The sequence below is a fragment of the Schistocerca nitens genome, chromosome 9, assembly GCF_023898315.1.
Source record: "Schistocerca nitens isolate TAMUIC-IGC-003100 chromosome 9, iqSchNite1.1, whole genome shotgun sequence".
Lineage (NCBI taxonomy): Eukaryota > Metazoa > Arthropoda > Insecta > Orthoptera > Acrididae > Schistocerca > Schistocerca nitens.
In genome coordinates this window covers 309,760,430-309,832,518 of record NC_064622.1, presented here as the reverse complement: position 1 = coordinate 309,832,518, position 72,089 = coordinate 309,760,430, and the positions used below count along the sequence as shown (strand labels likewise).

Below are 72,089 nucleotides of genomic sequence, written 5' to 3'. Positions count from 1 at the left end.
TATAAACTTGATCGTCGGTAAAACAGATGCCAGACTGAGATTCATTGGAAGGATCCTGGGGAAGTGCAATCCGAAAACAAAGGAAGTAGGCTACAGTACACTTGTTCGCCCACTGCTTGAATATTGCAGACCAGTGTGGGATCCGTACCAGATAGGGTTGATAGAAGAGATAGAGAAGATCCAACGGAGAGCAGCGCGTTTCGTTACAGGATCATTTAGTAATCGCGAAAGCGTTACGGAGATGATAGATAAACTCCAGTGGAAGACTGTGGAGGAGAGACGCTCAGTAGCTCGGTACGGACTTTTGTTGAAGTTTCGAGAACATACCTTCACCGATGAGTCAAGCAGTATATTGCTCCCTCCTACTTTTATCTCGCGAAGAGACCATGAGGATAAAATCAGAGAGATTAGAGCCCACACAGAGGCATACCGACAATCTTTCTTTCCACGAACAATACGAGACTGGAATAGAAGGGAGAACCGATAGAGGTACTCAAGGTACCCTCCGCCACACATCGTCAGGTGGCTTGCCGAGTATGGATGTAGATGTAGCTGTAGATGTAGAAACAGCGAGGTCCTCTGTCCCATCGGGCTAGGGAGAGGTGGCGAAGGCAGTCGGCGTGCACTTTCATAGGAACAATCCCGGAATTTTCCTGAAGCGATTTAGGGAAATCACGGAAAACCTAAATCAGGATGGTCGGAAGCCGGATCGACATTGATGTTTGATAATGTTTGGTTTGTGGGGCACCCAACTGCGGGTTCAACAGCGCCCGTATAAAGTCCCATTTGCTACACAGCCCAATTTTTGTACATAGTTTAGTCTAACCACTGTGACGAATGATGATGAAATGATGAGAACAACACAAACACCCAGTTCCCGGGCAGAGAAAATCGCCAACCCGACCGGGAATCGAACCCGGGACCCCGTGATCCAGAGGCATCAATGCTAGCCTTTAGACCATGAGCTGCGGACAGGGGATCGACATTGGTTTAGTGATTTGGTCGTGAAAATGTAACCGACCGACCTACTTTCGCATTTAATAATGTTAGCTTGGATTAAGTACATCGAGAATTGTATTCTGGGTGTTACCCGTAGCTGCGTCGTGTATCAGTAAAATGAAATGTAATGCATGTATTGCTTTATTGAATGGCAGACCCCGGTCAAGACGCTTGGCCGCTTCGTGCAGGTCTTTTTATTTGATGGCACTTCAGCGACTTGCATGTTGCTGACGATAAAATGATACTGAGAGTAACACACACACTCATACCAGAGTGGAGAAAAAGCAACCCGCCAGGAAAGGAACCCGGGACCCTGTGATCCAAGGTCAGCAATGTTAACCACAAGACCACGAGCTGTTAACCTGTATCAGTAATATTATTGTGATGAGTGATGCTGACAGTAATAAAATAAAATGTGAACTTTTTAAATTAATTAAGCAGCATTAAATTGAGGAAGAAAGAAAATAAATAATTTTTAGTTCGGTGCAGCGTAGATTTTATAATGTTTATATATACAAAAACGTCCGATGTCCTCATATGTGTGCCTATTACTCGCTGCAGTACTTGCGTATCATAACCAAATGTAGCCTCACTAAAAGCCTACCACGTTCTACATGGAAAGACACGATATATCTCTGTTTGTTGTACACTAATTTAATGACGTCGTCGTTGCGAGTCTTCAGGCGTCTTAGAAGCTACAGAGTCACGTAAAACTCAGTGACTAAAACTCGACGGTCTTATGATGTACTGGTAAGGAAGAACGTAGTAAAGACGCTGGTGATTCTATAAGGATTATATTCATTACATTGAATCGTGTTATGTGGAACACGAAAAACGATAAAGGCATTTTCACAAATATCATAAAGTTTCAACGGTAAAGGGTAAAAAGCTTTTTCAAAGAGTAAGTTAATTCTTTCACGTTTCGCGTTATAGTCTTCAGATCAATAAATAACTTGTATTACACACTTTATACAGTAGCCTATGTTCTTCCTTAGCGTTCAAGCTATCTCCATACTAAATTTCACTTTACTTGGTTCAGCAATTTAGCCGTGAAAATCTAACACACAGAGTTACTTTCGCATTTATAACATTAGTATGGATACAGATTAGACTTAATCCTGAAATACCCTTATTTGATTTCATATTTGTAACCCTCTACTCAAATTACCTGTTCTTCCTGTCACCAAGCTTCAGTGATTCACACTATATCCAACTTCAACCTATCCATTTCTCTTTTAAAATTCTCTAACCTACCTCCCCAATTACGGGATCTAACTTTGCATGCTCCGATCTGTAGAACGCTATATATATATATATATATTTATATATATATTTGCGATGAAAACATCCTCCTGAGTAGTCTCCAATCTGAGATCCAGATGTGGCATTATATTATCTCCGAAACCTTTTGCCAGATAGGATCTCATCATCATTAAGCTAGCAGTAGTGCTGCGCGCCTTCGGGAAAAATAACGGAAGTAGTTTCCCCTGGATTTCAGCTGTTCGCAGTGCTAATACAGCAAGGCTGTATCACCAATGTTACAAGAGCAGGTCTACATCTACATCCGCACTCTTCACACCACTGTGAAGTGCATTGTAGAGAGTATTTCCCACTTTACTAGTTGGAACTTCTTCCCATTACATTAACGCGCAGAGCGCAGGACAAATGACTGTTTAAATGCTTCTCTGCGTGCTTTAATTAACCAAATCTTGTCCTCACAATCCGTAGCGGAACTATACGTATGGCGTTGTAGTATATTTCCAGATTCACTATTTAAAGGTGGTTCTTGGGACTCCACAAGTAGGCTTTCTCGGGGTAGTTGGCATCTAACTTCAAGTGCCTGCCAGTTCACATTCTCCAGCATCTCCGTCATATTCTCCCACGGTTCAAACAAACCTCTAACCGTTAGTGCTGTCCTTCTCTGTATACGTTCAATATCCCCTGTTAGTCCTCACACGCCTGAGCGATATTCTAGGGTGGGTTGCACGAATGATTTGTAAGCAGTCTGCTTTGTGAATGGAATACATTCCACTACTGTCCTACCAACGAATAGAAGTCTGTCATAAGGTTAACCTACGGTTCAGCCTACGTAATCGTTGAATTTCATATACCTACAAACTATTACACCCAGGCATTTGTGTGAGCTGACCGATTCCAGTTGTGACTCACTGACATTGTAGTCTTAAATGCTATAGTTTTTCGTTTTGTTAAGTGCATACTTTTACATTTACAAACTTTTAAAGCAAGTTCCCGATCTTTGCACCACTCTGAAATCTTATCAATACCCGGCTGAATACACTCCTGGAAATTGAAATAAGAACACCGTGAATTCATTGTCCCAGGAAGGGGAAACTTTATTGACACATTCCTGGGGTCAGATACATCACATGATCACACTGACAGAACCACAGGCACATAGACACAGGCAACAGAGCATGCACAATGTCGGCACTAGTACAGTGTATATCCACCTTTCGCAGCAATGCAGGCTGCTATTCTCCCATGGAGACGATCGTAGAGATGCTGGATGTAGTCCTGTGGAACGGCTTGCCATGCCATTTCCACCTGGCGCCTCAGTTGGGCCAGCGTTCGTGCTGGACGTGCAGACCGCGTGAGACGACGCTTCATCCAGTCCCAAACATGCTCAATGGGGGACAGATCCGGAGATCTTGCTGGCCAGGGTAGTTGACTTACACCTTCTAGAGCACGTTGGGTGGCACGGGATACATGCGGACGTGCATTGTCCTGTTGGAACAGCAAGTTCCCTTGCCGGTCTAGGAATGGTAGGACGATGGGTTCGATGACAGTTTGGATGTACCGTGCACTATTCAGTGTCCCCTCGACGATCACCAGTGGTGTACGGCCAGTGTAGGAGATCGCTCCCCACACAATGATGCCGGGTGTTGGCCCTGTGTGCCTCGGTCGTATGCAGTCCTGATTGTGGCGCTCACCTGCACGGCGCCTAACACGCATACGACCATCATTGGCACCAAGGCAGAAGCGACTCTCATCGCTGAAGACGACACGTCTCCATTCGTCCCTCCATTCACGCCTGTCGCGACACCACTGGAGGCGGGCTGCACGATGTTGGGGCGTGAGCGGAAGACGGCCTAACGGTGTGCGGGACCGTAGCCCAGTTTCATGGAGACGGTTGCGAATGGTCCTCGCCGATACCCCAGGAGCAACAGTGTCCCTAATTTGCTGGGAAGTGGCGGTGCGGTCCCCTACGGCACTGCGTAGGATCCTACGGTCTTGGCGTGCATCCGTGCGTCGCTGCGGTCCGGTCCCAGGTCGACGGGCACGTGCACCTTCCGCCGACCACTGGCGACAACATCGATGTACTGTGGAGACCTCACGCCCCACGTGTTGAGCAATTCGGCGGTACGTCCACCCGGCCTCCCGCATGCCCACTATACGCCCTCGCTCAAAGTCCGTCAACTGCACATACGGTTCACGTCCACGCTGTCGCGGCATGCTACCAGTGTTAAAGACTGCGATGGAGCTCCGTATGCCACGGCAAACTGGCTGACACTGACGGCGGCGGTGCACAAATGCTGCGCAGCTAGCGCCATTCGACGGCCAACACCGCGGTTCCTGGTGTGTCCGCTGTGCCGTGCGTGTGATCATTGCTTGTACAGCCCTCTCGCAGTGTCCGGAGCAAGTATGGTGGGTCTGACACACCGGTGTCAATGTGTTCTTTTTTCCATTTCCAGGAGTGTATTTGTGCAGTCTCAGACAGTACTTCATTATAGATAAATGAATCATCCGCGAAAATTCGGAGCTCATTATTTCTATTATCTGCAATGTCAATCATATACAACATGAACCGCAAGAGTCCTAACACACTTCCATGGGGCACACCCAAAGATACTTCTACGTCTGTCGCAGTCAATCATCCATACTTTTGTCTCTGTAAATACTGAACAGGCCGACTGTTTGTCATATTAAAATATGATATCTGTCTGTTTTAGTACACCTACGATATGGCCATCTGTACATCTGAGACATGCAAGCCACCCTACCTCAGCGAGGTGCAAGATGCACAGGAGGCGGGCAGGATATTTTTGTTTGGGATAACGCTGTATAAACCACTGCCAAAACTCCTCGTATAGCAGGATACTCTCTTCTTTATCTTGGAAATCGAATGGTTACTTGTCCTGTTCATACACTGCTCATCACAACATCAAATGTTCCCTTTACACAGTGACAGTACTGTGTGAGTTATTGTGTAAAGCTGTAGAAAGAAATCCTCTAAAATATCCTCTTCAAATTTTGCTGTGCATACAGAGTGAGAGAAGTTTGACATTATTTTAACAGCCTCTGAAACTTACAGTTTCATCCAGACACTGATGAATAGTGCAGCGGACACCTAATCGGAAACACAGGGCCAAAAATGTGAAAAGCACCATGGTCATTTCTTCCCTTTTCATGACAAACAGAATTCATACTATTTTATTTGGATCATTTCATTTCAACCACTCCATTATGCAGCACAATATGAATACTACATGAATACACACTGCAATTTGACCGTGGCCTATCAAACTTTTGGCTCGTTGGGTCGTGGGTGTCAGACCTTAAATTAATAATTTTGGGATTTGATCCTTAATCCGTCCAAGGATTATCGCTTCTATCATCATTGGCATGATCAGTGTACGTGAAAAATTCTGAGTCGCGTTTTAGTCAGGAGTCCACATTAAACTGTAGGTTTAACCAAGTAAGTTAGTTGAAAGGTCGACGGAAGACCTCCAGTGGGACCATGCCTACTGAAGGGTCTGGTGCTCAAACCAACCCTTGGCCTGATGGCTGCAGTATTCCTATATCACTTCTGCAGCCTCACCTTATAACATGCGCACTTCAAACATCCTGTTGTCCTACAGTTAAGAGTCCAGAAAGCATGAAAGTGTTGTCGCGAAAGTGCCTAAAGCGCTGCTTAGCATATTACACGGATTATCCATCTAAGTCCACTAGTTTACTCTAACAAACTATGCCAAGTTTGTAGCCTTCTAAAAGGGTTTCTTTTACATGTCTTTCATGATGTCAATGAGATCCTAAAAAGCGGTAGCGTTCTCGCTTCCCACGCCCGGGTTCCCGGGTTCGATTCCCGGCGGGGTCAGGGATTTTCTCTGCCTCGTGATGACTGGGTGTTGTGTGATGTCCATAGGTTAGTTAGGTTTGAGTAATTCTAAGTTCTAGGGGACTGATGACCATAGATGTTAAGTCCCATAGTGCTCAGAGCCATTTGAACCATTTTTGAGATCCTAAATCTGTTACGCATACCATTATGTACAATACGTTGCAGTTTATCAACATCATTGTTTGCATCCTGTATAGTTCAAAATTTCGCATACTATATATATTCTGCTGATGTACAGTAGCCGGCCGGTGTGCCCGTGCGGTTCTAGGCGCTTCAGTCTGGACCCGCGTGACCGCTACGGTCGCAGGTTCGAATCCTGCCTAGGGCATGGATGTGTGTGATGTCCTTAGGTTAGTTAGGTTTAAGCAGTTCTAAGTTCTAGGGGACTGATGACCACGGATGTTAAGTCCCATAGTGCTCAGAGCCATTTTGATGTACAGTAGTAAACAAGCAATGTAAGAAGATGTGTTACCAAATAGAATGAAGAACGTAATGATGATAAATTTTTGAATGGACCTACATATTAAGGTCTTTAGCACCCACACCACAATGCTAAGCGATGAATGTTGTTACAGTCCCCCACGAAGGTGTCTTCTTAAATCTGTCGCTGCCCAGTGCCCACTTCTTAGAATATAAAGTGCTCTGTGCTAAAATGTAATAACTGAAACAAACACACCATAAATATCACAAACACATGAGCTTTCTTGCCAGAGTACGAAACCTTGAGTCAGGTGACTCTCACAAGGGAAACTCCCCATCGCAGCCCCCTCACATACGCTGGTAAGACGGCGCAGTGGATAGCTCGTCAAATATTTAACACAGATCGAGAATGGAAACGGAAAAAACGTGTACTGAACTGTGAAAAAAAGCAAAATCGAAACAGTGAAGGTCCGATTTCAAGATGTGCAACGTTGAACGATTAGGCATACCCGAGGCCTCCTGGTTATATGGTGACTTGATTGGACTACGATGCGGGAGTTCCATGTTCAAATCTCCAGAATGGTTCAAATGGCTCTGAGCACTATGGGACTTAACATCTGAGGCCATCAGTCCCATAGACTTAGAACTACTTAAACCTAACTAACCAAAGGACATCACACACATCCATGCCAGAGGCAGGATTCGAACATGCGACCGTAGCAGCAGCGCAGTTCCGGATTGAAGCGCCTAGAACTGCTCGACCACAGAGGCCGGCTTCAAATCTTCCTCGTGTCAATTGTTTTCTTTTTTTTTCCTCACTATACTATCAACTGTCTGTCCGGTAATTAACGTTTCTGTTCTCTGCATTAAAATTTGTGTGGGCCGTGCGGTTAAAGGCGCTGCAGTCTGGAACCGCAAGACCGCTACGGTCGCAGGTTCGAATCCTGCCTCGGGTATGGATGTTTGTGATGTCCTTAGGTTAGTTAGGTTTAACTAGTTCTAAGTTCTAGGGGACTAATGACCTCAGCAGTTGAGTCCCATAGTGCTCAGAGCCATTTGAACCATTTTTTGAAAATTTGTGTGTTGTAGTGTTCTCACAGACGTACCGCATGTTACGACTCTTACGTTCCGTTTTGGAAGTTTTGACTCTTGAATTCGTTGTAACATAGTTTACACCGTTTAATAATTAAAAAACTAAAAAACCTCCCTCGATTGCGAAAAAAGCACCTAGTGTTAAGTGTTAACCCAGGTTTCGGCGTAGATAACTACACCATCTTCAGAACAACAATAAAACCCGCAAGTGCCTAAACAGACCTTTGTCAATGATTAAAAGAACACCATAGCTATACATTTATAAACGAAAAAGAAAAGGAAACACAAACAGTACATATGTACCAAGTCAAAACCACTACTTTAATGGTGTACGCTCCACCTCACACCGGCGACGTTGAAGGTTCTTTACACCGTTCATTTGTTGTTTTACTTCTGTGAGAGGTTTATGAGGCATCTCGCCAGCTCTCACTATTCATCACATTCGCTTGCCACGATAATACACTCCTGGAAATTGAAATAAGAACACCGTGAATTCATTGTCCCAGGAAGGGGAAACTTTATTGACACATTCCTGGGGTCAGATACATCACATGATCACACTGACAGAACCACAGGCACATAGACACAGGCAACAGAGCATGCACAATGTCGGCACTAGTACAGTGTATATCCACCTTTCGCAGCAATGCAGGCTGCTATTCTCCCATGGAGACGATCGTAGAGATGCTGGATGTAGTCCTGTGGAACGGCTTGCCATGCCATTTCCACCTGGCGCCTCAGTTGGACCAGCGTTCGTGCTGGACGTGCAGACCGCGTGAGACGACGCTTCATCCAGTCCCAAACATGCTCAATGGGGGACAGATCCGGAGATCTTGCTGGCCAGGGTAGTTGACTTACACCTTCTAGAGCACGTTGGGTGGCACGGGATACATGCGGACGTGCATTGTCCTGTTGGAACAGCAAGTTCCCTTGCCGGTCTAGGAATGGTAGAACGATGGGTTCGATGACGGTGTGGATGTACCGTGCACTATTCAGTGTCCCCTCGATGATCACCAGTGGTGTACGGCCAGTGTAGGAGATCGCTCCCCACACCATGATGCCGGGTGTTGGCCCTGTGTGCCTCGGTCGTATGCAGTCCTGATTGTGGCGCTCACCTGCACGGCGCCAAACACGCATACGACCATCATTGGCACCAAGGCAGAAGCGACTCTCATCGCTGAAGACGACACGTCTCCATTCGTCCCTCCATTCATGCCTGTCGCGACACCACTGGAGGCGGGCTGCACGATGTTGGGGCATGAGTGGAAGACGGCCTAACGGTGTGCGGGACCGTAGCCCAGCTTCATGGAGACGGTTGCGAATGGTCCTCGCCGATACCCCAGGAGCAACAGTGTCCCTAATTTGCTGGGAAGTGGCGGTGCGGTCCCCTACGGCACTGCGTAGGATCCTACGGTCTTGGCGTGCATCCGTGCGTCGCTGCGGTCCGGTCCCAGGTCGACGGGCACGTGCACCTTCCGCCGACCACTGGCGACAACATCGATGTACTGTGGAGACCTCACGCCCCACGTGTTGAGCAATTCGGCGGTACGTCCACCCGGCCTCCCGCATGCCCACTATACGCCCTCGCTCAAAGTCCGTCAACTGCACATACGGTTCACGTCCACGCTGTCGCGGCATGCTACCTGTGTTAAAGACTGCGATGGAGCTCCGTATGCCACGGCAAACTGGCTGACACTTACGGCGGCGGTGCACAAATGCTGCGCAGCTAGCGCCATTCGACGGCCAACACCGCGGTTCCTGGTGTGTCCGCTGTGCCGTGCGTGTGATCATTGCTTGTACAGCCCTCTCGCAGTGTCCGGAGCAAGTATGGTGGGTCTGACACACCGGTGTCAATGTGTTCTTTTTTCCATTTCCAGGAGTGTATATACTTGTCACATGACTCATATGCTATAGCCAATGTATGGTACGACAATTGCCAAGTCTACCGAAGGAGAACAGACACATCAATGACCGGACGGAAAGTTCCTAATTTTGTGAAAAAAAATAATAATATGGGGCACGAGGGAGATTTGAACACATACCTATCGCTTTGCAGTCCAACACCGTGACCACACAACCACGACCCCGCGACACTCGAAATTCGCTCGATGATTCACATCCTGAGCTTGGACCGTTCACTGTTTCTATTTTGCTTCTCTTTTCACAGTTCAGTACACCTTCTTCCTGTTTTCATGCTTTTGCGATCGGGAGTTTCCCTCGTCAGAAAAAAAGACACAATAGAATTACAGACGCAGTATATAAAACAGAAAGAAGTTCACTGCAGTTAGTCGGTTGCTTTCATCAACCACTGTTTGTTATCCCTAAGTTTACACAAGTCTTTCTTCCACTGATGTATGACATAGCTCTTTAGTGAAAGAATTGCGATCTAGGGAAGGAGGCACATTTTTCTACTTTTTTATCAAAAGAAGGTCTCTTTGAGTACTACATTAGCTTAGGCCTGCATTTACATACCTTACGTACATAGCTTGTCTTTAAATATCATAATTTCAGTCTAATAATAAAACAATCTCAACTACTCGGGCTGTCAGACACACCCCGTCAGTCCAAAAAGTTACGGGAAGGGATTAATGGAAAATAGAGGAAAGTTAAGATAGCGGTTTTTATCTTCACGTGTTCTGTGTAGCCTCCCCACTTGAGTGCAATCCACGGAACGTTCATAATACCATGTGAAACTTTCGTAAAAGTCCTTTGTGTTATTCAAATCGCGCGTCAAAACGTTGACCCTTTATGTGAATTTCTGCACTGTCTCGTTATGCAGTAGGCTCATATTGATAACACCAAGTCTCGCCACCCGTGAGAATTTTACCCAGAAAATAACTGTTCGCGTTTCGCATTTCAATCAAGTTGCGGCAGGCAGCCATGTACGTTGTTTTTCTTCGGGAGTCGAGGCGTGTGGCACAAGCTTTGCACACACTTTTCTGTTCTTCAAAATATTCTGGAGAATGTCTTGAATATTTGACTGACAGATGTTACTCCATTGTGACTTGTGTCTCAGCAACGCAGACACGCACTACGGCCGCACGTCCACCACGTAACACTGCTTGCTGCTAGCGCTCTTACAATAAAAGGGTGGAATCGTTTGATCGAGTGTGCTTTATCAGTAGAACATTTTTTGACAACATAACAATTTAATTCGCAATTTAGGACTGCAATCAAATATTAATGAAAACTCAAAACCAATAAAATTTAAAAGAATTTAACACCATAATAAAATAAGCACAAGCACAAATAGAGAAATTGGTGCAAGCAATTTCCAAGCTATACTGAGTTTAACGATCAAATGTTTGACATAGATACTATAGCAGAAAAAGCGTTAATGCAACAACCAGTTATTTCCTGAGAACTAGAATTAACGAAAACATAAATCAGTTTTAAAATCATGATACGTAAACATAATGATAAGAAGAACAGTTGGTGCAAACCAACTTCAGAAATGATTAGTAGTTCTGCTTTAAGGCTAATTGGATCGCAATGGTGAAAGTCAATCATCAGGCAAACTTTATTGCTATAGTCTGCAATGTTTGTTTCACATACAGCTGGAGACTCTATATCTAAGTGCAGCAATCGCTATTGGATATCTAGTGATGCAAAAATTCCGAAACGCATCATATGAACAAAGTCATTCCTTGCCTGATGCCTGGCTTCTACCATTGCGACCCAGTCAGCTTGAATGCAGAGTTACTGATTATTATAATAATGGTCGCATTTATACAACTTCGAAAAAATCAGTGTGTAACGTCTCCTTTGAAGAAAATTATGAATGACTGTGCTAGTAAACTTCTACGTTATTTGTTACAAAGAAAGCTGAGTAAAACTGAACGTACTCAGACAGTTCTCTCTTTACTTATTCTGATCATCACTAAACTGACACACAATATTTTTAGCGCAACGCAATCTGACTTTCAAGAACGGCCCTGACTAACAATAACCTATACCATTCATGAATGACTTACCTCACAAAAATCTTCGTTGCTCAAACTACTGCAATACAGCGAGTGCCAATACTGCCAGCTAAATAAAAGATTCTAACTACTGAAGTCACTAACTACTGATAGGCATAGATAGCAAACGAAAGATTTTGATAGAGAAGAAATAATGCATTTACCTTAATAATGTTCAAAAGTCAAGCCAGTCTTACAAATTTCTCTTTTCTGACGAACACACGTCCAGATCGTTCACTCATAATAACCTCTCAAAACTCTGGCATCTCTCTCTCCACATCCACCACTGCTGGCGGCTCACATTCAATTGCGCAACGATACGCGCTGTTCACATCCAACTGCCCAACACTACACAAGCGAATATTCCAACAATGTTATCCAGACTGCACACAGCACAGTCAATGATTTTCATACAGAGCGCTACGTGGCGTTACCAACATAAAAACCTAAACAGCCTACTTACAAGTGTGTACCATACATAGAGGAGAAGGTCCAAATATGGGCAGTAGTCTAAATATGGGCTTGCAGGCCTAGGGCGCGTAAAATGCTGCCACCTGGCATTGTTTGGCCGCAGTGAGATTTTGCGCGTGAAAAAGCTCGATTCGTGGACTACACCTATCGACAGGTATGCCCTTAACCATTTTCTTTAAAATTTGACTTATATCTGCATGTAGTTTGTTAGAATAACTGTAAAGTATCTGTTTCCCAGGCTTTATTGTTCTGTCTGTATTTCCTAATGACCGTTAGGGCCATTTTGTAGGAACCATAGTGTGGTCCAAATATTGGCTACACGAAGGGTCTAATTATGGGTTAGCCCATTTTTGGACCAGTTTATATTACTATAATTTTAGTTGAAATCTACTCAAGATTTGTTTTTCAGGATGCCCCGTAACAAGCCTAAATACGAAGCAACGGCCAAAAGGAAGACGTCGGACCCTTTGAAGATTGGTGAAGCCATCACTGCTGTGATGGCGAATAAAATGGGAGCGCTACAAACTGCAAAAGTATATGATGTATATCGCCCCACCTTGCAGCTTTTAAGTAAGAAAACGGATCTTACTCCAACTGCTGCTACCAGTACTAAGCTAGGTAGGCCTTCTGTTTTAGGACCACGTCCGGAAGAAGAGCTTGACTTGTTTCTTACTTGTCCACTATGGAACAAAGGTGTTTTGGTTATACTTCATCTGATTTGAAACGAATGGCGTTTGTTTTCGCAGAGAGGAATGGCATTAACATACATTTCACCACTAACGCAGATGGTAGGAGCTGGGCAGATCTTTTTGAGAATCGTCATTCATCTCGCCTATCGATCGACCCTCAGCCAGGATCGTCGCGAACGGATAACACAGAACCTCCAACGGTAAACCTACCAACTAATTCAGGTTATCCTCTCCTCAGGCAGTAGCATTTTCTGATTTTGGCTCTGAGCACTATGGGACTTCAAAACATGTCCTACCAACCGATCCCTTCTTCTAGTCAAGTTGTGCCACAAACTCCTCTTCTCCCCAATCCTATTCAGTACCTCCTCATTAGTTATGTGATCTACCCACCTTATCTTCAGCATTCTTCTGTAGCACCACATTTCAAAAGCTTCTATTCTCTTCTTGTCCAAACTGGTTATCGTCCATGTTTCACTTCCATATATGGCTACACTCCATACAAATACACTCCTGGAAATGGAAAAAAGAACACATTGACACCGGTGTGTCAGACCCACCATACTTGCTCCGGACACTGCGAGAGGGCTGTACAAGCAATGATCACACGCACGGCACAGCGGACACACCAGGACCCGCGGTGTTGGCCGTCGAATGGCGCTAGCTGCGCAGCATTTGTGCACCGCCGCCGTCAGTGTCAGCCAGTTTGCCGTGGCATACGGAGCTCCATCGCAGTCTTTAACACTGGTAGCATGCCGCGACAGCGTGGACGTGAACCGTATGTGCAGTTGACGGACTTTGAGCGAGGGCGTATAGTGGGCATGCGGGAGGCCGGGTGGACGTACCGCCGAATTGCTCAACACGTGGGGCGTGAGGTCTCCACAGTACATCGATGTTGTCGCCAGTGGTCGGCGGAAGGTGCACGTGCCCGTCGACCTGGGACCGGACCGCAGCGACGCACGGATGCACGCCAAGACCGTAGGATCCTACGCAGTGCCGTAGGGGACCGCACCGCCACTTCCCAGCAAATTAGGGACACTGTTGCTCCTGGGGTGTCGGCGAGGACCATTCGCAACCGTCTCCATGAAGCTGGGCTACGGTCCCGCACACCGTTAGGCCGTCTTCCGCTCACGCCCCAACATCGTGCAGCCCGCCTCCAGTGGTGTCGCGACAGGCGTGAATGGAGGGACGAATGGAGACGTGTCGTCTTCAGCGATGAGAGTCGCTTCTGCCTTGGTGCCAATGATGGTCGTATGCGTGTTAGGCGCCGTGCAGGTGAGCGCCACAATCAGGACTGCATACGACCGAGGCACACAGGGCCAACACCCGGCATCATGGTGTGGGGAGCGATCTCCTACACTGGCCGTACACCACTGGCGATCGTCGAGGGGACACTGAATAGTGCACAGTACATCCAAACCGTCATCGAACCCATCGTTCTACCATTCCTAGACCGGCAAGGGAACTTGCTGTTCCAACAGGACAATGCACGTCCGCATGTATCCCGTGCCACCCAACGTGCTCTAGAAGGTGTAAGTCAACTACCCTGGCCAGCAAGATCTCCGGATCTGTCCCCCATTGAGCATGTTTGGGACTGGATGAAGCGTCGTCTCACACGGTCTGCACGTCCAGCACGAACGCTGGTCCAACTGAGGCGCCAGGTGGAAATGGCATGGCAAGCCGTTCCACAGGACTACATCCAGCATCTCTACGATCGTCTCCATGGGAGAATAGCAGCCTGCATTGCTGCGAAAGGTGGATATACACTGTACTAGTGCCGACATTGTGCATGCTCTGTTGCCTGTGTCTATGTGCCTGTGGTTCTGTCAGTGTGATCATGTGATGTATCTGACCCCAGGAATGTGTCAATAAAGTTTCCCCATCCTGGGACAATGAATTCACGGTGTTCTTATTTCAATTTCCAGGAGTGTACTTTCAGAAACGACTTCCTGACACTTAAATCTATACTCGATGTTAACAAATTTCTCTTCTTCAGAAACGATTTCCTTGCCATTGCCAGTCTACATTTTATATCCTCTCTACTTCGACCATCATTAGTTATTTTACTCCCTAAATAGCAAAACTCCTTTACTACTTTAAGTGTCTCATTTCATAATCTAATCCCCTCAGCATCACCCGATTTAATTTGACTACATTCCATTATCCCCGTTTTGCTTTTGTTGATGTTCATCTTATATCCTCCTATCAAGACACCATCCATTCCGTTCAACTGCTCTTCCAAGTCCTTTGCTGTCTCTGACAGAATTACAATGTCATCGGCGAACCGCAAAGTTTTTACTTCTTCTCCATGAATTTTAATACCTACTCCGAATTTTTCTTTTGTTTCCTTTACTGCTTGCTCAATATACAGATTGAATAACATCGGGGAGAGGCTACAACCCTGTCTCACTCCTTTCCCAACCACTGCTTCCCTTTCATGCCCCTCGACTCTTATAACTGCTATCTGGTTTCTGTACAAATTGTAAATAGCCTTTCGCTCCCTGTATTTTACCCCTGCCACCTTCAGAATTTGAAAGAGAGTATTCCAGTTAACGTTGTCAAAAGCTTTCTCTAAGTCTACAAATGCTAGAAACGTAGGTTTGCCTTTTCTTAATCTTTCTTCTAAGATAAGTCGTAAGGTTAGTATTGCCTCACGTGTTCCAACATTTCTACGGAATCCAAACTGATCTTCCCCGAGGGATCACAAATTTAGCATTGGAGGGCAGCGTGGAGGGTAAAAATCGTAGAGGGAGACCAAGAGATCAATACACTAAGCAGATTCAGAAGGATGTAGGTTGCAATAGGTACTGGGAGATGAAGAAGCTTGCACAGGATAGAGTAGCATGGAGAGCTGCATCAAACCAGTCTCAGGACTGAAGACCACAACAACAACAACAACAACACTATGGGACTTAACTTCTAAGGTCATCAGTCCCCTAGAACTTAGAACTACTTAAACCTAACTAACCTAAGGACATCACACACATCCATGCCCGAGGCAGGATTCGAACCTGCGACCGTAGCGGCCACGCGGTTCCAGACTGTAGTGCCTTTAACCGCGTGGCCACACCGGCCGGCTTTTTCTGATTTTCCTCTGCTCATTCCTTCTTCACCACATGCACAACCAGAAACTTCGACTCCTCTTAGCCGTTTTGACATCTTCCCATCACCTACGATTCCAAAGAAAGCAAGCAGTAGAGGTCGGAAATTTGCAAAAGCTTGCTTGATTACAGAATCACGAAGAAAAAACTCATAACTTGCTTGGACAAGTCACTGACCAAAACTTGAAACAGATTAAAAAATCAAATTGGAAATTTGTGGTAAATTCCTATGGTACCAAACTGCTGAGGTCATCGGTCCCTAGGTCTATACACTACTTAATTTAAATTAAACTAACTTACACTAAATACAACACACACCCATACCCGAAGGAGGACTCGAACCTCCGAAGGGGGAACCGCGCGGACCGTGGCAAGACGCCCAGGACCGCGCGGCTACCCCACCGCGGTTCAAAAATCAAATATAGAAGGCTAGAAGAAGAAACAAAAATCTACGAAAGAAAAAGAAAGTAGACCTATCTTCGTCTGACAAATTATCTATTGAGTATGAGCCTATCCTAGACGACGAGAAAAGCGATTTCGAGTTTTCTGAAGACCGCACACCTTCTGGGGTAGATTTGTTGTGCATATTCTGCGACAGCCCATTTTCAGCGGACGCCAATGGAGAAATTTGGATTCAGTGTACCCGGTGCCACATGTGGGTGCATACTGAATGTGCAAGGATAGACAATGGAGTTTATATTCGTGATTACTGCAAATAAACTTGTACTTCAACCTACTTTTTACGTTATTTTCCTTCATCTTAAAGATAGCCCATATTTGGACCCAAGAAAAAAATCGGCGTTTCTGTATTGGTTTTTTAAATAAATTATTTAAAATAAGAAGAATGATTTTTGATTATTTAATCCCCCATAACTTTGATGGGCACATGTTACTGTACCGTACCAGGGCTTCTTCAATAATTTAACCATTGACAGACAAATATTACAGTGTCAAAACCTTAGCTCCTAGAACATGCGTCATACATGGGACTCTGCCATTCGGTCCTCCAATAAACATGTACCTTGGTGCTTGAACATCAGTCTACCTTAGCACATGCAAGATACAAGAAAATACCACTGAGCAACCTGGAATAGTTCAACATTAGAAACAAGACACGACTTTGGCTTATTGTATTAGTAACATCTGCTGTACCTAGTGTCTACGACCAGTCTTACAGCACCATTAATCACAACGCACAAAAAAGATCTACCCCGTCGACCGTTCAACTAATCACACACAATCAGTATGAGATCAGTATCATAAACAGCAGACATAATACACTGTTGGCAGTCGTATTACTGTCATCATCTATAAACACAGTCTAGCGACGCATTGTTTGCGGACAGCTGTCGGACGATGCCAATTTAACAATTATCAGGTTACAGTACCCGTTCAGAAGAAAATGATGACTACGCATCTAGCCACCCGCACAACATATGCAAGATATCGCGTGTCTGACATAGAAGGAACATTGACGCACTGTAACAGGTTCCAACATCTCAAGTCTGCTCAGCACAGCTGTACGTGCGGCGACCCCACGCACCAAGCCCTACTCCCGGCTTGCGGCCACACTTCTCCGTTGACCGACCAACACCGTTAAGCCTGCTCGTTCCTCTCACAGTTCTCTCGCTCTGCCATCCACGTCGTCATATAAATGTTTCCTCAATCAGAGAGTCATTCCACGCTAGTAGCAGGAAAACCGGGAGACGCTAGATTCACCTCGGTGACACTTCTCCATAACGTCACTATGATGTGTACAAGCCCAGTTTCGACAGTTTGGGATGTCTATCGACTTCCGTGGTCGTATCGATTTCTGAGAAGTAGAAGAAGTCACATTTCATGTGTTTATCTCGGTGGCATATCCCTGTGACGTCACTATGACGTTTACGTGCCTAGTTTCAACCGTTGGGGACTACATCTATTGACTTTCGTGGTCGTATCGAGTCTGAACGGTGAAACATGAAATGTCGTGTGGCTAGGGCCTCCCGTCGGGTAGACCGGTCGCCTGGTGCAAGTCTTTCGAGTTGACGCCACTTCGGCGACTTGCGTGTCGATGGGGATGATATGATGATGATGAAGACAACACAACACCCAGTCCCTGAGCGCAGAAAATCTCCGACCCAGCCGGGAATCGAACCTGGGCCCAAGTGCACAGCATTCGGCTGCACTGACCACTCAGCTATCGAGGTGGACAGTCTGAGCAGTCATACTCCCTTTGTAACAGTCGTCCACCTTGTGTTTACGGAGAGGTGTCAGCTAGGTGATCCTACTGCCTCATGGTTTCGACTGGGAGTTGGCACCATCATTGTGTTATATATAACACCACCCAGGGAAAGCTTTTGAAGTAGCAAAAAATGGTTCAAATGGCTGTGAGCACTATGGGACTTAACATCTGAGGTCATCAGTCCCCTAGAACTTAGAACTACTTAAACCTAACTAACCTAAGGACGTCACACACATCCATGCCCGAGGCAGGATTCGAACCTGCGACCGCAGCGGTCACGCGGTTCCAGACTTGAAGTAGCAGTTTACCGATGTGAAGTAATGTGACTGGTTGCTGTTTTCAATACCTCATTATTTCCAAGCGTGAAAGTAATGTGTGGATAACCAAGTTATATTCTTTTCAGAAATGGCCTGGAAATACCCAGTCATTGTGTGCGCCCCATTAGTTTTAAAAAACTGAAATTGATTTATTGATTGTGCAGCAGTGGATGAGCCACATCTTTCCTCATCTTATTCGATTTGACTTGTTTATTGACTTCGTTTTAATTGATCTGTTTTTATTCATTTGAGGACTGTATACGTAACGTAAATTTGTCTAATCACATATACCAAGTTATACGTGCTTTGCGCATGTTGAATAATAAATTAGTACTATCTTAAAAATCTTCTAAATCTGTGAAAAGATTGTGAGTACTGAGTATCGTTGTGACTGTGGTAGCCATTCTTGCTGACGAATTAAAGCGTTAACTCATATCTTCAGTTGGTACATTCATTGCAATTTTGGAAAATATTGTCGTCTTTCCTTTCTTTGAAAGCGAGAATCTGCCAACTTCATACTTCGTTATTTACATAATTATGTATTACGAAACGTAGTTAACAATAAGCTTCCTCCAATGGTAAAAATATGCTAGTTGTATGAAGTATGTTCTAACTTGTGCGAAAAATACAATTTGCGAGAAAAGTGAACTTCTTTCTTTGTACCTGAAAATAACTGAAAGGAAAAAACAGAGTACTACGACAAAACATTTCGCCTGCTTATATATAAGATGTTCTTGTTTGGAAAAGAAGTCTTCTAAAGCAACTAGTTTGTAAATTTTCTTTTATACGTTGTAGACGGCTGAGACTAAATTACCTTTTAGTTCTTTTTCAAAGTATCGAGCGTTTCTGTTCTTTTTATTTTGAGTGGTACTTTGCTTTAACAGATGGTCAACGTATTTAGAACATTTACTGGCATTTGTTTGTTTCATTCTTAATTTGAAAATTATTGACAATGACCACTCACTCCTGGGAGAGATTTCTCTTCTCGCCTGTGCATAATATCGAATGTTACTGAAGATACTTTCTTAATAAGGTCCAAGATTATTTTAGAAAAGTGGAGGAGGAAAATTTTTTTATAAGTAGCGGGACACGAACGAACACGTTAGCTATACTTTTTTCACAGCTCAACACTCTGCCCATTGCTGCATTATACACACTTGCAAAATGTGACTCGCTTTCATATATACACCCACTGATGACTTCAACTGCCATTGTGTTTTTACCTCATATTTAATTGTAACAAATCGTACCAACAACGAGGCGTTTTCGACAGCTCCTAAGTATCTGAAGCAGCATATATTTATAAGACATAAATTGTTACCAACATACCAAATATAGCTTCTACCACTTCTCAGAACACTATACGACCACGAGAGTCGATAGACATCCCAAATTGTCGAAAATGGGCATGTACACGTAGTGACGTTACGGAGAAATGTCACCCAGGTGAATCTAGCGTCTCCCGTCTTTAACGACTTGTAGGATCTTAGGACATATTCTGAGCTCAAACAAAATGAGGTATTTCGAACAGAATAACCTCCACCCTGCCAATCAACATGAAGTCAGACAAAATCGATCATGGGAAACTTAGCTTGCAGTTTTCTCATCGGATGTTATGAAAGCCATGGCGCAATGCACTATTTCCTGGTTTCCGAAAATCATTTGGCTTAATAACGCACTTAGCCACACTATCGAAATTACGATCGTATGGAGTACCACAAGAAATTTTTGACTGGATTGAGGTTTTCATGGTATGGAGAAACAGCATGTTATATTGGATAGAGTGTCATCGACAGATGTAGGAGTAACTTTATCTGTGCCCCAGGGAAGTGTGTTAGGAAGTTTGCTATTAATGTTGTATATTAATAACCTTGCAGATAATATTAATAGTAACCTCACACTTTTCGCAGCTGTTGCATCTATCTATAAAGAATTACGGTGTGGAAAAAACAGTGCAAGTGAACAGCTAGATCTTGATAAGATTTCAGAGTGATGTAAACATTGGCAACTTATTTTAAATGTTCAGAAGTGTAAAACTGCGCACTCCATCAATGGGGCACAGCCGAAATCTGCTAAGTCATACAAAAGCAGAGGTCAACTATTTGTAGTGGTATGAAATGGGACAATCACATGGTTTCAGTCGTAGGTAAAGGATCTGACAGACTAGGTCTATTTGTATAATACTAGAGAAATGCAGTTGGTCCATGTTGTGTACATACACTCCTGGAAATGGAAAAAAGAACACATTGACACCGGTGTGTCAGACCCACCATACTTGCTCCGGACACTGCGAGAGGGCTGTACAAGCAATGATCACACGCACGGCACAGCGGACACACCAGGAACCGCGGTGTTGGCCGTCGAATGGCGCTAGCTGCGCAGCGTTTGTGCACCGCCGCCGTCAGTGTCAGCCAGTTTGCCGTGGCATACGGAGCTCCATCGCAGTCTTTAACACTGGTAGCATGCCGCGACAGCGTGGACGTGAACCGTATGTGCAGTTGACGGACTTTGAGCGAGGGCGTATAGTGGGCATGCGGGAGGCCGGGTGGACGTACCGCCGAATTGCTCAATACGTGGGGCGTGAGGTCTCCACAGTACATCGATGTTGTCGCCAGTGGTCGGCGGAAGGTGCACGTGCCCGTCGACCTGGGACCGGACCGCAGCGACGCACGGATGCACGCCAAGACCGTAGGATCCTACGCAGTGCCGTAGGGGACCGCACCGCCACTTCCCAGCAAATTAGGGACACTGTTGCTCCTGGGGTATCGGCGAGGACCATTCGCAACCGTCTCCATGAAGCTGGGCTACGGTCCCGCACACCGTTAGGCCGTCTTCCGCTCACGCCCCAACATCGTGCAGCCCGCCTCCAGTGGTGTCGCGACAGGCGTGAATGGAGGGACGAATGGAGACGTGTCGTCTTCAGCGATGAGAGTCGCTTCTGCCTTGGTGCCAATGATGGTCGTATGCGTGTTTGGCGCCGTGCAGGTGAGCGCCACAATCAGGACTGCATACGACCGAGGCACACAGGGCCAACACCCGGCATCATGGTGTGGGGAGCGATCTCCTACACTGGCCGTACACCACTGGTGATCGTCGAGGGGACACTGAATAGTGCACAGTACATCCAAACCGTCATCGAACCCATCGTTCTACCATTCCTAGACCGGCAAGGGAACTTGCTGTTCCAACAGGACAATGCACGTCCGCATGTATCCCGTGCCACCCAACGTGCTCTAGAAGGTGTAAGTCAACTACCCTGGCCAGCAAGATCTCCGGATCTGTCCCCCATTGAGCATGTTTGGGACTGGATGAAGCGTCGTCTCACGCGGTCTGCACGTCCAGCACGAACGCTGGTCCAACTGAGGCGCCAGGTGGACATGGCATGGCAAGCCGTTCCACAGGACTACATCCAGCATCTCTACGATCGTCTCCATGGGAGAATAGCAGCCTGCATTGCTGCGAAAGGTGGATATACACTGTACTAGTGCCGACATTGTGCATGCTCTGTTGCCTGTGTCTATGTGCCTGTGGTTCTGTCAGTGTGATCATGTGATGTATCTGACCCCAGGAATGTGTCAATAAAGTTTCCCCTTCCTGGGACAATGAATTCACGGTGTTCTTATTTCAATTTCCAGGAGTGTAGTTCCGCGTAGTCAGCGCGTACACAACTTTCCCAATAGAGCGCGCCCCGCTAAGCACAACAGCGCAGGCGCAGCGCGCTCGTCCGTCTCCCCACTACGAGATGGCGCTGTCTTAGAGACGGACCAAATTCTGCTTCCGCCGATCCGCGTATTAATATGTAATATGTATAATGAGATTGCTGCTGACATATAACCTTTTCTCCTCGCGGATCACACTCGCGCAGTGATACCTGAACGCGCGAGGTATTATAACGAGTGTACAGACCTCCGATTCGTCAGTCTGCATCAGTCTGCATCAGTATGCATTAGTCTGCGCCTAATGAGATCATCATACTCCTGTACATAGCCATGAAGATAAATGTATAGACACTTTGTCAAGTATCAGAGATATTTGAGAATAAGATTAACGTACCAAGACCAAAGGAACTTCAGATTGTCAATTGTAAACAGCATCCAGAACCAAGTTAAGTTATTTTTATGCTTGTTATTATTTTAATAAATGTGTGTGAAAATTAATCAAGTTCTGTTTAAAGTTGGTCACCGTCAATCTGCTACTCTAAGCGTGCAAGTGGCATTTCTATCGTCTGACGTAACGCCAGAAGATAAACACGCCACGATAAGACCACGAGACATATAGCTGACACTCGCCTACTTCGTTAGAGCGACAAGTCAAATAATCTGATGGTGTGTGTACCGAAGGTCTTACAGTACGCACACCACAGTCCACAAAGGAAATTGCTTACAAAACACTTGTGCGACCCTTCCTAGAATATTGCTTAAGTGTGTGGGACCTCTATCAAATAGAACTAATAGTGGTATGAACGTACAGAAGGACGGTACGAATCGTCAGAGGAATGTTTTATCAGCGGGAAGGTGTTGCGGAGATGGTGAAGAAACTGAACCAGCAGACATTTGAAGACGGACGCAAACTGCCCCGAGAAAGCTTACTCGTACTTACAAAATGTCAGGAGCCAGTCATAAATGATGAGCCTAGGAAAGCGCTGCAACTCTACGCATCGCTCCCGTAGGGATCGTGAGGGCAAGTTTACATGAATTACAGTGCATACAGAGGTATTTAAACATCCTTCCGCGCTCCATACGTGAGTGCAACGAGAAGAAGGCCTCATAACTGCTACAGCGGGACGTGCGGTCAGCCATCCAATTCACAGTCGTTTGCAGCGTACCGATGAAGATGTGGATGTGACATTTGATCGCTAAAGTTGGCAGCGAGGGTAATCAACATTAATCAACATTTAACAGCTCGAATTCCAGTGACACCTATCGATTCAGTATTAAGGACGGTAGATGCCAAGAAAATGTGAGAGCACTGTACTTGAGTTGAGAATTCGAACTGCACTGAATCGAAGACGGTAAAGCTGAGTGAGTCATCTTATTTAATTATTAGTAAGTGGAAACAATTACTTCAAATCGCAGTTCATTCCATAAAATATGCCTATGATTTAAGAGGCAAATCAGTTTTCTTACAAAAATACAATTTAATGCTTGAAGTTCGTTACAGTTCTGTATAAATTCTTTTAAAAAATGTATTCTTGTGATAAACATATTGAAAACGTGTGTTTCGAAACAGCTTGCTGATAGACTCGGCCTATCAAACAGTATCTACGCTCGTATACGAGTAAATACAGGGAGCACTTGGCATCGAAACCTCGTAGAAGAACGTATAATTTGTAGGATACCGATTTTGCTGTATCTACGAGACTTACAAAATTCATGCCTCTCCAACACAAAGTGTCACCAACAAATCTTGATAATCAGCCTGCGTGACTGATTTGCGAAATCAAATAACCGTGAATATTACTGCAGTGACGGATATGTCAATATTCATTAAGCATACATGCTTGTTAGAATTTACGTTATGCATCCGTGGCAAGGTGTAGGTTATTTGACAGCTGTGTTTTGGGTGTCACAGATTGAAAGAATTGCCGCGTCGAGTGGCCGAGCGGTTTGAGATGCCATTTCACGGATTGCGCGGCCCCTCCCTCGGGCATCAAATGGCTCTGAGCACTATGGGACTCAACTGCTGTGGTCATAAGTCCCCTAGAACTTAGAACTACTTAATCCTAACTAACCTAAGGACAGCACACAACACCCAGCCATCACGAGGCAGAGAAAATCCCTGACCCCGCCGGGAATCGAACCCGGGAACCCGGGCGTGGGAAGCGAGAACGCTACCGCACGACCACGAGATGCGGGCCTCGGTGAGTGTGTTGTTCTTAGCATAAGTTAGTTTAAGTAGTGTGTAAGTCTAGGGGCCGATGACCTCAGTAGTTCGGTCCCTTAGGAATTCACACATTTGAACATCTGAACTGAAAGAACTCAGATGTTTGTTGATGTCTTACCTGATGACTGCTATTGTTGCTCCGCGCCCTTCTGAATTTCACGAGTTTCAAGATCTTGCTGAATGGGGACGGGAATATTCATGTTGCTCGCCAGCTGCCTCGTCTCAGACTGTTACTCAGCAACGCCGTGGCCGGCTGCAGGAACATAAGTATTGTTGAGAACTACGGCACGTCGCCGTATATTACTTAATCTAAGAGAATATGCGAAAAATAATAACTGCAAAATTAAGGAAACTACCCAGCGATATTAACAGGGCGTAACTAGACTGAGACGACCGCGGCAATGCCCCCAGGATAATGTAACCATAGAAAGATGAATAAAGAAAAATTAAAATGGAAAGAAAAGTGTAAAAATTATAGTAAAATCAGTCAAGAGAAGTCTTCCGTTATGTTAAAATAATGAAGGAATGCTTTGGTAATCATTCTGACGTAAAGACATGTGAATCGCTTACCCTCTTTGCCCACGTCAAAGATCAGTCTGCATTAGAACTCAAACAGCAGTTAATTGATTCTGTGGAACCAAAGGAACTGCCAGAAACTACGGATACATTGGCAAACTACTATGGTGAAATCACCTGAGAAATAATCCAGAAAAAATGAAAGTATGCGCATTCCACATGCCTGATAGAGAACCCTCAAGACAGTCGGAAACAGAACGCAAGAAATCTAATTGCGTGAGAGTAAGCCTAGACAGCACACTGTCATTAAAAAAAAAAACACTGTACTGACCTGAAAAGAAAAATGTGTGAATGGAATGATATTATTCGTAAACTGACTGGCTCAACATTGGGGGCACAGTCTGTAGTCCTTCCAGTGTCAACCGTGGGACTCTGTTTTGCAGCCAGAGAAAGTGTGACATTAGTATCAGAAGGCGTCTTGCCACTCCAAATAAGTAGACGTCGCTTGAAATGAGAGTGCCAGGATTGTCACCGGATGCCTGAGCCCTACACTTTAATGTTTTGGAGTGCATTTATTTTTTCTGATTTTACATTTATTGGAACTTGGTAGACGGCGGAAGTCAGTTCACTGCCTTAAGCAGTGCTGTAGAATAAGACGGGAGCGAATAGAAGCTGGTTCCCACAGTGGCAACGGCGCGCCTCCAGACTTCCAAACTGGCCCTCCACTGAGTCGTGTTTGGCTTTCGTACCGTGCAGCTGCCAACATGCAGGAATTTGCAGGAATTTGGAGTCCTTGAACTGACTGACCCGACCAAATGTTATGTGTTAACAAATACAATAATGTCATACCCCTGCAGATGGAATTTTAAAATCGTTTGAATAAATAATTAGTGTAACTGAAGTGGATCTCTCTAAATTAATTATAGATATTAAAAATTTAGGGTCATTTTTGGAATGACTAGTATCAGGAAGAATCCTTTGGGTCATAACATCTTCACTATAATAATGACTGCAGTAAACCAGTTAATTCAGCAAACAAATGACCACTGTTAACTTACTGAAGATGTACTAAGGGCTACAACGTTTTACGATGTAAGCAAGAGATTTCGGCTGCGCTCCAATCTCGCCAGTCGGCCATGGTGCTCATTCGGACCTTATCCTTGTACGATAGTCGGCTTTGCCATGCTGTCAGATTTTATTTACTTTTTGAGAGGAATCGTTTCATAATACTAAACTGTTACTATTTTATGTTATTAGCAAATAAACATATGATAATGGGACCCTGGCAGTTATTTCATACAAATTAGCTTCCCACACCACTATTTAGAATCGCAAATCGCCCGCTTGCATCTTCTGGAGAATCCACTGCGCAACAAGAGCTGCTTCGAGGTACATCATCTTCGAGAGCTTCACCCTATCTGGTGATTCAATAAGACAATCCATAAAATGGTCATCTTGTAAGTAGGCTGTTTAGGTTTTTATGTTGGTAACGCCACGTGGTGCTCTGTATGAAAATCGCTGACTGCGCTGTCTGTAGTCTGTGGCTGGTTGGACTCATTGTTGGAATATTCGCTAGTGTAGTGTTGGGCAATTGGATGTGGACAGCGCGTGGCGTTGGGCAGTTGGACGTGAGCTGCTAGCAGTGGTGGATGTGGGGAGAGAGATACCAGAGTTTTGAGCGGACAATCTGGACGTGTGTCCATCAGAAAAAGTAAATTTTTTTAGTTGGATGTCACACACACACACATATATAACTTTTGAACGCTATTAAGGTAAATACATTGTTTGTTCTCTAACAAAATCTTTCATTTTCTATGCCTATCAGTGGTTAGTTCCTTCAGTAGTTAGAATCTTTTATTTAGCTGGCAGTTTTGGCGTTTGCTGTATTGCAGTAGTTCGAGTAACGAAGATTTTTGTGAGGTAAGTGATTCATGAAAGGTATAGAATAAGTAAAAAGAGAAAAATCTGAGTACGTTCAGTTTTGCTCAGCTGTTTGAAAATCAGATAACGTAAAAGTTTACCAGCGCTGTCATTCTTAATTTTTCAAAGGGGACGTTCCAATCTTAACCAGCGCAGTTTCGGGTGGGAAGGCTAGACCAGTACACTGTACATCATCTATACTACCTTCGACATAATCGTGGCTTAACTGAAAAACTATGGTAGTTTGGAAGCGTGAGGGGATTGTGCAATCTGTCCACAAAACTTAAACCTCGGCGGCCACAGCGCCAAGAAACATCAGAAGGAAAATAGCCAGTGAACTAGAGAAGAAAAAGCAGCAAATCGACCCATGGCACTTAATATAAAGCCACCAAACATCTCCAACTCGTCTTAGGTCGAGGAAGAGTTTCATCCCAAGAAGCTAGAAGACCAACGTGAGACACGAGGCGTATTTTCTGGTTGGACAAAATTTGCGCTGGAAAGAGGAAATCACAGAAGGGCAGAAGCTACAGTATAGTACATAGGGACCGCCAGATAGATTAAGTATAGCAGTCGCAAAATGAACATGGTTAATTGGGGCCACTCTGATGATGACTGGTACGATTGAACAATTGTTCATGTGCCCCAGGATGGAGTTCGTTTGCTCAGCGGGAGATCTGTTTTTACTCAGAGACAAGGACATTAAAGCTGCAGAGTTTTGGAAAAAGAGAGCTTAGATATTCTCTCCGGGTCACGGAAAGTAGAAAAAGTAATCTATGAGCAAGTGTTTCAGCCAAGTCTATGATAGAGATCCACCAAGAGTTGCGTGTACAACGGCGTGAAACAAGGCTCAAGTTATAATTTGGATTTAGTCCTTAAAGGCGCCATAGAGGCTAAGAGCCTTGATTAAGAAGTAGTACCGTATTTTCAAACAGCTTGGAATGTCTACTGAAGTTTTAGACACCTACTGTTGTAGAATTTAAGACCTTAGTATGAGCACTTCCTCGGTAACGCTAAAGACACCAGATCTAGCTCGATGGGCTGGCAGATATGAAACTTAAGGGGCCGTTCACTGACATTCTTAAGGCTCTGATGAACACAATTGATAAGGGTAGGGAACGTAACGAACGGGTCTTAAAAATGTAATCTTAACATTTTAAGATTCAATGTAAACCTACTGGAAAGAAATAATATAGCAGCTAGTGCCATGTAATTAGAGAGTATGGACGTTGCAGCAGTGAGTGAGCTCTTAAGAATGGCGCTACCAGAAATGAAGGAAGGGTGATTAGGTTCTAACATCCCGCCAACGACGAGATCATTAGAAAAGGAACACAAACCCTGGTGGAATAAGCACGAGTAAGTAAAGCTGCCCTGTTCTTTTCAAAGGAACCATCACAGCATTTGCGTCAAATAATGTTTTATATGGGGCGGGGGGACACGGAAAACCTCAAACTGGACGTGTACAGGAGGATTTGAATTGCTGTCTCCCGGAATGTTGTCCAGCGTATTACTACGGTTGCTGTCGGAATTTTCTAAGTGTCATACGATAAACTGCTTGACGATAATTTAGCGTCTATGAAAGAAGGGGCAACGAGTGTAAATTCCCTTCAAGGGAATTAAAACAACAGAGAAACATTTCGACGAGCTTTACAAAGAGAGAGACTAACAAAACCTACGTTTCTAGCATTTTTAGACTTACAGAAAGCTTTTGACAATATTGACTGGAATATTCTCTTTCAAATCCTGAAGGTGCTATGGGTCAAATACAGGGAGCGAAAGGCTATTTACAATTTGAACTTGAAATTGTAGCAACAATTTACTATACAATTATTGACAACATCTATTCGCAATTAAATACCTGGTTTTGAGGAATGATACAGTATATATAATTAAATGTTTCCCTGAGACATTTAAGTCTCTTTTTATTATCTACGATAATGATGGAAGCAGAAGTGACAATATGTAAGGGAAAAATGAATTGAAGGTTGTATTGGGGAGGACACTCAGCGTAAGCAGTTTGTGCAGCAATATTGACCATCGTGCTGCGGTGGTGTAATGGTCAGCATTTCTACCTAGCAAACAAGAAGACCTGGGTTCGAGTCCCAGCTGCAGCACAACTTCTAATTCATTTCATCTGCTTACATCATTATCGTAGATACAGTATATGTTATGGACACATACATAGAAGTATAACTTTTTTTTAGAAATGCTGCCTGCAACGAAGACGTTAAAAATGGATTGAGGATGGAGGTGTGCTAGGGTAGTCAATGCAGTTGTGCAAAGCCTTTTGTGTCCTCGTCAACACTGCAGTATTCTTGTACCATAGGAATCAAGGCAGAGGATGTAGTTTAGTTGCTGGTACCCTCTTTCTACAACACAACTACACACATATATTAACAGAGTTCTTTATAACAGATAGCTGCTACTTAACGTAAAGTCCATGTGTAGTGGTAAAAGCTGTTCCATTATAGTCCACATTATACTCACTGTTGGTGAAGTAGAAGTCCCACTACGCGATGTATCACTGACATAAAGTAGGATGCGAGTAGTGTGCAAGTGACTGAGGTAGTGATTGAGACTGGGACTGAGCCGTCTGGTCAGCAACGGCGATCTAAATACTTGCGCTCGAGAGGGCGTTGGCAGCACGTTTCTTGCAAGTGTGTCTTTGCCTCTCTTTTGATAGGAGCGCTTGATCCAGCGCCTACCTACTATCGATATTTTTGCAACGTCTTTGCCAACTGGTGTGCTGGTGACAGCTCTTGCCAGCACAAAGCCACTGTGTCTGGATGATGTAGTGGTTAGCACATCTGCCTAGTGAGCAGCAGATCCAGGTTCGAATCCCGGTCTTGGTATAAATTTTCCTCCTCTACTTCAGTCTGTGTATATACATCACAGATGTATCAAACCTGAAAAGTTTTCTGGAACCATATAGTTTCATTTGATTAAAACAGCTGCACTTGAGTTTCAGGCAGGATTCCCCATTTCTTTTGGTGCTGATGTGCTCCGATACAGTTTGAAAGCCTCTGCAAATCTATTCGAGTTAAGGGGTAATACCAAGGGGGCTGAGGTGTAAATAGAAATTTGGATTGAGGAGGGAAGCGTGCTAGGGTAGCCCATGCAGTTGTGCAAAGCCACTGTGTCAGGGTGATGTAGTGGTTAGCGCATCTGCCTAGTGGACAGGAGACCTGGTTTCGAGTCTTGGTCTTGGAACAAATTTTCATTCGTCACTTTAGTTGTCATACATACATCATAGATGTTTCAGACTTGAAAAAGTCTCTGTAACTATATAGTTCCATTTCCCAAAAATGAAATTTTTCAGTGACATTTAGCTTCTGTTTCCAGTAGGGAAAATATTGATATTAACTTTCTTTAAACCGGTCCTTATGTAACAGGTGCGGCCGTGGAAACGGGCGGTTTGGTAACCTTGAAAATAGCACATTACGTCAGGAACGACAAACCTGGACTGGTGCTGGTGCCATCTGGTAACAAACCATTGCCATTGACGCTGATACCGATATTCAGTCGAGATGGCGTCGTGGACCGCTCAACAACACGCTGTCGCCGTGAAGATGTTTTACAAAAACAACGACGGCTACGTGGCCGCGTAGCGTGTATTTCGTGCTCACTTTACAATCTCGTATGTCATGTCCCGCCACGTGGAGTGGCCGCGCGGTTTGAGATGCCATGTCACGGATTGTGCAGCCCCTCCCGGCGGAGGTTCGAGTCCTCCGTCGGGCAAGGGTGTGTGTGTCGTTCTTAGCATAAGTTAGTTTAAGTAGTGTGTAAGTCTAGGGACCGATGACGTCAGCAGTTTGGTCCCTTACGAATTCACATACATTTAAAAAAAATTTTGTCGTGCTCCAGGTCCGTCGTCACAAGCTATGGAAGTGTGAGCACAGAACTTTGAGGAAACGGGTGATACGGAGTGAAAGAGGGATGGAAGCGCAAAACTAGAGAATGTTGTAACAGTAGATGAAGCCTTCAATCGACGTCCCAGACGTTCCGCATACAAGTATGCGCTGGAACTTGACATATCGGATCACTGTGTACGGCGAATATTGCTCAAGGAACTGCAGTATCACCCGTACGAAATTCAGACAGTGCAAAAAGTGAATGCGGACGATCTTACTTCTGATATTGGTCACTGAAAATCTTGAAATGCTTCATTAAACGCCACTTCACAGTCGGAAAGTGGTAGTGTAGTGCAGCGTATCGTTACTGAGACGGGCTATCTGGTTTGGAAATACCATCATTAGGGTAAAAGTTGCTGTGAGTGGTCACAGACTAGCACGATGCGTGCCAGAAATGATGAGAAATTTTAACCTCCAGAACTCAAAGTAGTGCCTCGTACATCTCTCAAGAACGTGCCCTGAGGACTTCGGGCCGCGCGGAGTAGCCGCGCGGTCTTGGGCGCCTTGCCACGGTTCGCGCAGCTCTCCCCGTCGGAGGTTCGAGTCCTCCCTCGAGCATGGCTTTGTGTATTGTCCTTAGCGTAAGTTAGTTTAAGCTCGATTAAGTAGTGTATAAGCCTAGGGATCGATGACCTCGCAGTTTGGTCCCATAGGAAATAAAAAAAGGACTGGACTCCGAGATCCAACTTTCAGCTCAGAACCTACGAATATTCTTCAACCCTCTACTCAGTATCTATCCCGCTGTAGAAGTGTAGATAAAATTATAGATACAGCGGCACACACAGAGGCGCAGAAACATTCGTTCTTCACACGTCCCATCCGCAGATGGAACAGGGTCTGACTTTAATTTATGTTTCAATAAAAAATAACCTCTATCACGCAGTTTATAGTGATTCGCAGAGCATATATGAAGATATATAAACTCAGCAGTGGCAGGATGGAAATTAGAAACGGAGGAGGGAGAGGGGACTGCATTTTGTACACTTGTCCCACGACCAAATGACTCTTATTGCGCCCCTGGTAGTCATGTAAAAGTTGATCTAGGAGAGATATATAAAAAGCACCATGATAGGAGTAGCCTCTGATTTTTCTTCAATGTGCTACTTTCTTTCTGATTGTAAGTGATGTGTACTTCTTGTCTCTTTAGGCAAAAATATTGGGTGTAAGGTCATCTTTAGGACTGTTAATTACAAATAAATTAATTAAAGGTGGTTTACAACATCCACTTCTATGTTAACGTCAATGTGATTCATTCCACGTACAAGGGTGGTTAGATAAGTTTGGAAAATTTCACAACGGAATTGAATAGTGTGGTGTCACCGCTAGACACCACACTTACTAGGTGGTAACTTAAATCGGCCGCGGTCCTGTTGTACATGTCGGACCCGCGTGTCGCCACCGTGGGATCGCAAACCTAGCGCCACCACAAGGCAGGTCTCGAGAGACTGAGGAGACCTCGTCCCCAGTTGTACGGACAACATAGCTAGCGATTGGACGTGCTAAGCCTTGCTCTCATTTGCCGAGAGATAGACAGTAGAATAGCCCTCTGCTAAGTTAAATGGCGACCACCTAGCAAGGCGCCATTTGTATCAGTGCCAATAGCTTACGAGTATGCAGGATAGATGTATTCCAACAAGAGAATAAAGTTAAGTATTAAAAAAGCTACGTATTTTTCTTTAGTGCATTTATAAGTCTCATGTTCCAGACTTCACGCCCGTCTGCGTTAGCCTTGCGTGCCCTATCGGCTACAGCATTGTGTCTGGGCTGTATGGTCTAGACACAACAAATAGTTTTGTCGCACTTGCGTGGTTCGTAAGCTTGACTGTTCCGAGGATCGTATAAGGAAATTCAACACTATACAGCATACAGCTCATTGTTGACAGCCGTCTGCATTGGTCAGTCTGCCGACTGAGACTGAAAGTGGAGAAAATCGGCTTCATCCTGCTATTGTTTCTTTTCATTTTAAGTGTTTTACTGCCGCAGAAAACAAAGCAGAATTGGACGAAGTTCACGTGGAGTCTGCACGATCACTGAAGATTATTTACTTTTCGATTAAAAAATTTAAACATGGTCGGACAAGCACCAAAGAAGGAAACCAATTACAGTGGTTTTGAGGAATGACGTGCTCTATGTTATAGATGCGTGTGTAGAAATATAACCTTTTTTTACACCTGCTGCCTGTAATAAAGACCTTAAAAATGGAGTGAGGAGGGAGGTGTTATAGAATAGTTAATACAGTAGTGCACAGCCACTGTACCTGGGTGGTGTAGTGGTTAGAACATCTACATAGTGAACAGCAGACCTGGGTTCGAATCCTGGTCTTGGTGCAAATTTTCCTCCACCGTTTCAGTCTATGTATATACATCATAGATGTTTCAAACTTGATAAGGTCCCTGGAAGCATATAGTTTCATTTGATTAAAGCACCTGCGTTTAGGTTTCAGGTAAGATTCCCCACCTCGTTCGATGCTGATGTGCTTCAATACAGTTGAGGGTCCTCTACAGTTCCGTTCGAGTTTAGAGGTAATGCCAAGGGGGGCTGAGGTATAAATGGGAATTTGGACTGAGGAGGGAGGCGTGTGAACCCCGGCCGTCCAACTGAGGTCACAACGAAGGATATCAATGACAATGCTTTAGAGGAATAATATGGTATGTTATAGACACATATGCAGAAGTATAATATTTTTAGATCTGCCTTAAAAATGGGTTGAGGAGGAGTCCAACTGAGATCACCACAATGGAAACCAATGACAAAACCCGTGATAAAGTAATGCAAGACCGCTGAATAAAAATTCATGAGATAGCTGAGACTGTAGGCATCTCAACTGAGCGAGTGCATAATATCCTGCACTGAGAAGTGTCTTTGAAAAAGCTGTGTGTGAGGTAGGGTTGCCAGGTTGTACGTTTTTCCCGTATTCTTACGTTTTTTTTACTATTAATTTCGCCTTACGTTTTTTATTTCCCCGTACAGCACTTTCTTCCGTTTTCTTATCGCAGAACACAACACAATTATTTCCCTTAATATACATATTACAAAAATTCACATTAATTTGGTTATATTTGTTATTATTACCGTTCAGATTTAGATTTTAGGCTCGTCTACGTTTAAGTTGGTACTTCCGACGATCACTCGATCACATAATCGATAATGTTGTCGATATACGTATTTCCGATTCTGATGTGTAGATTAGATTAGAATAGATTAGATTAATACTAGTTCCAAGGAGCATGAATACGATATTTCGTAATGATGTGGAACGAGTGAAATTTTCCAACACATGGCATAATGAAGTTAATTTAACAGCATAATTACGTTAACATAACAACTTTTTTATTTTTTTTTATTTTTTCTTTTTTTATTATAATTTTTTTGTTTGGTTTTTTTCTTTTTTTCTTAATTTATATCTAAAAATTCCTCTATGGAGTAGAGGGAGTTGTCATTCAGAAATTCTTTTAATTTCTTCTTAAATACTTGTTGGTTATCTGTCAGAATTTTGATACTATTTGGTAAGTGACCAAAGACTTTAGTGGCAGTATAATTCACCCCTTTCTGTGCCAAAGTTAGATTTAATCTTGAATAGTGAAGATCATCCTTTCTCCTAGTATTGTAGTTATGCACACTGCTATTACTTTTGAATTGGGTTTGGTTGTCAATAACAAATTTCGTAAGAGAGTATATATACTGAGAAGCTACTGTGAATATCCCTAGATCCTTAAATAAATGTCTGGAGGATGATCTTGGGTGGACTCCAGCTATTATTCTGATTACACGCTTTTGTGCAATAAATACTTTATTCCTCAGTGATGAATGACCCCAAAATATGATGCCATATGCAAGCAATGAGTGAAAATAGTAAGCTAATTTACTAAGATGTTTATCACCAAAATTTGCAATGACCCTTATTGCATAAGTAGCTGAACTCAAACGTTTCAGCAGATCATCAATGTGTTTCTTCCAATTTAATTTCTCATCAATGGACACACCTAAAAATGTTGAATATTCTACCTTAGCTATATATACTTCTGATTAAGGTCTATATTTATTAATGGTGTCATACCATTTACTGTACAGAACTGTATGTACTTTGTCTTATCAAAATTCAGTAAGAGTCCATTTACAAGAAACCACTTATTAATTTTCTGAAAGGCATTATTGACAATCTCATCAGTTAATTCCTGTTTGTCAGGTGTGATTACTATACTTGTATCATCAGCAAAGAGAACTAACTTTGCCTCTTCATGAATATAGAATGGCAAGTCATTAACATATATTAAGAACAACAAAGGACCCAAGACTGACCCTTGTGGAACCCCAATCTTGATAGTTCCCCAGTTTGAGGAATGTGCTGATCTGTGCATATTATGAGAACTGCTTATTTCAACTTTCTGCACTCTTCCAGTTAGGTACAAATTAAACCATTTGTGCACCGTCCCACTCATGCCACAATACTTGAGAGATCACAAAAAATCCCAATGGGTAGTGTTCGGTTATTCAGATCATTCAAAATTTGATTGGTGAAAGCATATATGGCATTTTCTGTTGAAAAACCTTTCTGGAAACCAAACTGACATTTTGTTAGTACTTAATTTTTACAGATATGTGAAGGTACTCTTGAATACATTACTTTCTCATAAATTTTGGATAAAGCTGTTACAAGGGAGATTGGACAGTAATTGTTGACATCGGATCTATCCCCTTTTTTATGCAAAGGTATAACAATAGCATATTTCAGTCTATCAGGGAAAATGCCCTGTTCCAGAGAGCTATTACACAGGTGGCTGAGAATCTTACTTATCTGTTGAGAACAAGCTTTTAGTATTTTACTGGAAATGCCATCAATTCCTGTGAGTTTTTGCTTTTAAGCAAGTTTATTATTTTCCTAATTTCAGAGGGAGAAGTGGGTGAGATTTCAATTGTATCAAATTGCATAGGTATGACCTCTTCAATTAACTGCCTAGCATCTTCTAATGAACACCTGGACCCTACTATATCCACAACATTTAGAAAATGATTATTAAAAATATTTTCAACTTCTGACTTTTTGTTCGAAGTTTTCATTCAATTTGATGGTAATACTGTCTTCCTGTGCTCTTGGTTGACCTGTTTCTCTTTTGATAATATTCCAACTTGTTTTAATTTTATTATCAGAGTTGCTGATTTCAGACATGATACACATACTTCTGGATTTTTTAATAACTTTTCTTAATATAGCACAGTAGTTTTTATAATGTTTGATAGTTTCTGGGTCACTACTCTTTCTTGCTGTCAGATACATTTCCCTTTTCCGGTTACAAGATATTTTTATACCCTTAGTAAGCCATGGTTTGTTACATGGTTTCTTACGAGTAAATTTAACTATTTTCTTGGGGAAGCAGTTTTCAGATGCATTTACAAAAGTGTCATGAAATAAATTATATTTTAAATTGGCATCAGGTTCATGGTACACCTCATCCCAGTCTAACTGCTGTAGGCTTTCCCTGAAATTTGCAGTTGTTAAATCGTTGCCTGAACGTATTACTTTGGAGGACTGTTTAGTACTGCTGAATGGAGCTATGTCATATATTGTAACTAGCTGTGCACCATGATCAGAAAGACCATTTTCAACAGGCTGAGCATTTATCTGGTTAAACTTATCTTTGTCTATAAAGACGTTATCTATCAGTGACCTGCTACAGATGTTTGTAAACTACTAACGTCGTTGCAGTGATAATTTCTTGAATCCATACAGTGGAAAGTCTGTTGTTGTTGTTGTTGTTGTTGTTGTTGTGGTCTTCAGTCCTGAGACTGGTTTGATGCAGCTCTCCATGCTACTCTATCCTGTGCAAGCTTCTTCATCTCCCAGTACCTACTGCAACCTACATCCTTCTGAATCTGTTTAGTGTACTCATCTCTTGGTCTCCCTCTACGATTTTTACCCTCCACGCTGCCCTCCAATTCTAAATTGGTGATCCCTTGATGCCTCAGAACATGTCCTGCCAACCGATCCCTTCTTCTTGTCAAGTTGTGCCACAAACTTCTCTTCTCCCCAATTCTATTCAATACCTCCTCATTAGTACGTGATCTACCCATCTAATCTTCAGCATTCTTCTGTAGCACCACATTTCGAAAGCTTCTATTCTCTTCTTGTCTAAACTATTTATCGTCCATGTTTCACTTCCATACATGGCTACACTCCATACAACTACTTTCAGAAACGACTTCCTGACATTTAAATCTGTACTCGATGTTAACAAGTTTCTTTTCTTCAGAAATGCTTTCCTTGCCATTGCCAGTCTACATTTTATATCTTCTCTACTTCGACCATCATCAGTTACTTAGCTCCCCAAATATCAAAACTCCTTTACTACTTTAAGTATCTCATTTCCTAATCTAATTCCCTTAGCATCGCCCGACTTAATTCGACTACATTCCATTATCCTCGTTTTGCTTTTATCGATGTTCATCTTATATCCTCCTTTCAAGACACTGTCCATTCCATTCAACTGCTCTTCCAAGTCCTTTGCTGTCTCTGACAGAATTACAATATCATCGGCGAACCTCAAAGTTTTTATTTCTTCTCCATGGATTTTAATACCTACTCCGAATTTTTCTTTTGTTTCCTTTACTTCTTGCTCAATATTCAGATTGAATAACATCAGGGAGAGGCTACAACCCTGTCTCACTCCCTTCCCAACCACTGCGTCCCTTTCATGTCCCTCGACTCTTATAACCACCACCTGGTTTCTGTACAAATTGCTAATACCCTTTCGCTCCCTGTATTTTACCCCTGCCACCTTCAGAATTTGAAAGAGATTATTCCAGTCAACATTGTCAAAATCTTTCTCCAACCCTACAAATGCTAGAAACGTAGGTTTGCCTTTTCTTAATCTAGCTTCTAAGATAAGTCGTATAGTCAGTATTGTCTCACGTGTTCCCATATTTCTACGGAATCCAAACTGATCTTCCCCGAGGTCGGCTTCTACCAGTTTTCCATTCGTCTGTACAGAATTCGCGTTAGTATTTTGCAGCCGTGACTGATTAAACTGATAGTTCGGTAATTTTCACATCTGTCAGCGCCTGCTTTCTTTGGGATTGGAATTACTATATTCTTCTTGAAGTCTGAGGGTATTTCGCCTGTCTCATACATTTTGCTCACCAGATGGTAGAGCTTTGTCAGGACTGGCTCTCCCAAGGCTGTCAGTAGTTCTAATGGAATGTTGTCTACTCCCGGGACCTTGTTTCGACTTAGGTCTTTCAGTGCTCTATCAAATTCTTCACGCAGTATCATATCTCCCATTTCATCTTCTGGAAAGTCTAGTTTTCTTAATTTACTTTTGTTCAAGAATTGTAATGAGTTCACCAGCGAAGAAGAAACGCGGCAAGCAACAGCAGTACAGTCAAGTGTACATAAAGAAATGGGAAGATACTTTCGCGTGGGTTAGGCATGGTTTAACTTCTGATAAACATGCTTTTTGTACGTTGTGAAAGAAGGAATTCAGCGTTTCTCATGGTGGACAATTTGATCTCAAGCGATACGCTCAGTACGAAGGACATCAGTTAAAGGAGAAAGCAAGTAGTCAAACCACGAAAGTTTCCAAATATTTTGTGAACTCTTAATAAATCTGAAGCCAACGTTGTCATAGCTTGTGAGTTAGGACTTTTGTATCACACAGTCAAACGCAACCTAAGTTATTCAAGTTTGGATTGTAGCAATAAATTGACGTCATGTATATTCACAGATTCAGAAACCGCTGTAAAACTTTCCTGTGGCAAAACGAAGGCAGAAATGTTGGTGAAAAACGTATTAGCACCTAAAAGTGTCAGTGATGTTGTTAGTATTCTAAAATCTCCTGAAAATTGTAAGTTTTTCTCAGTAGCAACAGACGCTTCGAATAGAGGCAACAGAAAGATGTTCCCAATTTTTATAAGATACTTTGAACCTTTAGTAGGTATAGGCCTACAGAACGAGTTGTTCAGATTTATTGAACAGCCCGATGAAACTTATAATGCAGTGGCAAAGTTAATTGTTGATAGTCTGGAGAGCCATTCACTAAATATTAATAATTTAACTGCATATAGTGCTCACAATGCTAATGTGAATTTTGGCAGGAAATAACCTGTTTATCAATTACTGCTTTCCATAAATTCCAACCTGCAGAAAGCCAGTTGTTCAAACCACATGGTTCATAATGCGATGAAGCATGCTATGGAAGAGATGGAAATGGATGTAGAGAATCTTGTTTTGAAGATCTATAATCATTTCTCAGTATCAGCTAAAAGGCGTGAGTAACTGAAATTACTTTTTGAATTTATGGATTTTGAGCGGTCTGAGATATTAAGGCATGTGCCCACAAGATGGCTGTCCTTAACTCCCGCCATTAACAGATTGATTGAGTGCTGGCCAGCTATAAAGAGCTATTTCAGGAGCATTGATGCCTGTCCAAAGCAACTTGCATCAGTATTTTTAGCTGAAGACCCACTGAAAGGAATTATTCCTGAAATTTACTTGCATTTTGTGTCAAATATAGGAGGTCAAATGCAAACAGTATCCAGATACCTGGAGAAAAGGGAGCTAAGCATCATTGAATCACATAACAGTCTGTGCATGATGAATAAGAAGATGACACAAAGAAAGAAGGATAAATTCTATGGGAGTGAAACCAAGAAATTAATGGGAGAGATTTCATCAACATATCTTAATAAGATTTAATTTGAATTTGATTCTTTCTATGACACATTGTTGAAATATCTTGAAAACCATTATGACTTCTCAGCTAGCAATAAGTATGCAAGGTTGGAAACTCTTTCTTTGAATGGAGAATTACAATATTGTGATTTTGAATTTGCAGTGGAAACACTTAATCTACAAGACAGGACCAACCTGGATCAGCTATATGAAGAATATTGTGAAGTGAAAGATAACTTTACTAACTGCATCACTAAAGATCGTGATGTTGCGTCTAAGTGGGTAAAATTCTTCACACTAGTGCCTAAACAAAAAGTGACAAATATCTCTCGGCTCATATGTTTTATACTAAGCATGCCAGGTTCAAATGCATATGTGGAACGAGTGTTTTCGATGATGAAGAACAAGTGGACTGATGTTAGGAACAGGTGTTCACCAGAACTTATAAAATCAGAGCTTCAAAATAGTAATAAATTTTGACATGTCCTGCAAAGATTTTTTTAAGCAGCTAAAGAATGACAGTACATTCCTACATAAGGCTAAATCAGTTTCAAAATACCATAGTGATATGAAGGAATAGGGCTTAAGATGTAAATGTGAGCTATTTTTGATTGCAAATGGCATTTAATAAAAATTAAAAAATGTGTCCATGAAAAATCTTCCTTTTTTTGTGAAGAAAGTGGCAACCCTAGTGTGAGGTGAGTGTCGTGATTGCTCACCGTCTACCAAAAGCACATCCAACATAACATTTCAACATATCGTGTGGCTATGCTTGATAGCTATCCGCAAGACTTTTTGCGCCTATATGTGACTGTTGATGAAACCTGGGTGCGCCATTGCTCACCAGAGTCAAAACGTGGACAAAGGGTGGTGAAAGCGCATTGAGGAAGGCAAAGATTATTTTGTCAGCTGGTAAGGTGATGGCCACTGTTTGTTGGGATTTACGAGGAATAATCCTCATAGACTACTTGGAAAAAGGCAGAACCACAACTGGACCCTATAATGCTTCATTGTCAGATCGTTTTAAACTTGGGTTAGCTGAAAAATGACCAAAGTTCGCACACAAAAAAGTGTTCTTTTACTAGGATAATTCTCCGGCCTACCGCAACAGCGATAACAATTTCGAATGTACATGAATTAGGCTTTGAGTTAGTTCTTTATCCACTGGGTTCACCAGATTCAACCTCAAGTAACTTTTTCCTTTTCCCTAACTTGAAACTTTGGCTTGCTGGGAAGAAATTATCATCAAATGGTTCAAATGGCTGTGAGCACTATGGGACTTAACATCTGAGGTCATCAGTCCTCTAGATCTCAGAACTACTTAAACCTAACTAGCCTAAGGACATCACACACAACCAAGCTCGAGGCAGGATTCGAACCTGCGACCGTAGCGGTCGCGCGGTTTCAGACTGAAGCGCCTAGAACCGCTCGGCCACGTAGGCCGGCTTATCATCAAATAAAGAAGTGATAATATTAATACACTGAAGCGACAAAGAAACTAATATAAGCATGCGTATCCAAATACAGAGATATGTAAACAGGTAGAATACTGCGCTGCGGTCGGCAACGCCTATGTAAGACGTCTGGCGCAGTTGTTAGATCGGTTATTGCTACTACAATTGGAGGTCATCATGATTTTCCACGAGTGTTCCGTGAGTATCAGGAATTCGGTGAAACATCAAATCTTCGATATCGCTGCGGCCAGAAACAGTTCCTACAAGAATGGGACCAACGACGACTCAAGAGAATCTTTTAAGTGTAAAAGAAGTGCAACTCTTCCGCAAATTGCTGCAGATTTCAATGCTGAGCTGTCAACAAGTGTCAGCGTGCGAACCATTCAACGAAACATCATCGATACGGGCTTTCGGAGTCGAAGGCCCACTTGTGTATCCTCGATGACTGCACGATAGAAAGCTTTACGCCTAGCCTGGGTCCGTCAACGCCGACTTATGACTGTTGATGAGCGGAAACATATTGCCAAGTCGGACGAGTCTCATTTCAAACTGTAGCGAGCGGATTGACGCGTACGGGTATGGAGACAACCTCGTGAATCCATGGACACTGCATGTCAGTATGGGACTGTTCAAGCTGGTGGAGGCTCTTTAATGTTGTGGAGCGTGTGCAGTTGGGACCCCTGATACATCTAGATGCGACTCAGACAGGTGACACGTACGTAAGCATCCTTTCAGGTCACCTGCATCCTTTCTTGTCCATTGTGCATTGAGCAATTCCAGCAGGACAGTGCGACGCCCTACACGTCCAGAATTGCTACAGAATGGCTCCAAGAAAACTCTTCTGAATTTAAACACTTACGCTGGCCACCAAACTCCCCAGACATGAACATTATTGAGCATACCTGAGATGCCTTGCAACGTACTGTTCAGAAGACATCTCCACCTTCTCGTACTCTTACGGATTTATGGACAGTCCTGCAGGATTCATGGTGTCAGTTCCCTCCAGCACTACTTCAGACATTAGTCGAGTCCATGGCACAGCGTGTTGCGGCACTTCTGCGTGCTCACGGTGGCCCTACACGGTGTTAGACAGGTGTACCACTTTCTTTGGCTGTTCAGTGTAATAATAATGGCAGTAACAATAATAACGGCAGATACAAAAAGAATTTGTATTTTTACAAAATAGATATTTTCTGATACAGCGAGTGCTGGGGAAGAAAAATTCTAGGAGACTGCACAAGATAAGAAACTGGTAAATGAGGAAGATCTTGTTGAAAAGAAGGATGTAAAGGGGTAACGAGTGCGTACAGGACAAAGGCAGTCATTATTGTTGCTTCAGTAGACTTGTCATTAACTTTTTTTTTAGACTCGAGATGTTATTCAGTTCTCTAATATAATGAGGAATGATACTCCATTGTGGGTTTCCTGCTACTGAAACGACCAGTTGAACATCACAGATATATTATACGCTGGCGTTCATAACCAGTTCCAGGGGCCGTGAGCTTCCCTGAGAATGGTCTTGCATTGTAACATTGCTGTAATCAAAAATTGGAAGTATAAGTGTTTCCATGAGTTTTTTTTGTTTTTTTTTTTGTTTTTTGTTTTACCAGATCAGAAGGGGAGAGTTAAATTTTTGTACGGCATGGAGATAGCGCTTGTTGCAAATTGCAGTTATGTGCTCAGTCCCGTTTAGATTTTCTTCTATTATTTCTTAGATACTCTTGTTGACGGAGAGAGATTGATGTGTCTCATATAGGATCAAGGACGGTGCGGAAGGGAGTCTCTATATTTCGGGCTAATGAGCCTAGAATGAACAACCAGCGCCGCTTGGGGTTAGGTGGGTTGAGATTTAACCCTGTATGCTGTTCCCGGTTCGATAGTGCACAAAGGTAGAATTAAAATTCTGGTTAGGCTAGCTTTTGTGTTTGAATAGGTTGGTTTGTATACTGTTTTGTGTATGTATGCAAGTAGCCTTAACAGAATAGAATATGTTTGTTATCTCAGTAAGTCGATAAGCGATGAAATTACTGCAATAGTTCACGGACTGTCTATGACACAGCCATTACGTCTTTCAAATTTCGCTGTCGTGTCACAGTTACCATTTCTGCCTACAGATGGCAGGTCAAGCCAGCAGTGTTCATGTCATTTGTTTTTGCATGTGTCAACATCATTTCGTCACAATGTGCAACATCATTTCTGGATAATTCCCCGTGGAAGTTTTCACTATTGAAGTATGGAAGGCGCTGTTCATCAGGAAACGTTAGAACAAACAACGCCAACATTTTTGTTATCTTACATATCTGCAGGTTGGTATCTGTTACTAATTTGCGTGTTACGAAAATAATGTTCGTAAATGTCATTTTTAATGTCGCAATTCGCTTGTTTTTATTTGCGTTTTGAATACGTGTGAAACGTCGGATATTTTACACTATAATGCTGTGTGCTTTTTCCCACCAATGTATTTAAAAGAAATTGATATATGTTATCAGGTGTTGATATTCTTCAAAACTATGGATGGTATATCCTTGGTGCAAGTTTATTGTGCCTGTATGCATGGAGCAAAATCAAACCCCACGTGTATAAATGGTTGAAAGACAGAGAAGACAGGCAGTTTGCTGCTAAGTACCACAAAGGTTAGTTCATTGGGAAAACACGGAGCTACTAAAAGTATGCACGAAAGTAAATCTTACTATAATTTTGTAGAAATGTATTACAGTAACAAATACTCCAACCATGTTTCCGTAATATAAATGCTTCACGAAACTAAACTTTAAGCAAAAGCACCGTCTTCCTTTCCAAACTAATAACTAGTCATCACATCACTCTTTCATTTGAAAGAATCTAAGAATTACTTTCAGATCCAGATCTCATCTATAAGAGACAGGACGCTATCGAGACTGCCCGACGTCGCCTGGAGGAGAAATATGCGGCAGAAGCTGCCAAGGCAGCAGAGAAGAGGAAAGAGGTATGTTTGTAACTAGGATTTCAGCAATTTGGACGAACAATGAAATGTAGCCGTGTAAAGCTGTTGTCGAAATTTATATCATGTCTGGTTCTGAAGTGAATACTACTATTATTGCAAGCACTATTCTGTAAAAGAAAATATTTGAATTATCGTACACACAATTTCCATGTGTTTGCCTTGATATGGTAGCCTGTAATACTGGCATATATCTGTTCTAGAAAACTGTCATTCTCTGAAATAAAAATACACCAACTGATTTATAGTATAGCCAGAGGGCTAAGATGAAGTGTGACAATGTGGTTGTCAGTTTGGAAATCAACAAATATTATGTTCTGATAAACGCTAGGTAACTGTCTGTACAGTTAAGGTAGGAGTGATACCTCTATTTTGTAGACCTTGAGCTGTACTACGGATCAGACTGTCTCCACACTCAATATTTCAGGGGAGGGGGGTATTAAGATTCTTCTGGCGAAACTCTTGTAAACTTCAGAAATTTCAGCAGCTATTTAGGCTATCTGAATATATTGGTATTGTATATCTATTGTTTTGCTCAAAATTCCATTTCCTCAGTTCTGGACTGTTGCTCGCTTGGAATAGAGAATGCTAGGATAGGAATGTAGAGCTTGTACAGTTTTAAGAAATTATTTTGACCAATGTTGCTATATTCTGAGTTAGTCCATATTACCATTTGTCCACTGGAGTATACTGTTAACACTCTGTTGAGAGGTATATTCATTATGCAATTTTACAGCTTTTTTTTAGGTTCACATGATCTGGATTTTCCTCAAAGAATTGGTGTGTCATAGGTGGGAACTTAATGTGCAGAATGCCGTGATTACTGTTGTGTGGATGGCCTTGGAGAAAATTCTCTTACTCCTTTCACTTCCTCTATGCTTTTGCCTTTGTGCTGTCACTAATTATAATCTCCCTGTGCCTTTGCAGAATTTTTGCTTTCAATATTTTTTTACTCATTAACTTTCATCATTTGTTAACTGTCTGTCTGCATACATACTCAACAAACCATCGTACAGTGCCTGACAAAGGATACTGTGTGCCACTAGCAACCATTCCCCCCTCCTGTTCCAGTCACAAATGGATTGAGGGGAAAATGACTATGTATTAGCCTTTTGTAAGAGCCCTAATTTGTCTTATTTTGTGGTCATTATGCAAAATGTATTTTGATGGCAGCAGAATCATTCTGCAGTTAACTGCAGTTGCTGGTTCTCTATATTTTCTCCTTAGTGTTTTGCAAAAGGAATATCGTCTCCCCTCCAGGTATTTCCATTTTTCATGTAGCAGCTTCATAATACTTGCATGTTGACTGAGCCTACTGATAAAGAATGTAGCAGCAGGCCTTTGAATTGCTTCAATGTGTATGTGTAATCTGTTCTGGTAGGCATCCCAAACACTTCAGCAGTACTCACGTGAGCTCAGTTGATTTTGCCATGTGTTTGATGGCTGTCCTGTACAGGTACTAGTCTGTCATAAAACCAGCTCCCCAAAATTTCTCAAATGGCAACTATTAATTTTGTTCACCATATGATTGTGCAGTTATTGTCTTTTAAGCTATATGTTTTCTGTTGTTCAGCTCACTTCTTTTATACTTTCATGCCACTGTGCCTCTCTTCTTTTCTTTCTTATTAGTGTTTTTTATTCACTTTTCCCACTTGTTGCCTTTTTTATATAGTTTCTTTCTCAAAGTCTCTGGAAAACTCCTTTAAATACAAGGCATGTGTACTTCTCTTCTTCGTTTTCCACAACTACTACATTGTCGCAGCGTGCCCCAGCTTCCACTCTATGCTCTTATCTGTGTAAAAGACTGATATTTGCTGTACTCAGTTGTGGGAGATTCATAATTATAAATAAACTTTCCTACAAATTGACTGTGTACATGCAGTTTGTATTCCTTTACTTTCTTCTTGTTTTCTTAACTTCTGTAAATGGTGTTTGATCCTTCTATGATTTCTTGTAGTTAGAAGAGAAAAAAAGACAAGAATGGTTGCGACGACAGGAAGGAACATCACATCCAGGTCACAGGCTAAATGAGGGACTGGATCAAGATTCTCATAATAATGCCACTGATGAAAATGCCAGCAGGAAGAAGCCAACAGGACTGAGATCAGGTAACTTCTTTCATTCTGAGTACTGTAAAGCATTCGGTACACTGGCAAGAGTATCATGAACAAAATGAAAAGAAAAAGTTTACATTGACAATGTCAAAGTGTTCGTCTTCATATTCCAATTCATCTTTTGAAACACATTTTCTGGAGGTTAGCCTTCCTGTTTGATGCTAGCTATATTGTCTTTCTTCAACTAAATTAACAGAAATGAAAAGAGATGAACTAGAATAACATTTTATGAAACAAGAAAACGGTGTAATCCTTAGTTTCACTATCGGATTTTTGAATGTGGTACCCATTATCCACAAACTGTGACAGTGGGGGGGGGGGGGGGGTAATGACAAGTGAACTGACAACAGCAGATCACGCGTATGAAATGATGAAATGGAAGCAATTTATTTGTTGCTGTAAGTCCCACTATTTTTCCTCCCCCTCTTCAGTGCTGAAAGGGTGATTGGTTTAAGAACTACCAAAACAATGTTTTTTTACAGATATTATTCTAACATTTATTTTTACCAGAACTCATCGTGAAGACAAGTTGATGTCTTCATAAAGTATAAGATTCCTTTTTTTCTGGCAATTTTTTAATCCCCTCCCCCTCGCTTCACGATTTATATACCCTATGCTTTAATTAATAGCTCATTAAAATGGTGAAATTAATCCAACTCTAATTTTCTTTAACCATTGTATTAAAATAATTTGAGTTCTTTATATATCTGCCAGCTTTCATTTTCTTGTGCTTCATTACCTCTCCACAAACAAATTATTAAAGGTCATTTCAGTTGCTTTGGTACTGCTCCATGAATTTTTAAATATTAGCTAATTTTTTACTGCACATGAGTTGTAAATGTTGTTCTGTAACTGCATTTTCTGAGAACTAGCTGCCTTGTTGGAAAGTGCTAGATACTTTATGTATGTGAGACATGTGATTGGCAACTGGCAGTGAAGAAATGACACAAGCAGTGGGTGTATGGTATCATTTTGTTAATAACAGCAATTAGTTTCCCTTGTGCCAACTTGTAAGGTACCTGTTACCTTTTGACAGGCTTTTGAAATTCTTCCCATATGTTTCCTAAAAGTGTGCCTTCTACAGAGAGGCAGTGTGTCTCATGCAGGAAAGGAGGTCATTGAATGGAAAACACTTACTCTGCACTATACTGGAATGCCTTAATAAAGTTGTACTTACTATTAAATGGCGAGTTTCATGCCCATACTTAGTAAAATTAATTGTAATTCTGTCAGTAGTTTTAACTGTGTTAACTCGCTGGTTTAATTTGATGTAAACTGAAAATCTTTAATAATTTGTTTCTGTTCCAGAAGCTCATTTTTTTTGTTCATGCCACAATTTTTATTAGTTTGGTTTTAGAAAGGAAGATATTAGCACTTGGTGGCAAACTTGTAATGATTGTTATAGCTATATATCCTACACAAAATATTTTGTTTTGTAAACTAAACAAAATAAATATTAGCAAGAAAAATTACATGAATGACGGGACACAATTTTCCAGATTATAATCCTCTAATGGGCAGTGGATCCAGAGGCTATCGCCCACCAAGACGTTCATGCTGCCCTTCTGGTGGTTGTGGATGAATAGTGGTAAGTTCAGGTATTTTGTCATGATGCCATAGTTGCATATGAAGATTAATTAAAACAGTTTCTTGCTCACAGTTGGTGGTTGTAAGAACTCCCATAACATCCCAACAGAAATTAAAACTTCTAACTGTGATTCATTTTTAGGTATTTACATAGGAAGTGTGTTTGAAGTAAGTAACTTTTTACACCTTTCTATACTGAGTATAGCTAATGAGAGCAGTAGATGTATTTTTGTAGTTTTATTTATTTGGATGGAATATGTTGTTTATTTTATAAGGAACAAGCATATTAACACATGATGAAATAATTATAACACAGGTTTATATGCATCAGATATTTAAACAATAATAATCATTGTAGAGAAAATGCTAGTAAATATCAACATCAAAGTTCTCAAGTCACTTCTGTTGGTTCTACCTATGCAGGGTCCATCTTGTTGCCTTGATTGCAACACTCACTGATACGCCTGGTTGGTTGCTTCATAATCACTTTCTGGAAACTGTATACAGGGTGCATATGCTCCAGGAAATCTGGAAAAGATGTGGGAAGTTTTTCATCCAAAAAATGCCCAGGAATTTTTTTTAGGATTCTGGGAATTTTTCATTATTTTACTTTTCAGTTATATTTCTGTAATTTTGACTGGTAAGAACTCATGTTTTGTTAGTGTTTGACTTTAGTGTGTTACTCCAGAGTAATACTGCAGCAATAAAACATAAACAAGAGATAACACCACAATAAGACTTTAGTACCAAAGAAAAAGTTGTTTACAACACAACACAGTGTACATACAAGTGTGTGCTGACAACAAAATGTGTCAAAGGCTTTATGGTGAAAACTATGCAATTCTTCATAACAGCAAACTGCTGTCAATGAATGTGACATCTCAATTACATTTCAAACAGCTCACGGGAAAATATCGTGAATGTTTTAGAAGCATTCCCTTCAAAGTAAATTTCCTTTTATGCAAGACAAATTATGTTATATGTGAGAGTGTGTGATTAATTTCTTAAATTATAGAATGTGTAACTCTTACAAAACTTAATGCTTGGAGGATCATCCACTTAGAAATGTCAGGCACAGAAGACCAACCATTTATGATGGCAGATCCATGTTTTGATATACCTTAATGGATAACACAGCTAAAAGACCAATCTTCTATGTTAATAACAATGGTAAAAAGTGTAAATGGCTTTTTAAAACAGGCAGAGTGAGTTCTTGAGCAATTTGACGCATAATCTGCTTTTCTATGGAAAAGTCAAAGTGCTAAATAGAACATCTATTCAGCCAGGTGACGAACAAGATGTTTGGTACATAGCAGTGAAATTTAAAATCATACTTGTCAGAAATATTCTACTGCTGCAGTTTAAGTTCTGCTCTTAGTATCCTGCCTAACCATATATTCAGAAAAACGACCTTTTTTCCCCCCCTTCAGGATTATATGTGAAAGCTCGACTTTTCTTGATGAAAATGTCATCTAGTAGTTATTTTCTGCAAAGCAAGAATACGTATTATCCTGTAATTCTTCAGGCTTTCCCGGCGAGATCTTGACATGTGGAATAATCGGGTCTTCTGCCAGATGTTTGTATCGCTCTGGCACAATATTTTGGCCACGTAACTCGTTGCCCTTCCCCCATGAACCATGGACCTTGCCGTTGGTGGGGAGGCTTGCGTGCCTCAGCGATACAGATAGCCGTACCGTAGGTGCAACCACAACGGAGGGGTATCTGTTGAGAGGCCAGACAAACATGTGGTTCCTGAAGAGGGGCAGCAGCCTTTTCAGTAGTTGCAGGGGCAACAGTCTGGATGATTGACTGATGTGGCCTTGTAACATTAACCAAAACGGCCTTGCTGTGCTGGTACTGCGAACGGCTGAAAGCAAGGGGAAACTATAGCCGTAATTTTTCCCGAGGACATGCAGCTTTACATGCAGCTTTACTGTATGATTAAATGATGATGGCGTCCTCTTGGGTAAAATATTCCGGAGGTAAAATAGTCCCCCATTCGGATCTCCGGGCGGGGACTACTCAAGAGGACGTCGTTATCAGGAGAAAGAAAACTGGCAATCTACGGATCGGAGCGTGGAATGTCAGATCCCTTAATCGGGCAGGTAGGTTAGAAAATTTAAAAAGGGAAATGGATAGGTTAAAGTTAGATATAGTGGGAATTAGTGAAGTTCGGTGGCAGGAGGAACATGACTTTTGGTCAGGTGATTACAGGGTTATAAATACAAAATCAAATAGAGGTAATGCAGGAGTAGGTTTAATAATGAATAAAAAAATAGGAGTGCGGGTTAGCTACTACAAACAGCATAGTGAACGCATTATTGTGGCCAAGATAGACACAAAGCCCATGCCTACTACAGTAGTACAAGTTTATATGCCAACTAGCTCTGCAGATGACGAAGAAATTGATGAAATGTATGACGAGATAAAAGAAATTATTCAGGTAGTGAAGGGAGACGAAAATTTAATAGTCATGGGTGACTGGAATTCGTCAGTAGGAAAAGGGAGAGAAGGAAACGTAGTAGGTGAATATGGATTGGGGGGAAGAAATGAAAGAGGAAGCCGCCTGGTAGAATTTTGCACAGAGCATAACTTAATCATAGCTAACACTTGGTTCAAGAATCATAAAAGAAGGTTGTATACCTGGAAGAATCCTGGAGATACTAATAGGTATCAGATAGATTATATAATGGTAAGACAGAGATTTAGGAACCAGGTTTTAAATTGTAAGACATTTCCAGGGGCAGATGTGGATTCTGACCACAATCTATTGGTTATGAACTGCAGATTGAAACTGAAGAAACTGCAAAAAGGTGGGAATTTAAGGAGATGGGACCTGGATAAACTGAAAGAACCAGAGGTTGTAGAGAGTTTCAGGGAGAGCATAAGGGAACAATTGACAGGAATGGGGGAAAGAAATACAGTAGAAGAAGAATGGGTAGCTCTGAGGGATGAAGTAGTGAAGGCAGCAGAGGATCAAGTAGGTAAAAAGACGAGGGCTAATAGAAATCCTTGGGTAACAGAAGAAATATTGAATTTAATTGATGAAAGGAGAAAATACAAAAATGCAGTAAATGAAGCAGGCAAAAGGGAATACAAACGTCTCAAAAATGAGATCGACAGAAAGTGCAAAATAGCTAAGCAGGGATGGCTAGCGGACAAATGTAAGGATGTAGAGGCTTGTCTCACTAGGGGTAAGATAGATACTGCCTACAGGAAAATTAAAGAGACCTTTGGGGAGAAGAGAACCACTTGTATGAATATCAAGAGCTCAGATGGCAACCCAGTTCTAAGCAAAGAAGGGAAGGCAGAAAGGTGGAAGGAGTATATAGAGGGTTTATACAAGGGTGATGTACTTGAGGACAATATTATGGAAATGGAAGAGGATGTAGATGAAGATGAAATGGGAGTTAAGATACTGCGTGAAGAGTTTGACAGAGCACTGAAAGACCTGAGTCGAAACAAGGCCCCGGGAGTAGACAACATTCCATTAGAACTACTGATGGCCTTGGGAGAGCCAGTCATGACAAAACTCTACCATCTGGTGAGCAAGATGTATGAGACAGGCGAAATACCCACAGACTTCAAGAAGAATATAATAATTCCAATCCCAAAGAAGGCAGGTGTTGACAGATGTGAAAATTACCGAACTATCAGTTTAATAAGTCACAGCTGCAAAATACTAACGCGAATTCTTTACAGACGAATGGAAAAACTGGTAGAAGCGGACCTCGGGGAAGATCAGTTTGGATTCCGTAGAAATGTTGGAACACGAGAGGCAATACTAACCTTACGACTTATCTTAGGAGGAAGATTAAGAAAAGGCAAACCTACATTTCTAGCATTTGTAGACTTAGAGAAAGCTTTTGACAACGTTAACTGGAATACTCTCTTTCAAATTCTGAAGGTGGCAGGGGTAAAATACAGGGAGCGAAAGGCTATTTACAATTTGTACAGAAACCAGATGGCAGTTATAAGAATCGAGGGGCATGAAAGGGAAGCAGTGGTTGGGAAAGGAGTGAGACAGGGTTGTAGCCTCTCCCCGATGTTATTCAATCTGTATATTGAGCAAGCAGTAAAGGAAACAAAAGAAAAATTCGGAGTAGGTATTAAAATTCATGGAGAAGAAGTAAAAACTTTGAGGTTCGCCGATGACATTGTAATTCTGTCAGAGACAGCAAAGGACTTGGAAGAGCAGTTGAACGGAATGGACAGTGTCTTGAAAGGAGGATATAAGATGAATATCAACAAAAGCAAAACGAGGATAATGGAATGTAGTCAAATTAAATCGGGTGATGCTGAGGGGATTAGATTAGGAAATGAGACACTTAAAGTAGTAAAGGAGTTTTGCTATTTAGGGAGTAAAATAACTGATGATGGTCGAAGTAGAGAGGATATAAAATGTAGACTGGCAATGGCAAGGAAATTGTTTCTGAAGAAGAGAAATTTGTTAACATCGAGTATTGATTTAAGTGTCAGGAAGTCGTTTCTAAAAATATTTGTATGGAGTGTAGCCATGTATGGAAGTGAAACATGGACGATAACCAGTTTGGACAAGAAGAGAATAGAAGCTTTCGAAATGTGGTGCTACAGAAGAATGCTGAAGATAAGGTGGGTAGATCACGTAACTAATGAGGAGGTATTGAATAGGATTGGGGAGAAGAGAAGTTTGTGGCACAACTTGACTAGAAGAAGGGATCGGTTGGTAGGACATGTTTTAAGGCATCAAGGGATCACAAATTTAGCATTGGAGGGCAGCGTGGAGGGTAAAAATCGTAGAGGGAGACCAAGAGATCAATACACTAAGCAGATTCAGAAGGATGTAGGTTGCAGTAGGTACTGGGAGATGAAGAAGCTTGCACAGGATAGAGTAACATGGAGAGCTGCATCAAACCAGTCTCGGGACTGAAGACCACAACAACAAACTCGTTGCCTTCTTCAGGTGCGACCTGAGACTGCCGTATTGGAGGATCTTATCCAGTATTTATGCCCAGAGGGCGCTGGGTGCTCTCTCTGCCGTCCGCGCCCGCCTGGTGCTGCCTGTAACGTGTTGTCTCTGCCCCGGTGCTCCCTCAGACGTCCGCTCCCAACTTGGTCACCGTCTGTGGCAGCTGTCTGAGACCCGTCCTGTGTCGGGCGTTCCGTTCGCGGTTCCGTGCCTGCCTGGTGCTGCTCCTGAGGTTTTGGCCCTTCCCTGGTGCTCTCACGGACGTCTAGGCCCGGCTCCTCCAATACGGCAGTCTCAGGTCGCACCTGAAGAACGCAACGAGTTACGTGGCAGAAATATTGTGCCAGAGCGATACAAACATCTGGCAGTAGACCCGATTATTCCACATGTCACACAGTATCCTGCCATATTTTCCAGAATTCGAAGTTTACTGCAAAACTGCTACTACGATCTGTTTTTGTATTGTAGCATTGGCATCACACTTCTTATATTTTGCTGTTCTGTGTTCCGAAACTACTGTGCATTATTTGGTGAATTCATATTTATACTTTTGTAATACAAAAATATGCAGTTTGTGTGGTGGCGTGCATTAGATGTCTTTCTAAAACATTTTGTATTTTGCTGTGAGTACCAGGCAGTTTGACACCAGTGTATAAAGCCTTTACCATTCAAAGTACTGATATGTTTCGTAGCCACGAGGGGAAAGTATATTGTCACTTAACTTGGAAAGAAATGTACTTTCACAGAGGTATAGTGTATTTTCACATGAAAAAAATGCAGTTTCACATAGAAAAAGTATATTTTTAACCAGGAAATTCAGGGAAAATCAGTGAACCCCCCCCCCCCCCCCCCTCCGCCCCATATGTACTCCAGTATATCACTCCCCCCAGGTGCAAAGCAACTCCACACATCGCTCAGACTCATAAGTAATACTTCAGTTGCTGCCAGAAGAGCAGCAGCTTCTTCAAACTGAGGCCACTCTGAGCAACTTGTTCAAAAGATTACTGAATCATAGTACCAACAAAAGTGAAGCCTCTAAACTTTTGTTCTGACAATTAACCAAAGAGAGAAAAGTGTGGTCGAACTATGAGACTCCTGGGGAACTGCTGTTAGTATTCCTTCTCTTTCATAATGCAACCACCAACTCAAGATTAAGGTATAAGAACAAAATTAAGAAACTCTTAGTGTCTCATAGTGTAGATGACACTTACTGTTCATTCCTTTGATCTTCTATGTTGTAGAGTATTGTGCTCCAGCTTGTGTGCAGAGTTGTTAATAACAAACTGATACTTGAATTAACTACCCAAGAATGATTTCTGGAACCATTAAATCATGGGTAAGGAGACTTTGTCATCAGTACGAACCTAGCACAAAATGATGAAGTGCGCAAATTCACATGATGGGGGCAATACTTTGATGTTGTAACTGACATTTAGCCAGTGTGGCTCATGCATTTACCTGTATTCCAAAGAATGACTTCTGACAGTTTCACATGCATGCATGTATGTATGTATGTATGTATGTATGTATGAACATTTTGTACACTGTATTTAAGTGGGGGCATTCTATGTAGAACACATGAAGCATTAAAAGCACCATCTTGACTCTTCTTCACTTTTATTAATCCAATCTTGAAACACCGTGGACTGATGGGCTACATAATATAAAATACAAAAAAATTCTCAAGTATAGGCAGTCCTATATTCAGTTTAAATTTACGAGGGTTGAATGAAAAGTAATGCCTCCACCTTCGTTAATTGGGTTTGGACAGGAATATTTTAATAAATCAAATGCAGAAATAATCCTTAGAATGTGATCTTTAACCAATATTCAATTTCCACATAATCACCAGCCAATTGGAAACATTTCTGCAAACGATACACAAGTTTTCTGAAACTGCCATGGAAGAAGTCAACACACTGTTTCTCCAACCACAGTCTAACAACTCTCTCAACGTCTTCATCAGAAGCAAAATGATGTCCCTTCAGATCGTCTTTCATATCGGGGACAGATGGAAGTCAGACGGTGCTAAATGTTAACTGTGTGGATAATGCTGTACAATGGTGAGATTCAGTCTCTGAAGTTCTGCTGTGGTGGCACATGAAGTGTGTGGTTTGGCATTGTCACGCTGCAGGAAAAAGTTTTCCTTTTCCTTTTGGTCCCAGCGACGCACAGTACTGACATCAACACGATCACCATAAACTGCTTCCTTTCTCTGATGAATCTCCTTTGGGGTGACACCTTCTGCTGTCAAGAATTAAATGACTGCACATTGCTTAAATCTCAGTGACTGACTGTGTGTGCAGGGTTCCATACTTTCTACTGTAACAACACAACCGTTCAGTGCTTAGGCTTTCTGCCAACTGGAGCTCAAGAGAAAAGGCTACAGAACAAGCCAGTACCTGCTGCATACCAATGCTGCCAACAGTTGAAGAGTTACGAAGGTGGAGGCATTATTTTTCAGAAGCACTTAAGGAAACTACCATTTGTCTGGCTGAGGGGCTATAGTTGAATTCTTTTATCTTGGCGGCTCGCGCATGCCCGCCCAGACGCGGGAGAGTGCTGCGTTGCCAGTTGCACACAACGCACGCGCCAAGAGAAGCAGCGCCATAGTATAGCATAGAGTATAGCATAGTTCGCAAACTTACGTTTAGGGGGGAGCGCGCAGTACATGAAGTAAAGCGACCACGGCCGCATTAACCCTTTCGCTGCTACAAAGACGTGCTCCCTGCATTCCACGCTGTGTGCGATTTTGTCACTGCACTGCTCGCCTGTGCAGACACATGGTGTTCAGACTGCTTTGACACTCTTATCATTTGATTCCACAAAAACTATTTGGCCCAAAAATTAGATTTTTACACATCTTCTTGACTGATGCCTTTCCCCCATAAATGACTTAATTTTGTTTCGATGTTCAACGCAGTTATTATGCAGCATTAAATATAGTAAACCATTGCACGACATTTTGAAGAGTTTGCAGAGGTAAAAGTTCATAGAGTATACTTTCCGTATGGTCGATTTTAGTTGCCACAATGTTGAGAATGAAATGTGGACAAGATACCTAAATTTCATATAAAATTTAGTGTATAACAATATCTCATACAATTTAAGTACCACATAGGTGTCGTATGTAATATTGAGAAATATTCCATCTTTCGCGACTGTAACAAAAGTTTTATTTACAAAGGGGCACGTTTGGCTTTATTTTAAAGCACTTCAATCAATCAAAAGGCAGTACACAAAATACATTAAACAAAACTGTGGACTTGCAAAAACATTAGGACTTGAATATACCGTCTATCAGTGAAGTCCCCTGAGCTATGTCAAATATAATTTTTGTGTTTGGCACACACAAACAACATTTATTTGCTAAAACACTGATCAGCCAACACAAACGTTGAATATTGTGTTACCGCAGCACAAAACTACGAAAGGTGACTTGGCAGTGGAGGAGACAAAATACTGTCCACTGAAGATGCTTCAAAAGAGAGATATGCGTCTGGTCTAAATAAGTCACTTATTACAGTTGCAGAAGAGGAATATATTTCAATACCATTGGTAAAACTGCGACTGTGGAACAAAAACAAGACAGAGAACATGAGTACCATTGTGTATGTGCCAAATCTTTCATTGATTGAAGTGCTTTAAAATAAACCCAAACACGCCCGGTGTAAATAAAACTTTTATAACAGTCGCGAAAGATGGAATATTTCTCAATTTTACATACGACACCAATTAAATTAAATGAGATGTTGAAACTTCCTGGCAGATTAAAACTGTGTGCCCGACCGAGACTCGAACTCGGGACCTTTGCCTTTCGTGGGCAAGTGCTCTACCATCTGAGCTACCGAAGCACGACTCACGCCCGGTACTCACAGCTTTACTTCTGCCAGTATCTCGTCTCCTACCTTCCAAACTTTACAGATGGTAGAGCACTTGCCCGCGAAAGGCAAAGGTCCTGAGTTCGAGTCTCGGTCGGGCACACAGTTTTAATCTGCCAGGAAGTTTCATATCAGCGCAACTCCGCTGCAGAGTGAAAATCTCATTCTGGAAACATCCCCCAGGCTGTGGCTAACCCATGTCTCTGCTATATCCTTTCTTTCAGGAGTGCTAGTTCTGCAAGGTTCCCAGGAGAGCTTCTGTAAAGTTTGGAAGGTAGGAGACGAGATACTGGCAGAAGTAAAGCTGTGAGTACCGGGCGTGAGTCGTGCTTCGGTAGCTCAGATGGTAGAGCACTTGCCCGCAAAAGGCAAAGGTCCCGAGTTCGAGTCTCGGTCGGGCACACAGTTTTAATCTGCCAGGAAGTTTCATATCAGCGCACACTCCACTGCAGAGTGAAAATCTCATTCTAAATGAGATGTTGTTATACAATAAATTTTATATGAAATTTAGGTATCTTGTCCACATTTCATTCTCAACACTGTGGCAACTAAAATCGACCATACGGAAAGTATACGCTATGGACTTTTACCTCTGCAAACTCTTCAAAATTTCGTGCAATGGTTTACTATATTTAATGCTGCATAATAACTGCGTTGAACATCGAAACAAAATAGTCATTTATGGGGAAAAGGTATCAGTCAAGAAGACGTGTAAAAATCAAATTTTTGGGCCAAATAGTTTTTGTGAAATCGAATGACAAGTGTGTCAAAGCAGTGGGAACACCATGCGTCTGCACAGGCGAGCAGTGCAGTGATGACAAAATCGCGCACAGTGCGGAATGCGGGGAGCACGTGTCTGCAGCAGCGAAAGGGTTAATGAAGAGACAAAGCACTAGAAATTTCGAAAAATTGCATTCAAACGAATAAAATTTGTTAAGTATGGCACTTCAATATTGTTTTTAAATAAAGAAAATATTACGCACCTCACAAGGATTGAACTCATAACCTTTCACATAGAAACCAAACACCTTCACTATTACGCTAACACAGTTCGTCTGTGTTACTTACTACTTGAGAAGTATAACACATGACGAAAACATACTGACAAACACCGTTGGTATGACTATGAATTACTCACGCTTCGTCGAAGTAAAATAGGAAATAAACAATTACCGCTGTTCTTTATTGCGAAAAAGCGGTTCGTGAGATTGATACAAACACCTTTCCTTGTTATCGTCTGAATTAGGAGTCTTATTGCTTGTTTTGTTTAATTAATTAATAGAATATGAAGCAAATGGTATAAAGAATGCTTTTTCCAAACTTTCTATAAAAGAAAGTCTGCTATCAAGACATTGCTTTTGTTCAATTACTTTATTTATGACTGAACGTTTCTAAAACTGAAGACACTTGTCCGTGCTCTGCTCTGCAGTCGAGATCTGGCAATGTCGTTCTCTGTTCATTGGCTGACTGTGTTTTGTGACGTCAGATGCGCAGAACGAACGTAAACTCGGCTGCCAACATAAATGACGCGCACTTTAGTGAACTTAGAGTTATTGAGTGGGAACTTGTATATTCTGTCGGAGTGGGAACTTGTATATTCTGTCGGAGTGGGAACTTGTATATTCTGTCGGAGTGGGAACTTGTATATTCTGTCGGAGTGGGAACTTGTATATTCTGTCGGAGTGGGAACTTGTATATTCTGTCGGAGTGGGAACTTGTATATTCTGTCGGTCTTCTATATCTGTGAGCTGTAGGCGCATACTGCAGTGTCTGTCATGGGGTGTGGTATGTCAAATGTTGAGCTACAGGAAGAGTGGAGTAAACAGGAAAATTCCTTCAACCTCAGGATGTGCTGCATGGTGTCAGTTTTGAGCTGAAACTGTTAATAGTCTAAAAGTTCTAGGTGTGCCTCAGCAGTGTTAAAGTTTTTCTAAATAACTGGATCAGTCTTGAAGATGCAACTTTATTTCTCTAGTTGGTCATATTTGTACCAAGGTTTCAAATAAGATACCTCCAATGGAAAGGGTATGGCATGTGTAAGTAGTAATACCCGCACAGCTAAGATGGCTCCCCCTGCGGGTCCGGGGTAAGAATAGGCCCGAGGTATTCCTGCCTGTCGTAGGAGGCGACTAAAAGGAGTTTCAACCGTTTCGGCCTTCCATGTGATGGTCCCCCTTGGGGTTTGACCTCCATTTTTCAAAATTCTACAGGAGTACGAGCCTTTTGGGGAAGGACGCCTTACGTGGTGTACCACTGGTCCTCGGTGCTCTAAGACCTTGGCACTCAGCATTGTACCGGCGTTGTAACCATACCCACTATTCCTCAAATTGGGCCTAAACGCCTGATGGGTTGTACAAGTTACGCCCATAGTGCGTCACCATCTGCACCTACGATGATGATGGACTTTCCATGGCACCAGAAATCCAGCACGGTAGCCAGCCCGTAGTGGTGGGGTCATCATGTACCCTCTAGGTTGTAGCCCCCCTGACAACACAGGGATCGTACTGCCGATACCTGAGCTGCGCCCTCCCCACGTCGGCCAAGGAGTAGATGCCCGTCTCCTTGGGGCATCAGGACTCCCGGCAATGGTCATCCTGCCAGGTGGCCCTTGCTGAGGCTGGGTGGTGCCCGTGGGGAGAGCCCCTGGTCGGAGTGGGTGGTATCGGGGCGGACGTTTCGCAGATGAAACGTCAACACGTATCAGGTCGCTCTGCGGCCGAGTCTTTCAAAAGAAAAGGTACCATTTCTAGTTCTGGTTCTCCTGCCCTTTCCCCCTTGGCCACTCCATGGGAGGAGGGACAGGCCCGCCAGCTTGGGGCGAAGTACTTCCCCCGCTATTTGGTCTGTTCTCGAACCGATGGGGGGTCGTTCGCCACCTCCAAGCCCATGTTCTTTGTTCAGCACATTGAGGACATCTTCGGGGAAATCGAGGCTCTCAGTAAGATGCGTTCGGGGTCCGTTCTTATAAAGACCACCTCCGCCACACAGTCGGCGGCGCTCCAGGCGTGCGACCGCCTAGGGGATATCACAGTGTCCATTGTCCCGCATCTGGCACTAAATAGGATGCAGGGGGTTATTTTTCATCGGGACCTCCTGCTGCAATCTGATGAGGAGCTCAGGGCCAACCTGGAGCGCCGAGGTGTGCATTTCGTCCGGCGAGTCCAGCACGGCCCCAAAGACCGTCGCATCGACGCCGGGGCCTTTATCCTCGCCTTAGAGGGGGACGTTCTGCCGGAGAAGGTAAAGATGATGTGCTACCGGTGCGACGTGCGACCTTACGTCCCGCCTCCTATGCGCTGTTTTCGGTGTTTGCGCTTTGGGCACATGTCGTCACGGTGTGAGGCTGAGCCCCTTTGTGGCGATTGTGGACGTCCTCTTCGTGAGGAACATACATGCAACCCACCACCTCGGTGCGTTAATTGTCCTGGCATCCACTCGCCTAGATCCTCAGACTGCCCCGCATATCAGAAGGAGAAGAAGATACAAGAACTGAAAACTTTGGATCGTCTCTCTTATTCTGAGGCCAGGAAGAAGTATGACCGCCTCCATCCCGTGCCGTTGACCACTTCGTTTGCTTCAGTTGTGTCCCCTCCTTCCGCGGTATCCTCACCCCTATCCTGTCCCCCCTCCGCCTCCTCCCCTCATCCGGGGTCTCTGCCTCCGCCTCCCAAATCCCTCCCTTCCAAATCCTCCTCCCCTGTGGCCCCCGCCCCCTCTGCCCCAGGGGCCACCATTCCTCCTCCTCCTCCTCCTCCTCCTCCCCCTCCTCCTCCCCCCCTTCCTCCCCCGCCGCCTGAGAAGTGATACTCTTCTCAGGCGTCCATTGGGGAAACGTTCCGGACCCCAGCTCCAGAGGTCCGGCGTTCCAAAACGGACCCTGCGCGTGAGGACCTTCTTCGGGTCCAGCCCACCACCCCTGTGCCTCCTCGGACTTCCAAGAAGGCCTCCAAGAAGATGTCTCTATCCCCCTCTCCACCCCGTCGCGTTTCGTCTGACGCTCCATCCGTGAGTCGCTGCTCCCGGCCGTCCTCAGTTTCGCCGGGACGTTCTGCTGCCAGGCGCTCAGCTGGCCTCTCGTCGGCAAATGATGCTGCCCCTGCTACACCACCAGGGACAGCGGCCGCAGCTGGCGACGACTCGATGGAACAGGATCCGCCTCCCGCTGGTTGTAGCGTTGTTCCCTCGAAACCTGGCCCTCCGCGGCCGGCGAGATGACCAGCTCTTCACCCGTCTCGTTCCCCCTCTTTTTTGACTAGCGATGGCCTTGTTACATTGGAACATAAGAGGTATTCGATCTAATTGGGAGGAATTACAACTGCTCCTCCGCCTGCACTGTCCGCTCGTCCTTGGTCTCCAGGAAACCAAGTTGCGCCCGACTGACCGTATTGCCTTTACCCACTATACCTCGGAGCGGTATGACCTCACCCCTGTGGACGGCATCCCAGCTCATGGTGGGGTCATGTTGCTCGTTCGGGACGATGTCTATTACCATCGCATCCCATTGACCACCCCACTCCAAGCAATAGCTGTCCGTATTACTCTTTCTGCTTTTGCTTTTTCAGTTTGTACCATCTACACTCCATCGTCATCCGCTGTTAGTCGGGCTGACATGATGCACCTGATTGTTCAGCTTCCCCCTCCATTTTTATTGTTTGGTGACTTCAATGCCCATCATCCCCATTGGGGCTCTCCTGCATCCTGTCAAAGAGGCTCACTCTTGGCGGATGTCTTCAACCATCTCAATCTTGTCTGCCTCAATACTGGCGCCCCGACTTTCCTCTCGGACTCTACTCATACCTACTCCCACTTGGACCTCTCGATCTGTTCTACCACTCTTGCCTGTCGGTTCGAGTGGTATGTCCTTTCTGACACCTATTCGAGCGACCACTTCCCCTGTGTCGTTCGTCTCCTGCACCACACCCCATCCCCACGTCCTTCAAGCTGGAACATACCTAAAGCTGACTGGGGACTTTACTCCTCCCTGGCGACCTTTCCGGACCACGATTTTCTCAGTTGTGACAGTCAGGTCGAATACCTCACGGCTGTCATCATCAATGCTGCCGAATGTTCCATTCCTCGTACTACCTCTTCTTCACGTCGTGTTTCCGTCCCCTGGTGGAACGAGGCTTGTAGAGACGCTATCCGTGCTCGACGACGTGCTTTACGCACCTTTCGCCACCATCCTACGTTGGCGAATTGTATTGGATACAGACGACTCCGAGCGCAATGCCGTAGAGTCATCAAAGACAGCAAAAAAGCTTGTTGGGCCTCTTTCACCAGCTCCTTTAACAGTTTTACTCCCTCTTCCGTCGTTTGGGGTGGCCTGCGCCGGCTCTCGGGCATTAAGGCCCACTCCTCGGTACCTGGCCTGACCTGAGGTAATGAGGTCCTCGTTGATCCTGTGGCTGTCTCCAACGCCTTCGGCCAGTTTTTCGCGGAGGTTTCAAGCTCCGCCCATTACCACCCTGCCTTCCTTCCCAGGAAAGAGGCAGAAGAGGCTCGGCGACCTTCCTTCCACTCGCTGAATCTGGAAACTTATAATGCCCCCTTTACTATGCGGGAACTCGAACGTGCGCTTGCACTGTCCCGGTCCTCTGCTCTGGGGCCAGATGCCATTCACGTTCAGATGCTGGCACACCTTTCTCTGGCGGGCAAAAGCTTCCTTCTTCGTACCTACAATCGCGTCTGGACCGAACGTCAGGTCCCCATGCGTTGGCGTGACGCCGTCGTTGTTCCTATACCCAAACCCGGGAAGGATAGACACCTTCCTTCTAGTTACCGCCCCATTTCTCTTACAAGCTGTGTCTGTAAGGTGATGGAGCGCATGGTTCATGCTCGGTTAGTTTGGATTCTTGAATCTCGACGGCTACTTACCAATGTCCAATGCGGCTTTCGTCGCCGCCGCTCCGCTGTTGACCACCTTGTGACCTTGTCGACATTCATCATGAACAACTTTTTGCGAAGTCGCCAAACGGTAGACGTGTTCTTCGATTTGGAGAAGGCTTATGATACCTGTTGGAGAGGAGGTATCCTCCGCACTATGCACAGGTGGGGCCTACGCGGTCGCCTGCCCCTTTTTATTGATTCCTTTTTAACGGATCGAAAGTTTAGGGTACGTGTGGGTCCATATTGTCAGACGTCTTCCTCCAGGAGAACGGAGTGCCTCAGGGCTCCGTCTTGAGCGTAGCCCTTTTTGCCATCGCAATCAATCCAATTATGGATTGCATTCCACCTAATGTCTCAGGCTCTCTTTGTCGATGACTTCGCGATCTACTGCAGTGCCCAGCGAACATGCCTCCTGGAGCGCTGCCTTCAGCGTTGTCTAGACAGCCTATACTCATGAAGCGTGGCAAATGGCTTCCGGTTCTCTGAAGAGAAGACGGTTTGTATAAACTTTTGGCGATATAAAGTGTTCCTTCCGCCATCCTTACATCTCGGTCCCGTTGTTCTCCCGTTCGTGGAAACAACTAAGTTTCTAGGGCTCACGTTGGACAGGAAACTGTGTTGGTCTCTGCATGTCTCTTATTTGGCGGCCCGTTGTACACGTTCCCTTGATGTCCTCAGAGTTCTTAGTGGTTCATCTTGGGGAGCGGATCGCACTGTCCTGCTTCGCTTGTAACGGTCCATAGTCCGATCGAAGCTGGATTATGGGAGCTTCGTCTGCTCGGCCATCCCTCTTACGCCGTCTCAACTCCATCCACCATCGGGGGTTACGTCTTGCGACCGGAGCCTTCTACACTAGTCCTGTCGAGAGTCTTTATGCTGAAGCTGCCGAATTACCATTGACCTACCGGCGCGACGTACTGCTGTGTCGGTATGCCTGCCGGCTGTTGTCTATGCCCGACCACCCCTCTTACCAGTCCTCCTTCGCCGATTCTCTCGACCGTCAGTACGGGTTGTATGTGTCTGCCCTGCTGCCCCTCGGAGTCCGCTTCCGTCGTCTGCTTCGACAATTGGATTTTGCCCTCCCTACCACCTTCAGATAGGGTGAGAGCCCGACACCACCTTGGCTCCAGGCTCCGGTTCATATTTATCTCGACCTCAGCTCACTCCCGAAGGAGGGTACTCCGGCTGCAGTGTATTGCTCACGGTTTGTCGAACTTCGTGCTCAACTTGCCGGTCACACCTTTATTTACACCGATGGCTCCAAAACTGACGATGGTGTCGGCTGTGCCTTTGTCGTCTGGGCCGCCACCTTTAAATACCGGCTCCTCGACCAATGTTCCAGCTTTACGGCCGAGCTTTTTGCTCTCCATCAGGCCGTTCAGTATGCCCGCCGCCACCGCCATTCATCATATGTACTCTGCTCTGACTCACTCAGTGCTCTTCAGAGCTTTGGAGCTCCCTATCCGGTCCATCCTTTGGTTCAACGGATACAGCAGTCCCTCCATTCTTTCGCTGATAATGGTTGTCCTGTCAGCTTTCTGTGGGTTTCCGGACAAGTAGGAGTGCCTGGGAATGAGGCTGCGGATGCTGCAGCCAAGGCTGCAGTCCTCTTGCCTCGGCCAGCCACCCATTGTGTCCCGTCATCTGACGTTCGTGGGGATGTTTGTAAGAGGCTTGTCGATGTGGTGGGATGCTTGGTCATCCCTCCAAGGAAACAAGCTCCGGGCAGTAAAACCGCTCCCAACTGCGTGGACAACCTCCTCCCGACCATCTCGGCGAGAGGAGGTCCTTCTGACCAGGTTGCGGATTGGGCATTGCCAGTTTAGCCACCGCTACCTGCTCTCTGGTGACCCAGCCCCGCAGTGCCCTTGTGGTCAGGCATTAACAGTGCGCCATGTTTTATTGTTGTGTCCCCGCTTTAGTCAATCTCGTGTTGTCGTGTCCCTGCCATCTACTTTACCGGATATTTTAGCTGATGACGCTCGAGCAGCTGCTCGTGTTCTGCGTTTTATAACTTTGACTGGCTTGTCCAAAGACATCTAACCTTTTAACTTATTTTATCTACATCTCTGTCAGGTCTTTCTGGTGTCCCCCCCTCCCCTTGAGCTTTACTAGATTCCATGTGCTCTAACAACAGTGACTGGGTGCTAATGACCTCACTAGTTGAGCGCCCTTAAACCCCACCAAAAAAAAAAAAAAACACAAACTAAGATGGCTTTAGATAATTTGCAAAGCACTTTACCTTAGAAGTATAGTTTTAGCTGTAACAAAAGTGTTTCTGATTATGTCTTCCTGAATGTTAAAGGAACGGAGTGGTTGTGGGGGGAAAAAAGTTTTCCATCTGCTTTGCAGGCATTCTGAAATTAGAACCAAACTCTGTAATTGTTATCCAGGACTTAATATGATAGACTTCAAAGCTTTATAAAGAGTTACGATAAAAATGTACCAGATGTGCAAAATATATAGGTCAGTGGCAAACTCAAGTGCAGGCCATGTTTATATTAAAATTTGTCACTTACTTTGCCCAATCACAAAGTAGCTTGTTTCATTTGTCTCAAGCAAGGCCTCACATTGTCAAAGCCAGAGGCTATTTCGTGTTGCAACTGTGGGCATACCACAATCACAAGATACAGATTTCCCATTGAAAATGTTGTCAACCTTCATGATGCCTGAATATCACATATAGTGCCAAGTTTTTGGAGGACTGTCCAGGTGATCATGTAGTGAGTATTGAAGAATGTAAAGCATGCATCAGAGAAAAGATGATGTTGGTGGTATACATAGTAAAGCAGTTTCTGTATTTCTTCCATAGTTGCATCTGGAGAGTTACGCACCTTTGGCACACTTATTGCAGTTAGTTTCCATTAACACCACAGCTTGATGGCTCTGTGATTAAGTGCCAGACTACATATCTAAAGGTCTGGGGTTCATTCTCTGGTTAGTTCTAGCGTTTAATCTTTTACACTTTCTTGCCTCTGGCACTGATAATTAATATGAAAATGCTGTGTTCATGTTGAACAGTAAGTCCCCCCTGTAACTGACTGGGTAACTCAGTGCAGAGGTCTGAGGAATGCAAGACATACCATTCCCAGTAATGCACTTTGCTGACAGCTTTACCTTTTAACTTAGTTTCATCTACATTATAACGAATGTACTTAGGTCTACATGTGTCAATAATAATTAAAATAATTTAGCTACTGCTTCAGTTACATTAAGTAAATATGAGGCTTCCAGATTTTTTTTTTTTTCCAGGTATTCTGTTTTTGTTTCAGACCTTGATATGTTGTATTTGTTTATGCAGTGTAACATTAGATGAACATTATCTCAAAGTTTAATGTAACAACTTAAAACCTCACATGGAAGTCACATATTCAATATGAACTGTACAAAAGTGACTAGGACTGTAATGTGGTAACACACATAACTTGTAATAGCAAACATGATGTTGTGGCTGTGGTGTTAATTTAGTTAGATTTCACACATTAATTGTCATAATTTATTTCTTTTTGTGTCTTGCCTGTTTTCTATAAGCTGTTTTATATCTGTTAGTTGTTATCACTCAAACATATAAATTGTGAACATATTTTTCGTTACATTTGTTCCAGGATGGCACTGAGTGGGAACTGTAGCAAGTGCAACTAAGCTCTTGAAAGCTGTGTGTTGATAATTTGAAAGTCTGTGATAATTTGTGGATGTCTTATTTATCAGCATACTTGTTAATAATAAATGAATGTAAATAAATACTTAAAGAAATATGTAACACAGGTCATCTTCTGCTTTTCATTTCTACAGTGGAGAATACCACAGGGCACCAAGTGAGGTGGCACAGTGGTTAACACACTGGACTCTCATTCGGAAGGATGATGGTTCAAACCCATGTCCAGCCATCCTGCTTTAGGTTTTCCATGATTTCCCTAAATCATTTCAGGCAAATGCCAGGATGGTTCCTTCGAAAAGGCACGTCCAATTTCCTTCCTCATCCTCCCCTGATCGAGTGACTCAGAGTTCACTGTTTGGTTCCCTCCCCCCCCCCCCCCTAACAAACCAGGCAACCAACCAACACCACAGGGCATTTTGCAACAGTGGCAAAAGCCAGTGTTCATCTTATATGCTCCCTCTTGCCCTCCACTCCACCCTTAACATACGTTCTGTACAAATGATTCTGTATTGATGTATATAAAGTACATTTGAAAGTATATAACAACCAGACAGCTTTTTAAACTTAATTTATGTGGAAACTCATTGTGGCTTTTCAGCAATCTAAATTTGACACGAGTCAGTTTCATATTTGCTGACATTTCATTAACTGCATTTTGAATGCTTTAGCTGTCTTTTGTGTTGTAGCAAACAACCTTTGCTCCAGTATTACTTACTGCATGTACTTTTACACACATTCATGTACATACTTTTGAAGTGTTGCTAGTATGCAGAGCAAAATTCCTTAAAATACTTTTGTATCAAATGCATTTCAGTGTAAAAAAATTCACGTGTGCAAGTTTTCAACGAGTCTAGATAAGTAGTTCACATTTAAACAACTTGAAAAAATAGGCCATTGTAACACTGCTGCTGTGTAGTTGGTGGTAACTTCGTGCTGGGGATGCAGTTGATGCTTTTAATGGATGACAGTCACTTCCTTTACATATAATGACTGGCAAATGTAACTGACATTCCATTTATTACTATTTTCTGTCCACTCGTGTAATAACATGAAATAATTGCGCTGTGTCAGAATTAAGTTATCAACTATAAGCAGATCTTCTTTAACTCATTTGCACACAGTGATAGGTACAATTGTCATAGCAGTTCTGTTATCACAGTAAGATGTCAGTCAGTCATCACATTGCTCTATATGTGTCACCGTTTTGTCTAGAATTATAATATTTCTGCAGTTGTATTGTGAGCATACTGTAGATTGCATTAGTAGTGTATTTGATAAATTGAACCCAGAATCAGAGTGCACAGAAATTTAGTCTTCCATTTCAAGAGATCTGTGAGTAGCCCCAGGCATGACTAATAATAATAATAATAATAATAATAATAATAATAATAATAATAGGAAAAGAAGCCATGAGAATTCGAATATTTTGTAAAAGTTACTTTAGTGATTCATATTTTATAGTACATCAGAAAGTGACAAAAAGCTGTAGTGTGTAACATGATGGAAAGCAGAATGAACACAACAAAGCAAGCAGAGACATGAAATATGAATTGGTGAATCAACAAAGTGTAGTGTGCACTATAGTAAGGTAAAGGATTTGAGGGGAAAAAAGAGGTATTTGCTCTGTGGTAACTGAAACAGAAGCTATAATTCTCATACAACTGGGACAGAATCCTACAGAACTTAGTTGTGGAAGAATCTCTGACAATTTTTGTGAGCTAACTGCAAAAAAAACTTTCTTAGGATTGAATCATTGTGGTCTAATTCAGAAAAGAATTCCAGCTGGTCTCCTGTAAAAGTGCATGAAATTAATGTACCCTTTATTCCTTGTATCTTTTATGTTCATTGATGAAAGTCTAGAGAAAATTAGGGGCGAATTTTTGTATGTTCAGTACATCCAGTCGGAGAGAGCTAGATTTGCCAAGCATACATACAAACTGTATTGTTCAGAAAATGGGTGCTGTCATTTCTACATATCTATTGGAAAGAAGCAAGAGAGTTGACATAGCTCTGAATTTTCTAGTCATTGAGGAGACTGTGTTTGAAATGTGTGTGGTTCTGTTTTGGGGGTGGAGAATTGTTTACATGGGCAATTAGTACATGAGGAGATATGTTGAGGGGTATAAGAAGAAAAACTTTTACCTTCCGGCTGTAAGCATGTCCTATTAAAGCATTATTTCCTATGTACTGAACATAATGCCCAAGAGATGAAGTCCAAGTTTAAGCACAATTTGGCAGAGCAACTCTCTAGGAATCTTATCCTCCCTGACTACACCCATAAATCTATGTCCACAAAATGCTTGTTTCTTCACATGCAGTCCCAGATGTTCGGGAGTAAGAGAGCATTCACAAAAAATTGTGGAAAGATCACATGCACATTTGAGTGTTCTCGTGTGCAGAGGTCACCTCATTGTGCAAGCAGTCTATGGATTTTCTGCTTTGCTTGGGATCCTGTGCTGCATGTATTGCGATGAAAAGTATTATGTAGCGTAGTGGTAGCGTTTGTGCCTACCACGCAAGGGGCTCGGATTCGATTCCCAGCAGGGGACTGGATGTTGCATTGTGATGACCTCAACCCACACGAAAAATAATTATCAAAATCTGAATTGTGAAGTCATCCAAAATTCTAGTTGGAAAACCACATTCTTTGTTATACTTCTCAATTGGTCATGATCCCGCTTTGTTTATGAACTGAAAACTCTAATATTCATGAGAAACTGCTCTGAAATTAACCTGAACCGACAAAATTGTGTATATATTCTCTGAAACTTCAAAGGAATTAGAAAAAGTGACAATTTCGTGAATCACACACAATACTGTTAACAATCGCATGAACACTGGGGGGTTTCACCATACATCTACCCACTTTTGAGTATAACCAGTGTCTCTTAATACTAAGACTCGTAGCAATACAATATCAAAAAACTTTTATTATTGGGTAAACAGTCACTACGTGATTTGACAGCTGACATTTATAATTCCCGCTCACATCAGGAAAAGCACCAGTACGGGAATAGCAGCTTTTACGTTTATTGGTCAGAACGCAAGCAATTATGGCAGTCGCCGTAATTTTCACGCGAAGCTACAATTCGTGACAAAATACTCTTACTAGTTACTGTCATATATCTAGTCTCATAACAATACATAAAACTACATAAAATAACTACAATAATTTTGATATGCAAGGAGAATTAGTCCTAATGAGAGGAAGAAGTTTATATTTACTGGTGTTTCAACAATGACTACCAGACAACTTTTAATTCACTGATTGTAATTTTATTTTCGTTAGCAGAAAGCAAACAAACTAAACAAAGAATTTAATTAAACAGAGTCTGTAATTCTTAAACTTTTAATAGAGAAAGTAAGTTTCTAGGTCAGGGGATAGCGTTCAGCGAAATCCCTTAACTTTTTGTTGCATACGAAGCGTTGCGTTAGGCAGCACGATGTCGGCACATTAAGACGATGAGAGCAGGATACAGACAGTTCCACTGGTTAATCTTCTCCGGCAAAACGCAAATAAAGTTCCGGCACAGCTGTATCATTAACCCGGTGGTGATTAATAAACCACAAGACACCAGTATACAAACGTTGTTGACATGTCCTCTCTTTCAAAGTACATGAGGTAGACATCGCTCGTTTTTACACTTTATGCACTGTCTGTGACGCTATCGTCCATAATTACACGGTTCGTCACATTCATATAGTCTTAGCCACAAATACACAGTTCATAGAATTGTTCATGTATGTGAAGCACACCGTAAACAATGTCCACTCTGTTCTCGCATTTCAAACTTCGACAACATCACTGAAAGCCATTTATATTGCACAGTTAATTAGTCTTCACTTTCATGGCTTGATAGAATGTGATATACAACAGTTCCACCACCCAAAACCAATACCAGCAAAGTTCATTCGAATAAAGGCACAGTTCGTGTCGGCCACAACAAAGTAATGTTAGCGGCACTTTCACAGTCTGGTTTATTTGCTCTTAAAGTTCGCTGGCGATGGCATTTCATACCGCAGTGGTAAAGAGAATTAACAGTCCGATAGTTTGGTATCACTGTCCATACAATTACGTATGTTTTTCATGGAACACAGTACTATTTTTCCCGCGCACGCTTCAGACACGACATCCACCATCCCCTCTACTACGCAACAACCTTTCAACTCTCGATATCACTATCGCTGTCCCCTGTCTATAGATCTTATATCATTATCGTAAAGTACATAAACCTTTATAAATGTTACTGACTGCATTTTTCACAATTAATAATATTCCAAAAGAGAACTTTAGAAACTTTACCACAGGTACAAAGCAAGAAACATATTTATCTATTGGCAAACGAAATAATCACAATTACATCTTTACATTTAAAAACCACAGTAGAATGTTACATAACCACAATTAGAAATGCCCATAATAACAAAAGAAAAAGAATAGAAATCTAAAGAAAATCACGAAAAAAAATTTATAGGCGTTATTAGCAATGCCTTCACAGCGTGCCCCTCATTATTTTCATCATCATTGACCCGCAAGACGCAAGTGGCGTCAACTCAAACTAGACTTGCAATACGGTGGCCGAACTCCCCCGCATGAGGCCTCCCGACCAACAGTGCCATACGATCATTCCTTTTTTTCCGATGAAAAGCTGACAGAAAAAGAAAACGCAAAAAGTGACTTTCGGTAAAGAAGTATCTAAATAACGTAGGTATGATAAATACAAAGTGAATGCTTTTCTGTAAATTTCAGGAGGAGATCATTGCGAGATTTATTTCTGCGTGGGAAACTGCAGTAGCAAGGTTAGCAATAATTTTGTTAGCCAATAACTGGTGACTTGTATGTCAGTTTGAACTATTTTTTCATATTTGAAACAAAGCAGTTCCGTGATTATTGCTGAAACTGAGAAATATTAAAGGGAGGTTCTTGGCCATTGTGTGATGTTTAATTAATTTTTGATCTGTCATTTTCATTTCATTTTATAAAAAAGTTAACACAGATTTAACAATGAAAGATTGTAAATCAACATCCTAGGACTCTACAAATGTGGGAATTTCATAAACACCAGAATCCAATAGAGTGGAGGTTTTTTTCCAGTTATGTGCTGTTGTATCATCAATGCCACCCCCCCCCCCCCCCTCTCTCTCTCTCTCTCTCTCTCTCTCTCTCTCTCTCTCTCTCTCTCTCTCTCTCTCTCACACACACACACACTTACTCCTCCCCCTCCCTACCTCTGTCCCCATCCCTCTGCCCCCTCCCTCCCGTCCTCCTCCTCCTCCCCCTCCCCCTCTCGCCCTCCTCCCCCTCCCTCCTTCTCCCCCTCCCTCCTTCTCCCCCCACCCTCCTTCTCCCCCTCCCTCCTTCTCCCCCCTCCCTCCTTCTCCCCCCTCCCTCCTTCTCCCCCCTCCCTCCTTCTCCCCCTCCCTCTCGTCCCTCCCTCCCTCCTTCTCCCCCCTCCCTCCTTCTCCCCCTCCCTCTCACCCCTCCCTCCCTCCTTCTCCCCCACCGTTCCTCTCCCCCTCCCTCTCCCCATCTCTCCTTCTCCCCCCTCCCTCCCTCTCCCGCCATCCTTCTCCCCCTTCCCTCTCTCCTTCTCCCACCTCCCTCCCTCTCCTTCCATCCTTCCCCCTCTCCATCCCCCTCTCCCCATCTCCCCCTTCCCTCTCTCTCCCCCTCCCCTCCCTCCCCTTCCCTCTCCCCCTCCCCTCCATTCCCTCCCTCCCCCTCCCTCCCTCCCCCCTCCCTCCCTCCCCCTCCCCTCCCTCCCTCCCCCTCCCTCTCCACCTCCCCTCCCTCTCCACCTCCCCTCCCTCTCCACCTCCCCTCCCTCTCCACCTCCCCTCCCTCTCCACCTCCCCTCCCTCTCCACCTCCCCTCCCTCTCCACCTCCCCTCCCTCTCCACCTCCCCTCCCTCTCCACCTCCCCTCCCTCTCCACCTCCCCTCCCTCTCCACCTCCCCTCCCCTCCCCTCCCCTCCCAACCCACCTCCCCTCCCCTCCCTCTCCACCTCCCCTCCCTCTCCACCTCCCCTCCCTGTCCACCTCCCCTCCCTCTCCACCTCCCCTCCCTCTCCACCTCCCCTCCCTCTCCCCCTCCCTCTCCCCCTCCCTCTCCCCCTCCCTCTCCCCCTCCCTCTCCCCCTCCCTCTCCCCCACCCCCTCCCCCACCCTCTCCACCCTCCCTCTCCACCCTCCCTCTCCACCCTCCCTCTCCCCCCTCCCTCTCCCCCCTCCCTCTCCCCCCTCCTCCCTTTTTTCCCCAGTTGTGCTATTAACTTGTCA

The 72,089-nt window shown here is 43.3% G+C and overlaps 1 protein-coding gene and 1 non-coding gene across 2 annotated transcripts; both read left to right on the top strand.

Moving 5' to 3' along the window:
• Positions 1-28,766: 28,766 nt before the first annotated feature.
• Positions 28,767-28,839, top strand: Trnaa-agc (transfer RNA alanine (anticodon AGC)). The gene has a single exon. It is a non-coding gene; the product is annotated as a tRNA-Ala (tRNA).
• Positions 28,840-42,896: 14,057 nt separating this feature from the next.
• Positions 42,897-65,920, top strand: LOC126203780 (selenoprotein S-like). Its single transcript, XM_049938150.1, has 6 exons — positions 42,897-43,061; positions 43,245-43,388; positions 43,614-43,720; positions 45,693-45,843; positions 47,349-47,437; positions 65,757-65,920. The coding sequence occupies exons 1-5, from the start codon at positions 42,989-42,991 to the stop codon at positions 47,429-47,431; spliced, it is 558 nt and encodes a 185-aa protein (XP_049794107.1). The 5' UTR covers positions 42,897-42,988; the 3' UTR covers positions 47,432-47,437; positions 65,757-65,920.
• Positions 65,921-72,089: the final 6,169 nt, after the last annotated feature.

What these genes read in the sequence shown, in the direction of transcription:
- LOC126203780 (XM_049938150.1), top strand. Translation starts at nt 42,989, where the DNA reads ATGGAAGGCGCTGTTCATCAGGAAACGTTAGAACAAACAACGCCAACA. An exon ending in TGCTGCTAAGTACCACAAAG is followed by an intron (nt 43,389 to 43,613) that starts GTTAGTTCATTG and finishes AATTACTTTCAG; the next exon opens with ATCCAGATCTCATCTATAAG. An exon ending in CAGCAGAGAAGAGGAAAGAG is followed by an intron (nt 43,721 to 45,692) that starts GTATGTTTGTAA and finishes GATTTCTTGTAG; the next exon opens with TTAGAAGAGAAAAAAAGACA.